Consider the following 72089-nt stretch of genomic DNA (forward strand, 5'->3'; position numbering starts at 1 on the left):
TGTATTTTCCTTTAATGACTAAGGGCTAAATACCTTACTACATCCCTGTAAAACCTTTTTGGGACTCCATGTACATTTTGTTAAATAATGCCTAAGTCTAAATTTTATTAATAATTTCAAAGTCCATGCCTGGTTGAGCTACATAAATAAATAATTGGCACAAAAATAAACAGCATTATTTTTGTGGTTTATTCATTTTTTGGTTGGTTTTTTATTGTTTGATTAGGAGCTATCTATACATTTATGTTGCGGTTTTTACCCCTTTCATTGTCTTAAATAAATAACTAGTTCATTTTGCTCTAAAGTAATTGCATTATTTCATAATAATAGTAAATACAATTATTCCGCACCATAAATTCTGTTTCTGTTTAGATGCATGTTTACATTTTAGTACAAACAGAACAAGTTAGTTGCTACAACAATGGTCGTTTACTGTAACTAGCGGTCTTGTAGAATAATTGAAATTACAACTGGGATATTCGTATGCCTCACTTTAAGAATTTAATTATATAAAACAAGTAAACCTTCCTCAGAATTGAGCTATAAGTTACATTTTCTGTTTATATTATAAAAAGGTCATAGACTTATTTATCACTTAAAACAACTTATGTAGAACAAAGGACATGTTAACTTGACCTGAAATATAGATTGTGCAATTTTGATAATAACTGTTTTGGAATTCCGATACCTGAAACATTAAAAAAATTAATCAATTAATTAATTATGATATTATCTAGAGACCTTACAGAAGTTAAACGTTATCTTCCCACTCTCTTCTATCCGTAACCTGTTTCTTCCAATTTGTGGCTTTTAAACACCATACTCAGTAAAACGTATAAGTATAATTTAAAAAAAAATATATATCAAATAACAAACAAAATTTACTTCTATACAATAGGTCAAATAAAAAAAGACTATTGGTAAATAAGACAAAACGGTTGCGGTTCTCGAGTTGATGCCGGTGAACGGAAAATAAATGCTGGCGGCGTTCAGATGGGTATGATAAAGAAAGATCTTTAGTCAATATCCAAAGATTGGGGAGCGGCCGATCAACTCGGCCAGCGCGCACCGATGGTAGTGGTCGGCTGTATGTAGTAGTGCGGGTACACAGGACTAGATATTGGCAAGTTATGACGACGTTTGGCTTTCTATAAAATATCTGTGTTTTGTCGGCGATGGAAAAGTCGATCTCGTTTTTAGTCGTACCATCGGGACACCTCCATGTCAATCTTCTTATCATCAGCATACTGCCAAAAGTGACCAAGTCAAAAAAATCTCATTTTGATGTTTATTGACCAAATAACTTAAAATTATAATATCTTTTCAGAAAAAAAAATGCCCAAGTCGCAATACAAATATGGTTTGCCTAATTTCAGGTACCTCTTAGAATGCTCAAGTCATAATATTGGTATTCGCTACTGCTAAAACTCACTAAGTCGACTTGGTCACTTTTTTCGGTAGAGTTGATATTGAATTTGTCTGATCAATGGGGAGCACGGAAGGAGCCTCCACGCAAGTGATATTATAAGAAAAAAATGTCACTGGCGCTCCCTGGAAACGCCCCTCGGGCGGCCAATTCTTCCACCACTGGATCCGAACAAACAAACGAGAATCAACGGCTTTTCTCAGAGAGTACATTGACAATGGTGACCATACACATTGAGCTTACTACTTGTAATAAACAGGAAATTTTGTCTTAACTGTGTCAAATCCACAGATGTGATATATTATGCATACAAGAGACTAACCGTGACATATCAGCACATAGACCTAGCGTTGAGGGAATGCAGCTTATCATTGAACATCCAAGTGCAAAGCACGGAAGCGCCATCTTCGTGAAAAGAGATATTCATATAACATCAGCTCAAAAAACATGCTACAACGACATTGAAATTCTGACCATCGAAATAGGAGCCTGCACAGTTACATCTGTGTATAAACCACCCTGGAGAGGCTTTGTTTTCTCCCCATCAAAAACTTTCGCTTCTCAAAAAACCAGATTCATTCTCGGGGATATTAATAGTCATAATGTTCATTGGGGCTACGCTTCAACTGATAAAAATGGAGATCTTGTGGAATCGTGGGCTGAACAAAACAACCTGGTACTGCTGCATGACCCAAAACTGCCATATTCATTCCAAAGCAAAATATGGAAGAAAGGTTACTCCTCAAGTATCTCACCTTCATCAGCATGTCTTTAGAGGACCGTTGCGTCAGAAAGATATATAAGCCTATACCAAAGACACAACATAGGCCCGCGGGAATATGCGTATACAGCGCTATAAACGCTACCAAAATCCCTTTCAAACAAAGGTTTAATTTCAAAAAAACGAACTGGGAAAAATATACTGATGAATTGGAAACACAAGTGAAAAATATAGTCCCGATCCCCAAACACTATGATGCGTTCATCAAACTTGTAAAACAAACCTCATGTAAACACATACGCAGTGGATGTCAACAACAATACATATCTGGTCTTAACGATGAAGCAAAAGACATTATGACAAAGTACACCGAAGAATATAGTAAAGACCCATTTAGCGAAGTTACGGCAGAGATGGGGGAGAGACTACAGCAAATACTAAGCGCCTCCAGACAAGAAGGGTGAAGCGAGACTTTAAGTAAAATGAATATGACGCACAGTAGTAAGCAGGCTTGGAATATGATCAAAAAACTTAATGGTGATCCCACAGAGGTGAAAGAGCCATGTGCAATAAAGCCAAATCAGATAGCCCACCAACTGCTTCTGAATGGCAAAACAAACAATCGTTGCAAAAGGCCAAAGATTATAAGAACTCAAGACCAGGAAACAACTCTCTTGCGAAACCCATTTACCATCGAAGAGCTTAAAAATGGTATTGACTGTATGAAAAATGGAAAATCCCCTGGGGTGGATGAAATCTTAACAGAGCAGATAAAACATTTCGGGCACAAAGCGAGGCGATGGGTTCTCGATCTATTTAACATCTGTCGCTCTACCTACCAGATTCCACAAATTTGGTGTAAATCAAAAGTAGTAGCCCTTCTGAAACCTGGTAAAGACCCTGAACTACCGAGTAGCTACCGTCTGATATCTCTTCTATGTCATTTATATAAATTGTATGAACGCCTCCTTTTGAACCGCATCCAGGAAACATTAGATGCAAAACTAATCCCACAACAAGCAGTCTTCAGACCAGGTAAATCATGTACAGGCCAAGTGCTGAACCTAACAGAGCACATAGAGGAGGGATTTGAGCAGAGGGAGATAGTGGGAGTAGCCTTGATAGACCTCACAGCAGCCTACGATACGATAAACCACAGAACCTTGCTAACTAAGATCTATAACACTGTGCTTGACTATGACCTGGTAAATATCATTAAATCACTGTTGTGTAATAGACGCTTCAACGTTGTGCTAAATGGAAAGAAGAGCAGATGGAGAACCCAAAAGATGGCCTACCTCATGGAAGCGTTCTGGTGCCGTCCCTATTTAACATCTACACCAATGACCAACCAATGCACCCTCGGACTGACAGTTTTGTGTACGCTGACGACCTTGGTATCGCCGTAAAGGGGAAACACTCACAAAAGTATAGTCGAAAATGGAAGAGGCTTTAAACATGATGTCAACTTACTACAAACAAAACTCATTAAAGCCAAACCCTACTAAAACCCAAGTATGTGCATTCCACCTCAACAACCATCTGGCGCATGTAAAACTGAATATTTCCTGGGAGGGACAACGCTTGGAACATACTGATAGGCCCAAATATCTTGCAGTGATACTAGACCGGTCACTAACGTATAAATTCCACTGTCAGAGCGCAAGACAAAAGGTTTATACGAGAAACAACCTTCTCCGGAAACTTGTAGGGATCAAGTGGGGTGCAAACCTCCAGGGCTTAAACTCAACAGCTGAGGACTTATGTTTCTCAACAGGGGAATATGCTTGTCCCGTCTGGAGTAGATCTAGACACGCCCAACAAGTCACCACGGCGTTAAATGAAACATGTAGAATAATTACCGGTTGTATGAAGCCTACCCCTCTACTATTACTGTACCAGGCAGCTGGATTCGCATCACCAGACGACCGTAGATGCGCCTTACAATATGTGGAGAAGTTCAGGCAAACTTTCTATGAAAGGCACCAATTATACGGGTTTGACCAACCGCCAGGAATCAGTCGACTTAAATCAAGGGAAAGGTTTATGAGAAATGTCAGCGTCGAACCACCCGAACTGTTCCCGCTACATCCAGAACGACTTAATAGAATGAACCTGGACTGGAGAACCTGGCGGACACTCAACCGAATACGCACAGGTGTTGCCCCTGTAAAACAGAACCTTATTAAATGGGGCATCAAGACAGATAACGACGCACTTTGTGAATGTGGGGAAATACAGAGCGGGGAGCATCTGAGTGTATGCAGACTTTGTCCATCACAGTGCACCCTCGATGATTTATGGCTCGCAAATACAAAGGGTGTAGACGTAGCCCGATATTGGGCAGAAAAACTGTAGTCGGATCCAAACACGAAAAAGTAAAGTAAGTGTCTGATCAATTTAACTTAAGTAGAGGTTACATACAAGAATGCTTAATTTTGTGTCAAAATCATTGTTCTAACGCAAAGAAATTTCAAAAACAAGGCTCTGATCTATCTAATTAGCCTTCTTCGGTCCATCTTTGGACACAGGCCTCCCCAATCCTTTTCCATTCTTCTCTGTGTGTCGCTACCCAAGAAGCAATTGGACGTAATAGTACGACGTCTTAACGTTGGATTAAATGCCCCAACGTTAATACGCGACGTTGCGACGACGGTCAGAAAACCGCTATTTGCACCTAAGTGGGGAATATAAATACGGGTTGCCTCGACGTCCCCCTCTCGACTTCTCAGCTCGAGATATTTTATCGTCAAACTACGTTAGTTTTTAGGACTTTGGTCTTGTAAAGTAATAGTATAAAATTCTCTACCACAGAAGTACGGCCGACACACTTCATTTTTACCAAATAGGTTAATAATCTTGGAGGATATTAAATCATCAGAAACTAAGATGCATGACGGCCTGTTGATACTTATTCAAGTAGGTTCCTACTCTATTCAGAATATAACTTAAATGACTTGTATAATTATTTTATTAATCATCTGCCTCATTGTATAATGCGGTCGAAAATTTACAAACGCAAGGAAGAGTACTGTTAAACTAGGTATAAATATTGCTAAAAACTGAAAGCGCCTCAGAAATTTACAGGTTAAATCGAACAAAACGGTAAAAATAGAAATAACCATCGTAATTAAAAAAACATATTATTATGTCTAGACCCATACAAAATTATCCTTGATTTATATATAAACAAAATTCTATAATTAAAATCAAATATTCATTAATATCTAGCAAAAAAATTGCCAAACATTATGTTTCAAAAATGGCTGAACCATGGCGATCTTTCATTAATGGCGGATTTGACTCGCGACCTAAATTGCACTACATTTTAACTGATTTAGACAAGGACACCCCCTGCCGACCTTTAGTATAACCTATTTTTACCTTGCACACCTCGAATTTACCTATTGGTATACCTAATATGTCCTAAAGTAAGCGCAAACAACCTGGTCTTGACGACAGACTCCCGACGACCTGTCGTCGTCGTGAACACGCCTTAATCTGGTAGACGATTTCTAGAAAAACTAGAAAAACCAAGTGTAAAAAGTAAGGTTATGTTATGCAATGTAATATCTCTGATATTTTAGTCATATAAGTCAAGATGAGTCAAGTCCGATAGGCCCTAATCAGCAAATTTTTACGTCGTTTTGTAGTTGGAAACTAAACAACCAATTGTCGAAAATTTAATTTACGACGTTGGATAGTCGTTGACGTTTTTTAGTAAATTACAGGTATCTTATAAAAAAACTTTGACGTCAGGTTAATGTATACAAATTTACTTAAGTACTACGTTTTTATTACCTACGTTGTATTGTCGTTCTCACCTTCCCGCAAGTACACGCAACAATCTACCATATACCTACTGAGAAAACACCCGACGTCTCCTGAACGTTGGGTTTGATACTAATAAATACTCTGTAATCCCCGACGTTGAGCAGTCGTTAAATGTCTTCCAGTAAATTACATTGTAGTATAGAGGTTATACCCGACGTCAGCTTAACGTTAAACCTTAATCTAATAATTAACGTTGGTATTCTCAACGTTGGATTGTCGTTGTCGTCTTTCCGAAAAATACGTCTACCATACTCGATAAAACACCAACGTCCTCTGAACGTTAGCATCTATCCTAAAAAATACGTTGTAATTCCCGACGTTGAGTAGTCGTTGATGTATGCCACTTAATTGCACTTATACTACAGATAGGTTAAGACCGACGTCAGCTTAACGTCAAACCTTATTCTAATAATTGACGTCGTTATTCCCGATGTCGGTTGGTCATCACATTATATTACTTATTAGCAGCAACGTTGGTCCATAGGAAAAACAGACGTTGTCCTTGGTTAAGGCTTATTGTGAACCAATTTTGTCCTTAAATTTAACCTCCCATTAGGACAAAATTGGTTGCAGGTCGTAAAATTGCTACTTGGGTACAGTTATCCACCTAGAGCCCACGTGCTTCTTCAAAACAAGGTTAGAGCAAATTAATACAGATACTAATTTTATAAGTGCAACTTTTGATCTACAATCTTTTGTATTAAATCAAAAAGTATTAAAACTACTATAAAAGAAATTAGTGTTCTTCTGATAGCTGAAGTGGACAAAACCGAAATCAATTTATTTTGGCTCTTTTTTTTTTGTATATTTTGCAGCACATCCTCTTTGCTGTTTTCTAACATAACTTTTTGGAGAAAGGGCGAGCATACATGGAGTATATTCCAGACTGGATGCATTCTGCAATCAAAAAAGCAAAAAAATATATGCATCTTTACCAGTGTTGCCAATTGCATTTCTCTAGATTATCCGGTGATCGCTCGAAAAATATCCGATTTGTCACGAAAAGGTACGCTAGGTCAAAAATTATTCTGTTATTAAAATCAATGTTGCCAATGTTATTCTTTTAGTCCCCTTAACAACCATCAAATAACAAAATCCGTTGTTCGTACGCCAATCAGTTGATTGTAATCAATTATCATTATGATAATTAACATAATTGATTGATTAATTAATTATTTATCAATTAACGTAACAATTATTAAAATAATTAATCAATTAATCTCATAATTATTGTAATTAATTATGTTTTCAGCAACCCAATCAAAGTTGACATTGACAGTAATTAAATATTTGATAATGATCAGTTGATTCCATTTCTGATTAGCGTTCGAACAACCGGCCCTTTAATCTCCTGGATTCTGTATTTCACAGTTTAAAAATTTTCGTTTATAGATGAAAATCTCGTATCCTAGCTGATTATTACCTAATTCATGTATGTAAATACTATTTACTTACTATTATTATATTATTCGTATTTTGTATTATCGTAAGTGTTAAATTCTAAATAAATAAATAAATCTAATATTTCATTATTTGGATCGTTATATTAATTTATTATAATTATTTAAGTAAAAAAAACAGTTTTAAATATTATTTTATTAAAACGTAATTACTACCTAAAACTAGGTACTGGAAAAATAAATAATTAATAAATCAATACAAAATAAACTAAGTTAAGTACAGCTACATTAATAGCATAGGCGCAAAATTTCTGGTGAATACTTTTAAAATGCATTATTTTTTTTTCGAGTCCTGAGAAAGTTAATAAGTATTATTTAAAAATTTAAACGCAGAATGAAAGATTACATTATTACCGAGGGCCGAAGGTCCCTGAAGACTTCTATAATTTTTATTCTAATATGTGACAGGGATAAAAGAAAAAAAGAATATTAATTCAGATTTTTATTTCAAATATCTCATTCAAAAGAAACATTTTGTTTATTCTAAGGGACTTTCAGCCCTCGGTAATAATGTAATCTTTCATTCTGCGTTCAAATTTTTCCAAAATATTTATTAGTTTTCTCAGGATTCGAAAAAATGGATACGTTTAAAGATTATTGGTCCGAAATTTTGAGCCTACGCTCTTTTAACAACTAAAGATTTATTACAACTAAAACAATAGAAATGTATTTGACAGTCTTGTAGTTATTAAGGTATCAAAGTTATTATCCATAATACCCGTGGTGCGTTTAACGTTAATGCCCGACTAAATAATTTTTATAGGCAAAAAATTTGACGGATTTTTGTTAATTAGTAGATATCTAGATATTACTAGTTTCAAATAAGTAGATTTTTCTACAACCACTATTCCAAATGCATTTTTCTGCACAATTTTATCTTAACAAACTTAATATTTTCTCACAGAATAACTGACAGTGGTGTGCAGAAAAGTGACGTTTATGTGCCGAAAAGTTCTTTTCTACATAGTACCATTACATTCCTCAAAAAAATCATAAATATACCTAATTAGGTAAGTATAACATGTTTAAGATATTAGATTTGATAGAACTTTACAAAAAGAACTAGATTTAACTACATCTCAAGTCCGAGAAATCTAGAAACGTTTACTTAAGCACTGCACTACATAAAATGAAAATAAAACTAAATCGCGCGTGAATTAGCTTTCATAAGTTTAAAGACTAAAAACTAAAAACTCATAAATAACATCGGACGGCAGACGGTTTTTGAAATTTGAATTGGATTAGTATGCCTTAAGTGGATGCACTTGTGCATTTAAATTCTAAACAAAAGAATCGGCACATGTCCCTTTTGTCAAAAGATGAAAAGTATCGGATGTCACTAACATTCATTCAGTATAGGCTATTTATAAAAATTTGGGTGCAAGCAAACAAAATTAATGTGTTGTTGGTGTTGGGAATATATGGATGAGAAAGTTTTAGTCGATGGTAAATACACTGAAAAATATCCGCAAATATCCGATTTATTTAAAGATACGAAGAAGATACGACAACTCTCAAAAAGGTACGCAAATCGGATAATTATCCGCCGATTGGAAACACTGATTTTTACACACAATGACCTTTGAAACGTTTTCCAACTTGCACGTTCCAAATGCAATAAAAATAAAAGATGTAGTCCCTATAACGTTCACGAATTAAGATTTTCTGATTTCTTCTCTTCTTTGTGTGCCCTGTCCGTTGCGAAACTTGGGTATTAACATGGATATTCTGATCTTGCTTATGGCCCTTCTGAATAGTGCGATCGATGTGGCCCGAAACACCTCCGCAGATTTTGGAGCCACTGGTGTCTTCTCCTGCCTGGCCCTCGCTTACTGTCTATTTTCGCAAAGTTCGAATGCTTCTACTTTTTCATGCGCGTCTCTGTCAGAGCCCAGACCTCCGCACCATAGATTCTTATTTCATTTACATACTTCAAATCTCTAGCAAGTAACTTGGTTAAAAATAAAAGCAAAGATAAAAGAGGCAATAATGTTGAATGGCTTAAACTGAAATGCAGGTAGTATGAAATGCCCAAGGATGTATTTTATTTAAATATAGATCTTCGGAGACCGAGTTTCATGTTTTTCGGGTATTTTTTCTTATCGGTAGTTCCGTTCGTTTTGCTAAAGTTTGTCATGTCCAAGCCATATTAATTAATTTTATCTTACATCGTAAGTGACCCAGTCATATTTATTGAATTTTTGTTAGTTTATGATAAGAGCTATTTTGTTATTAACTACATTATTTGCTCCTAGGTGACTAAGCCTAGGAACAAAAAATCTTTAAAACTGTGTAGTTATCATGTCCGACTTTATAGTTCCTTCTAAAACTTTACACTTCATTTTCTCGAAACTACCCAAACATAACTTGGTCACTTTTGGCAGTATTCCAACGTTATAAAAGAACCTATTCAATAAATTTCAACAGAGAAAGAAGTCGTCAAAGCAATACAAACATTAAAAGAAAACAACTCTCCTGGAGCATGTGGTATTCCTTTTGAGATTTTAAAACATGGAACAAAAAATCTGACTAGTTGTGTAAGTAGGCTAGTTTTAGAAGCAGGTAAAACTACCAGCAGACTGGAACGCAGTTCAATTGTACCTATTTATAGGAAATGAGATAAAACAATTTGTGATAACCACAGAGGAATTACCCTCTTAACACTAGAAGCACCAGAGCGGTCATTTTGACTGCTTTCTATTTTTGACCCTCTGTATTACTTATTCTTAGTTGTTTTAGAAAGTTGATAATTTAGGACTTTTCCTAGATCTACTTGAGGATTATAATTCCTCCTTTACAGGTACTTAGTTAATTACTTTTTGAGATGTGTTAATATATACCTAGAAGCACCAGGGCGGTCATTTTGACTGCTTTCTATTTTTGACCCTCTGCGTTACTACTTATTCATAGTTACTTTAAACAGCTTAAAAATTTGGGACTTTGCTACATCTATTTAAGGACTACAAGTTCTCTTTTGCAGGTAGGTACTTAGTGTAATTACTTGTTGAATATGTTGATGTGTACGTAGAAAAAATGCGGTCCTTATTACGGAGGAGAAGTACCAGATCTGAGCGATGATCAACAGATAAATTTGCACTTGCGTCGGCAATATGGAACTTATTTATAAAGAATTGTATATTTTGCTACACCTACAACTGGCTTAAATATATCTATCGACGAACAGCTTTTTCCCACTAAGGTAAGATGTCACTTCATCCAGTACATGGCGTATAAACCCGATAAGTTTGGAATCAAATTCTGGCTTAGAGCTAATATTTAGTCCAAATATTTATTGCACGGATTTCCTTACCTACGGAAAGATGAACAACGACCAGACAATCAACTTCTAGGGGAACCTGTAATTAGCCGTCTAATGGGCCCATTTATGAATAAGGAAAGAAATGTCAAAATTTTCATACACGAAGACTTGAGCTAACCAGGGAAACCAGGTGTACCAGAGAAAAATAATCAAAAATGTTCTAGCGCTGAATTCTCTATACTCAAACAATATTGAAATAGGCATAAACAAAAAGGAGAAACCTAAAACCATTACCTACTACAACCATACAAAATACGAAGTAGACGTTGTAGATCAGATGGCCATACAGTGCTCAACCAAATCAGCTTCAAGAAGATGGCGGTTGCAGGCTTTTTTTAATATCTTAGATATTATGGTAGGAATAAGTGCTTGGATTCCGTATAAGGAAGTTACTGGTTGTCAAATATCTGGGCAAAGTTTCCTACTTCAGTTAGCAGAAGAATTGCGACAAGATCATCTGACTAAGGGCAGAACAATATCAACGGAAACAAATCAGAGATACAGCACCTCAATCAAATAATAAACGTAGGCAGTGACAAAAGCTGCAATATCTCGGACATGTGATGCGGAGGGAGAAGTATGGCATCCTATGACTCATAATGCAAGGAGGGGTAGATAGCAGAAGGAGCTTTGGAAGAAGACGAATTTCATGGCTGAGGTTTGGATGCAGCTAAAAACAACAATTCGGAGCTACTGACTAAAAAATTAAAATAGCTATGATGATTGCCAACCTCCGTAGCAGAGATAGCACCTGAAGAAGAAGAAGTGGAAAACTGGGAACTAAAACTAAAATAAAACATGTGAAAGTCATATACCTATGTAAAAAATTTGTGTGTGGGTCTTTTACAAGCAAAATTAAAAAATTTTGTTACTATATAAATTGTGCTTAAATAAATAAATAATTTATTTGAATTAACTAAATGTCTTTTGTTAGCAGGTATTAATTCAATATAGGTTTTTCTTTCAATTAAAAAACGATACAAAAACGACTGGCGATAGAAAATTCTAATACCCGTCATCTTGACCGCTCCGGTGCTTCTAGGTATGCAAAACTGTTGGTGCTTCTAGTGTTAAACGTCCTAGAAAAAAAATTTTCCTACATTCTTTACCGACTATCGGGATATTGTGAAAATAAAATAGGCAAATACCAATGTGGGTTTCACAAAGAAAAATCACCTATCCATCAAACATTCCTGATAAGACAAACTTTGGAGGAAACATATGAGTATGGAATTGATACTCACCATTTGTTTGTGGCTTTTACTTGGCTATGACAGTGTAGACAGAAACGCACTATAGAAAGCTACGGTAGAGTTCAATATCTCAATACAGTTGTGAAATTCGTTAAACTAACCCTCTCAACAGTAGAGTGTAAGTTTAAAATGCAAAACTCACAGATGGGACTTCGACAGGAAGAAAGCCTATCGTACCTCCTATTCAAAATTGCCCTAGTTAAAGTTATTGGAGAATCTGGAATAACAATAAGAGTAACCATTATTAATAGAAGTGTACAAATACTCGCGTACGCGGATGACATTCATATCATCATAGAAAACATCACCGTTACCATAATAGGAAGAAGAAAGACGAACCTGGTCCGCCTAGTGAGGAAACTTTTAACATCATAGTAATAAAAAGAACGAAAAAAAATATTGATATACAGCACTCTTATCAAGCCCGTCCTCACTTATGCGTCAGAACAAACATGATGAAGAACGGTTAGGCTGTTTTGAACGTAAAATACTCAGACATATACCTCGCTTTACGGCCTAGATACGTTCCACAAAACATGGCCGCAAAGCGAAATGCCGTATAACGAATCAATTAATATAATACAAATTCATAGAAAGGCTATAGCGGGATAAGATGGTCAAAAATGCCCCCGCACCGATCAGCCCTGCTATTTATGTTTTCGATAAAGGATATAAGATTATGCTCTCATGCAAATTTTTAGCTTCCCAGAGGTCCTAAAACTTTTTAAATCGAGAAAAGAAAAAATTTTAGGTTTTATTTTTTTGTGAGCGCAGTTTTACTTTAAAAAATCTGAAATTCAAGAGGTTGTATCTTTTGAATATAAAACAACCTGATTTTTTTCAGATTTTTGTAATAAAAAATGAGCCCATGAAAAATTTTTGAAATTTAAAAAAAAAATTTTAGGTTATGATAATAAATGATTTGGCCAACTTTCAAATAGTATTTTTTTGTGTACTTTTTGCCGTTCTTTTGAATGGCAGAGGCAGAATTTTTAATATCTGAGCGGAAAGAACGAACAAATTGAAAAAACCGTTTTTGGCTGTCACGAGATGCATCTCGGGACAGCTAATTTTAGGATTTAGGATCCTTACTACAACAACTGAAATAATACTAAAAGTGTGAATTTTGTCATAAAATGTGGTATGTGTGGTTATAATAATATTTGGAACAACTTTTCCAAATAACTTTTCGATATCTCTAACGCGAAGCAAATCGAATCGCATATCGAAAATTCACCCTGTTTGTGGATTCGCAGTAGGCCGCGTTTAAAATTTAAAGGTCAGTTGACTATTTTAAAAATTGTGAACCATCAACCTCTATGACTGCAAAATTTCAAATCTGTATATATTTTGATAGCCGAAACATAGGGGTGTCTTCATCTTAAATGCGACACACTGTATCTTATCCATTCGATAATTTATTGAAACTAATATAGTCGTATTTTTTACCGATTCAAAATATACAATGAAAATACTGACTAATTCACTTATTTTATCATGAAAAGTTCAAATTGATTGCATTGAAATATTGAACCAATTAATGCGTATTAATATAATAATATTATTATAATTATTATAATATAATAGAGTGAGTTTTATGTATAGAAACCCTGAAGTATCTCGGAAACGACTTGCACGTTTTTCACAGGTTTTTGGTGGGTAGGGGTTTTCTAATGCAGCCGATATTACAGTAATAATTACATTGTTGTCAGACTTTCCGTTTTTCTGGAAATTTAATGAACTTTCTTATTTCAAATGGAACACCCTGTATATTTTTTGCTTTTCGAAGTGCTTAAGATATACTGATTATTTTGTATGTTATATTCCCTATACCTAAATGCCATAGTTTCGGAGTTATTGCTACATTGATTTAAAAAAAATTTAAAGAAATTATAAAAATCAATTTTTTAGGCCAGTTTGGGCCATTATTTTACGTTCTTTGGATCATTGGGAACAAAAAAGGTCTTTTGTAATTTTTCTGTAAAGTTAATCGTTTTCGAGTTATAAACAATCTAAAACTGAAAAAAATCGAATGACGATTTTCAAGGTTCAAAAACAAAAATAAAAAATATTATTTTTGAAACTGCCGTGTACCCAAATTCAAGTTAAACCGTTCTTCCAGGAGCTCGCTATAAAATTTTTTGGCACGTTTTATTCTAAAACATTGCTTTTTAATAAATGTTAATGAAGCGCATGAGAGGACCGGCGATTAACAACTAAAAAACAATATTTTAGAATGAAACAAGCTCAAATTACTTATTGTTAACTGATAAAATAAGGCTTTAGCTTGAATTTCTGTACTTCGCAGTTTTAAAAATAATATTTTTGATTTTTGTTTTTTAACCTTGAAAAACGTCATTGTTCGATTTCTTTTCAGTTTTAAATTATTTATAACTCGAAAACGATTAACTTTAGAGAAAAATTAGAAAAGAACTTTTTTGTTCCCAATGGTCCAAAGAACCTAAAATAATGTCTACCCAGGCCGAAAAAATTGATTTTTATATGTGTGTGTGTGTGAGAGAAAAAATGGCTTGGATGCGGATCCGTTAGCCACAGATTTTTATTTTATTTTTACCTCAATTTATTAGTTTTGTTATATTTATACCTATTTCACTTAAATGACTATATTTGTGTCTCTCAAGTAGTTAATGAGTAATTTAAATATTTCCATTTTATGACAATATATTAGATATTCTATACTAATTGGAAAATGAACTTGTGTTAATTCTCTCGTTAATTTTGCATTTAAAGAAAATATGGTTCAAATCTCTAATCGAAACATTATCAAATTATAATATAAAAAAACAAAAATTATAATATATGATTTTTATAATTTGTTTAAAAAGTTTTTTTAAATAAATGTAGCAATAACTCCGAAATTATAGCCTTTACATATAAGGAATATAACATGAAAAATAATCAGTATTTCTTAAGGACTTCAATACGCAAAAAATATACAAGGTGTTCCATTTGAAATAAGAAAGTTAATTAGATATTCAGAAAAACGGAAGATCTGACAGAAATGAAATTATCACTGTAATATCGGCTGCATTAGAAAACCCCTACCCACCACAATTTATAAAAATCGTGCAAGCCATTTCCGAGATAATTGAGGGTTTCCATATATAAAACTCACTCTGTATATTATATTATTACATATTAATTGGTTCAATACTTCAATGCCAATCAATTTGATTTTTTTATGATAAAATTAGTGAATTTGTCAGTAATTTGGTTTTATATTTTTAATCTATAAAAAATACGAATATATGTATTAGTTGCAATAAATTATCAAATTGATAAGATACAGTGTGTCGCATTTAAGATGAAGACACCCCTATGTTTCGGCTATCAAAATACATACAGATTTTGAAATTTTGCACAGTCATACAGGGTGATGGTTCACAATTTTTAAAATAGTCAACTAAACTTTAAGTTTTAAAAGCGGCCTATTACAAACAGGATGAATTTTCTATATGCGATTCGATTTGCTTCGCGTTAGAGATATCGAAAAAAGTTATTTGGAAAAGTTGTTCCAAATATTATTAGATCCCCACATACCAAATTTTATGACAAAATTCACACTTTTACTATTTTTTCAGATGTTATAGTCAGGATCCTAAATCCTAAAATTGGCTGTCCCGAGATGCATCTCGTGACAGCCAAAAACGGGTTTTTCGATATTTTCGTTCTTTCCGCTCAGATACTAAAAATTCTGCCTCTTCCATTCAGAATAACGGCAAAATGTACACAAAAAAATACTATTTAAAAGTTGGCCAAATCATATTATCATAACCTAAAATTTATTTGAAAATTTCAAAAAAATTTCCTGGGCTCATTTCTTATTACAAAAATCTGAAAAAATCAGGTTGTTTTGTATTCAAAAGATACAACCTTTTGAATTTTTTCAGATTTTTGAACCACAAAAAAATTAAACCTAAAAATTCATCTTTTCTCGATTTAAAAGTTTTAGGACCTCTGGGAAGCTAAAAATTTGCATGAGGGCACAATTTTTTATCCTTTATCGAAAACATAAGTAGCGGGGCTGATCGGTGCAGGGGCATTTTTGACCATCTTATCCCGCTATAGCCTTTAATGGGATCGGTTTCAAGTTTGTTAAATGTAACATGGTGTATCATTCAAAATGTATTTTATCTTTCTATTTTATTAAAATTAAAAATACATACAAAACAAGCACATACATTGGTATATAAAATAATAAGAGATTCCAAAAACCAACAATAATCTACAAACAAAAATGAAACAACTTCACGATACGTAAAATATGTGTAAACCTACATAATATATACATACATATTTTTTTAAATGGCTTTAATCTGAAGACGGCGAAGAAATGTTAACCTGCAAATCACTGTCATCATTTTTCGCTGGTAAGGATGGGCCTGGCTTAATTTGCACTGATGATATCAGCAACATCCTTAATGTTGTAATTTTTCCAAAATACTTGAATGGAAGATTTGCCATAGGTTTCCTTACGTCTTGAAATTACGCCTTAAAAGTGGCTATTACACCTTGATCCATTGGTTGGATCAGAGCGGTTGTCATCTTCAGATAGTTCGGATGAATTAGTCGGATGCCCTGGTGCATTATCCAAAATTAGCAAAGCCTTGTTGCTTAACTTATTTTCTCGCAAATATTTTTTCACTTCTGTACAAAAGTGATTTTTGAACCAATCCACAAAAGTAGCTTTAGTCATCCAAGCTTTCTTGTTGATTCTCCATATAACGGGTAATTTATTTTTATTTAGTCCTTCAAGAGACCTTCGATTTTCGGACAAATATATTAGAAGTGGTTTTAGCTTAAAATCACCAGTGGCATTTGCATCAAGTAGCAAAGTTAATCGTTCTTTAGACCATTTATAACCAGGCGCAGATTTTTCGGTTTTTGAAATGTATGTGCGATCAGGCATTCGCTTCCTATAAAGTCCTGTTTTGTCTACGTTAAACACTTGTTTAGGAAACTAGCCACCTCTTTCAATAATACCCTTTAAAATGTTGGGATATTCCTTAGATGCTGCCTCCTCGGCGTTAGCTTCTTCGCCTTTTATTTTCAAATTATGCATAAACAAAGAGAAATAGAAATGAGTGCATCGAGATTGCGTTTGCACGAGAAAGACAACATGGGGCCGTTATAGCGAATCATTTTAGGCCGTAAGTCGAAATCGTGCCGTAATTGAACAGGACCGTTATAGCGAAATGCCGTATAAAGAGCGGCCGTATAGCGAGGTATGTATAATGGGTGTATTATTTATAAAGACGTAAAGGAAAATGAATTATGGCGGAGGCGCTATAATTTTGATCTTTACCGCCTATATAAAATATAATAGTCTAAGAAACGATATAAAGTCGATTTGCACCGATCTGTTTAATGGATAAAAATGATTGGATATGTAATTTAGCATGTTAACGATTACAAAAAACAAGGGTTGCCCGATCTAATCTTGTTCTAACTATAATTAATTAATAATTAAATAATTACATTTTTTTTTATAAATAAAAAAAATTTCGACCGGGGCAGATAATATTTCAGATTTTGTAGTTCATTCTAAAAAAGTTTTTTTGTAATTTTTCTCTAAAGTTGATCTTTTTCTAGTTATAAACAATTTAAAACTGAAAAAATAATGGAAGATGACGATTTTCTAGGTTCAAAAACATAAGCATAAAATATCTTTTTTGAAATTACGAAGTACTTAAATTCAAGTCCAAACCTTATTCTATCAGTTCTTGATAAGTTTTTTGGACTTATTTCATTCTGAAACATTGGTTTTTAGTTGTTAATGCCCGTCTCCCTATAAGACACCTTCCTCATTAATAATTAAAAAAATATGTTTTAGAATAAAACATGGCTAAAATTTTATCAAGATCTTTTGACTTGTCTTTTTGAGCCTTGAAAATTATCATCTTTCGTTCCTTTTTCAGTTTTAAATTGTTTATAACTCGAAAAAGATCAACTTTAGAGAACAATTACAATAGACTTTTTTGTTTAGAATGATCCAAAAAATCTGATATTACCCCGGTTCGAAAATCTTGCCTCGGCCTCGGGCAATCCTTGTTTTTTTTAATTGTTAACATGCTAAATTACATGTCCAATAATTTTTATCCATTAAACAGATCGGTGCAAATCGACTTTATATCGGATCCTCTACTATAATAAACCCAGTGTTGGTAGGCCCATCAAAATTATCAGGCTGCGGTGGCTAGGCCACTTAGAGAGAATTAACGAGAGGAGCCAACGAAATACATTTATAACCAAAGACGTATAATAGAAGCGTATGGAAGAAATGGATAAGGGGCGGAACCCGATATCCGACTCCCTGAAGGGCACTAAGGATTATGAGAAAAAGATCGAAGAATATTTAACTGTGATTATTCTAAAATTCTAACCTCATATTTATGTATTATATAGCATATTTATTTTTTACTTTGTACTTTGTATTGAAGAAAGTGTATTGACTCTGTCTATTTTTCTGGCGATAAACACCCAAAATTCGTTTCTTGGAGCGAGAACGTTGCCGTTTTCATTTTATACTCTCATAAATCTGCAAATATTTGCATAGGATCAGCGATCTACAAACAGCTGGAGATATTGACCGAGAATATCTGAGAAATTTTAAAAACACACATTGTTTGCACTTGTTGGAACGGCGGTATGAAAAATCGCAAGCATAGATACACGTATTTCGATTATCTCAATGTGGTAAGGTATCGAATCATCGAGAGCAAAAACGGGTGTATAATTTATTCATTTATACAAAACATACTTAATTTATTATAAGGTATAAATCAGTTTAAATCTGAAAGGGTATTACAAAAGAAAACAAAAAATAATTGGTTCCTGATTTTGCTATTACCCACTTTGGCTTTCTGATAGTCGCTTCCATCAGTATAATATTTTAATATCAATTATTTAAATTTTAATTTAATTGGCTCTTGTATACAAATCTGTAACTTGAGCTTTTAACTGTGCCAGTTCCTTTTTAAGCATTCTTACCACACAGATTAACGTTTTCACTCTCAGCAGTTTTCTATGCATTAAGTATGGTGCACCCTTTAAGGCTCATTTCGCACTAAGCGAGTCCAGTGTAGTCCAGTCCTGTTCAGTCAAGTCCAATTAAATCAAGTCAGTCATCAACTTTCACACTGAATGCGTCTTGTGGAGTCATCAATTAATAGAACATGTCGATAGTTAAGAACGCAGATATAATATGTCCACTTTTTGCTGATTTTAAGATAACATCATAAGAATATTCAGTAGGGTCATATGAATGTTCTGCATAATTATTGTAAGTCCAGAATAATTGTAAATGGGTTAAACCGCCTTGCCAAAATATAGTATTTCCCATTTGTACTAAAAACCGACTTGCACAGATATTTTATGTCCGTTAACACAGTGCACAAACATAGTACGTTTTGGGACATACAATATTAGTGCTCATGCGATCAAACCTATCATGGCTGTAAATATTGTTTGTCCGGACATGCAGTAACATGTGGTAACAACCCTTATGTTGTATGTCTATACACATTTTAAAAAAAAAATATTTTTTAACCCAATAATACATGATATTTTAAAAAATATCTACATTAAGCTAATAATGATACCCGAACTTATTACCCAAACATATATCGGTATATCAGCAGTATCAAACAAAAAGTAACGCGAAAACTTAAAAACGTTCTCCTCAACAAATAAGATATTTGGACATACTATATCTGCGCTCTTATCCATCGATGTGGTTAAAAATGGATGTAGATGTTCAAACAGTAACATTACATCGCCTTAGAAAAAGGAGAATGAGGTAGCGAGGAAAGCTACACACACCCAAAATTATATGGAATCACCATTTATTTCAAAGTAATATTTATTTCTTTTCAAAAAACTTGTTATTGTTGCGAAGAATAAAGGTTTTTATTGAACATAAACAAATATATAAGACAATCGGATAGTACAGCTCGGTACGGTATAGGTTATTTACTTGCGTTGCAAATTGAACGAAAATAAATAAACTAACTTTTGCGTCCAAAAACGAAAATATGCTTCATGTGGGGTTACAGAACTTAAAACGAGAAAATATTATTGGTCTTGTGGAGAAAGTAATGTTCTCAGATGGACATAGCTGTAGAGCTAGGCGTAATACAGGGCGTTCTCTCCAAAACCTATGCTAGGTAACAGGTACTAGGAAAACTCAAAAATAAAGAAGAGAAAGTCACCAAAAGTAATAACAGCTCTCCACGATCGTTAAATTGTCCAATCAGCTGGAAGACACCCAACAATTTCTCACATGCAGCCCCAAAGGCAGCTTTTGGAAGCTACAGGTGTAACTGTTCCAGTTGACACGATAAGAAGAAGAGTTAGTATCAAGAATTATACAGAAGGAGACAGTTATGGGTTTCCGAGTTATCCAGGCAGCACAAGATTGTTCGCCTAAATTTGTGTCTTCACCACCAAAACTGGAACATTGGGAATTGACAAAATGTGCTATTTTCAAAAAAAGTCAGGATTTGTGTAAAATCAGATGACCCACGAAATCGTGTACTTAGAGGTCAAGGAAGACAAGCAAGAACGAAAACTGTCAGATCTGTTCACAAATATAAGTGTAATGTTTTGGAGAGGAATTGGGATCCGTAAAAAACTCCTTTAATTTTCATCCAATCAACTTTAACTGCTCACAGGTATGTTGATAACCTGTAGTCAGGCTCTGGAGAGGTGCAACTGGAGAAAATAATTTTATTGCATGATAATGAACCTCTACATAACATTAGAGTGATTACAGACATCATTAAAGCAGAAGGTATCCCTTGTTTGGAGTATAATGCTTGCTCACCCGAGCTTAATCCTTTAGAGTATTTGTGGGATATGATTAAAAGGAAAATTAGAGCTCGCCGGGATAATCCACAAAATACCGCACAGCTAGTACAAGCTGCTCTTAAAGGGTGGAGCAACCTACCACAAAAAATGTTGATAATGTGATTAGAATCGTGCGCACTCAAACTGAAGCTTGCATAAAAACTAGAGGTGACAACACTGACTACCACAAAATACAAAAAAAAACATAAATAAAAACAATTTAAACATTATCCGTTTTATATTGAAATTTTGTATGCTATTGATTTTAAAACAATCACTTTCAATTTGTTTGTTAAATAATTTATTTATTTTACGTTTTATTTAATTGTTATGTATTTGTTATTCAATTGCTTGAAAATAAATATTGTTTGACTTCGTGTGTTCGTTTTTTAAATTCGCACGAAATAGTAAGAAATATCAGATGATTCCATATAAGTTTGGGTGTGTGTATTTTGGGTTCATTCCATTAACACTGGAAGATCTGTTTTTGGTTCATTCAGTCATATGTTTCCAGATTTACTAGATGATCCTAAAAAGTGTTAAAACTATATTCGAATGAGAATAGATTTATTTTTTCATTTAAGAAATGCTTTTTTTATTTTTTTTTTTAAATTTTCGATGTTTCGGGTTTTTGGGATTCAATTTTCATCATTCTCTCGAATTAATAATATCAGTTTTTCAATATCCAGTTTTAAATGTGAACATGCGACTGAACAGGACTGATGTAAAAATTCGACCTGTCGAATCAATCAAATCATTAAGAGTCTTGACTCTTAAATCGACTCGACTGGATGCGATTGGGTCAGTGTGAGACTAAACAGACGCATTTGCTTTATTATCGTATTAACACAGCTGGACGAATCTTGAACCGTCTGACTGGATTGGACGTGACTGGACTGCACTCGCTTGGTGCGAAATGAGCCTATATGGAATTTGATGTGCTTGACCTAATTACCTACAGTCGGAAAAATGAAAGAATACCCATGAACCATCACATCAACCACTTATTTTATATTTGCTGTCTTTTTCTTTAAATAACAAATGTTTGTTATAGAAAAAGATAGCAAATACAAAATAAGTGATTGATGTGATTGTTCACGGGTGTTCTTTCATTTTTCTGACTGTAAGTAAATTGGACTTCTACCAAAGTATTTTATTCTCTTCTACCTTTACGCTATCGACCTGAGTAGAACAGAATCCATCCTCTACAATCTACGCCATTCAGCTGTATATTGTCCTTTCAGCCTATTTTGAGTCACTGCTTCAACTTTGACTACTTTTCCAACTGTTTGGTCTCGATCGTTTAGAGCCATTTATATTATTTGTGTACAATAGGGAACTTGCATAAAATTTTAAATTCGAAAAAATGCTATAAATCACAACAGAACATAATTTAAAATGTAGGTACAAATATCAAAGAAAATAAATTGTTTTTGTCTTCCGTTTGGGCCCTAAAGATGATTAAGAACCAGAGAAAATTATATATCAGCCAGCCCAAAATGAGCCTTCGTTAGTCGTGATCTCATATCATCATAATATCTTAAGTCCGCACCATTAATTCGTTATGTTTGATATTCGTTTACTTGTTGCAAACAGTTTATGTTGAATATTTGAGTGTTTTTGTTAAGACAGTTTTTTTTTAAATGACCGAAGAGTGTTTTTTGTAAAGAGCAGTATGATAACTTATCCATTATGAACACAAATCTTCATTATTATGATTAGTTTATTTTCATTTTATTGTAAAAACAGTTCTCAAGCTCAATCTCCCATATTCTCGCAGAAACCACTATGAAATAAAGCTACTTAACTGGCAGAAATTTCCACCCTTATATCAATAAAAAGACATATCTTCATCTCCACTTTAGACTGTAAAGATTCCAACAGTTAATTGCTGTCTATTACAATTCCAAAAAAATAGCACTAACCCTAATCTCATCATACAACACTTCAGAGATCTAATTAACTCGCATCCCGATTACACAGTATACTATGTATATAGACGCGACTAAAACTAAAAATGGAGTCGTAGGGGCAATTATTATTATCAAAACAGAGATTCTTAAATATAAAATTCCAGATACTGCAACTGTATTGACTGTAGAACTTTATGCAATCTACCAAGCAATATTAATCGTGACTGTTTCTATGTCATCACTACACTACACGTAATCAGGAAAATATACACGCAGCATCCAATAGCTTTACGAATAAAAGAAGAACTATAATAAATTTAAAATTAAGATGCAGTGGAAATAAACAAACCAAGACACGTTAAATGCTACTAGGAGCACTCCCGAATCATAATTTACAATGTATAAACTTTAGAAATGGTGATTTGGGACTTAAAATGGATATCTATACATTGTAAATCATTATTTGGAAGTGTTCCTAGTAGCATTTAACGTATCTTGGTTTGTTTATTACTACTGCATCTTGATTGTAAATTTAGTATACATAAATTGCATACTAAAAATTTAAGTATCAAGTTTCTCTGGGTCCCATCATATGTTGGAGTAGCAGGTAATGAAGCAGCAGATCGAAATGCCAAAGTAGCCATAAATGATAACAGTATTCCCATGTCACCCCAATCTGTAAGTATGGATCTAAAAAGCTTCTTCGAAAATATCTTTTTGAAAACTGGATGAAAATGGAAATTTTGGAGGTTTCGAGGCGTGAAATTTTGAAAATATTATTTTTGATACAAAACCAAGCTTTATATCTGTGCTCTCTGCGTAAAGCAAGTTAAGTCCATAAATGGTCGAAATTAGCTAATGCACTATCTCTATCTTAGAATTTGATATCTACACGTGTGTATAATTTGTCAAGTCCAATTCCACTCCGACACTGAGATATTCATTTTTCACAAATGAAAAACAATCAATACTGACTGCGTAAAGCGTGTTAAGTCCTGAACTTAGAAATATCACTCTTTACACTAAACATTATTTAAGAAACAGGAAGACTAAGTGTGTTAAGTCCCACAATTTTGCGACTTAACACACTGTACCCTAATAAGTTATTACGTTTACTCTCTGTACGCCGCGCGACGTTAAAGCTGATTTGTCTATTTTACTAAAAGTATTTGGAGAAAGTCGGACCTAGAAACTATTATTCAAAAGAAAAGATCATCTTCTTCGGGTATAATCCAACCGGATAAAAAGGAAATTTTAGAAAAACCTTTATAACTGAAGAAGAAAGGAATAAAGCAAATCAATTTTTAATTGGAATCCCAGTTGTTTATGAAATAAACTACTCAAGACCAGATTGTGGGAAAAACTTTGTTTCTCCACATTTGACGATAGTGACACCATATGAAGAATACAAGCGTACTCTATCTGAAACCAGGTCAAAACCGGTAAGTTATACTGAGTTTTGTGAGTAGTCTCACAACTTAAATTTAAAAATTAAAAAGAATAAAGTAGATACTTGTTGAAAGATAGGCTAGACATGCAACTTAAAATATGTTCTGAGAATGAAAACCAGGAGTTTTAAAACAAAAAAATGACTACCATGATAACGCGGACTATGCGTATGAGTCTAAAAAGGTAGACAAAGAAAACTCGAAAAGTTAACGATTCAACCAAAACTGTGAAATTTGAAATGCAGCAATGCCTTCCCACTCCACTCGTGAATAGTTCTGTAGCCTTCTACAAATACCAACTTTGGACTTTTAATCTAACACTCTACGACGGCAGTGATGGCACAACCTACTGTTACCTTTGGCATAAAGGTGTACCTGGCAGAGGTGCTGATAAAGTTGGCTCATGTGTATACAAATTTATTTCTGAAGCATTAAAGCCTGTTGTGAAAAGTTTGACCATATACTCAGATACATGTGGTGGTCAAAACAAGAATACTCATATAGCTGCTGCCTGCTATGCGTATGGTGCAAAATTCTCCTAACTTTGAAGAGATTATTCATAAATTTTTAGTACCTGGCCACACGCACATGGAGTGTGATACATCAAAAGCCCTTATTAAAAAAAATAACACAGCTTTTGCTGGAAACATTCACCATCCTCATGTGGTTGGGCCCAACGTATACAAAGCACTGGTAAGAAACTCCCTTTCGTGGTGAAGAAGATGAATCAAGATTGTTTCTTTGACTTTGCTAAGCTGCCAAAAACCGACCTTCAGCAGCGAAAATATCATGTTGAAAACAAGTTTAGCTGGAGAGATATAAAGTAGGTGAAGTTTGTCTAAAACGACCCTGGAATAATTTACTCTAAGAATTCCTTAGACCTTAATCAACCGTTTCAATGCATTAGTTTTAAAAGAAGAGGCAAAGAAACCATTAGCAAAATGGACTTTAGTTTACGTTACCTATACCTAAGAAGAATAAAAAATTACCTCCTCGACCTGCTTCCATACATTTCACCAGTATTTCACCAATTGTATAAAGACTTAATAACCTCAAATGAAGCGCAGATGATACCTACCCTGATGAAGAAAATGACGAGATAGTGCAACTAGGAAGAAGGAAAAAAATGTAAATACTAAATAATAAAACTTAAAAAAATATATTGATTTGTTTTCCACATTATTTGTTTTCTTTATTTTTTGTATTATTTTACTTACTTAGTATTATTACTTACTTGATTTATAATGAATAAACAGAAGTTTTTGTCTTCCTAAATGTTCTTGTATTATTATTTATTAAAACCTGCTACTTTCGTCTTAAGAATCCCCACTATTATTATTAAATATTACTTTTATGCTTTTTGTAATAGTTTGTTTTATGCGTTAAGCGTGTTAAGTTCATGATATTTGTACAAATTGTGTCCATGTAAGAAAAAGTTTTTATTTTTTTTATAATACTTGTATGGTTTGTTTATATTATTTATGGATTATGTTATTGAAAGAACTAAATATTTAATTCGTCAGAAGTATTTAAAAGAATTTTGAGGAATACATTTTTGTAAAAACTACAAAAGAATAACTCGAACACATTATTGCAAACTTTAAACGCGTTTATCTCAAAACAGTGTTTTAGGACTTAACTCTCTTTACGCACCGAGCACATATATAATCTTTTGTAATTATTTCTGAAACATATAATAATTTCTATTCTGAAATTAAATGATGAAACAACTAACACTCGACAATAATCCGTGGGAGATATATGAGATAATATGGTGAGGTTGAAGTCATGCGGGTATTATTTAAGCAGTAATAAATGGCACAGCTCTGCAATAATTTAAATGCAACTGCATCGTCCAAAGAGCTTAATAATACACGTTACTTCCAAGAAATTAACAAATATCTCAAATGCTTGATGAATAATGTAACCGTTATTGTATATTGTGGATCATTTCTGGAGTTATATTACGGATTTCCAATATAATTGGAATTTTTAAGTCTTGTAAATTTTATGGTCGATCGGCGTTGCAGATTATGCTCATTGATTTCTTAATTAGTATTGAATTAAATGGGAAGACAATAATTAGTCCCCAATTTTGTTTATTAAAACACATGAGGAAGTTTGTTAATGAATGTTTAGTGCCTATGTTCTTTCTACTAGCATGAAAAGACAAAATATATTCCTCTATTAGCCACCTGATGATGAGAACCTTTCTTAATGATGAGAACTAAAAAGAACTATAGCTAAAAGTCTAGTTTTTAAAAATAGAGTTGGCTAAAAGTTATTTGAATTTTTTTATGAGAACTGGTTTTCAGCATGAAATATGGAAATTAAGGCCCCATTAACGGAAACACAAAGAATTGAAGCATTATAGTTGGATAAGGGGTTTAAACCAGAACACAAAAAGAAGTATGTAATTTATTTAATATAAAATATTCTGATACGCTTGTGACACAGTCCACTGTTAGTAAAATTGAGAAAAAATTTAGAGAAACTGTACACGTGAAACATGTTGCAAATGCTATTCGTGTACCAAAAAATCAAAAGTAAAACAGAGAATCCTCAAATTAATTCAAGGCAAATTTCAGCTGATACAAACATTTCTAAAAAGTCTGTTTTACGTTTACCAAAAAAAGAGAAATGCCGTCCACATAAAATTTACAATGTATAATTTTTGATTGACAAAACTTTGACCCTACAAGTCTTGCAATATTTCGCAAAATTGCATGAGGAGATCTAGATCATCCTCATTCATCATATGTCATGAATGAATGATGACAGATGATGATCGAGAACGTCAAATGCAGTTTTGCGAAATAGTGTAAGAGTTATGTAATCAAAACATTAACCCTTCATTTGCCAAATACTTTTTCTAATGAAGAAACATCTGTTTACATGTAACAGTAAATCGGCAAAATTGCAGATGCAGTCATTGGATCCTACTCTCAAGATTTCCAGATTTTACACCACTTGATTTTTTCCTATGGGGTTACTTAAAATCAAAATTGTACATCGATCGAACATAAAATTTAAAAGATTTATAAAATATAATTAGTTGCTACCTAAGATCTGTATAGAGACTAGGTCTCAGAGCCAGCAACCCTAGTTGGGCGTTTTACGTTGCCATGAAGTGAATCTACTTAAAATTTTAAAATCCTAAAAAATTATCAGTAACCATGTTATAATACAAATTTATATTGTTCTGAAGCTATATCTTTGTGATATTTATGTAATTTATTATTATTTTATTATATAGAGTAATAAAATACGAATTTAATGACATTAAACGATTTTCATTCGTGTATTAAGTGGCTTTAAATATATACCTAGTACCAGCATAAAATATAGCATATTTATTTCGAAATCATTCTGTGATTTAGGCCAAAAGGTTTTTTTAATAAATATAGATTGTATAAAGAATTTTTTAATAACAATTTTTGTTCTTAAATTTATCTACTATTATAAACCATACAAATCTCGTAATGAGCGGAAATATAACTATTGACAATGATACCATGCAACAGATACTTACAAATATCTTGGATATGAGATCAAAATAAGCAGACAATCAAACACATGAAATACAGTGGCTAATAGGCCTTATATGGGCAGCATTTGGCTAAGTAAGCCATATTCGAAAATGTACAATTCCCATGTCATTCTCTTTACCTTAATCCATATGCGGGGTCGGCTTTACTCGTTGTATTTCTGTATGCAATACTAGCTTGTGTCATATCAACATTAATCCCCTTTACCAATATGTCCAGCCTAAGCGTCTCCCACAGGTCTTCTTTGGTCTTCCTCTCCTACTCCTTCCAGGAATCTGCACTTCATCAATTCTTCGTATTTGGTGAAATGTCTCGAGCGTTGAACATGACCAAACCATCTTAACCTATGCTCTCTCATTTTAGCATCAATTGCTGCCGCACCTAGTCTTCCCATAATTAGTCTAGTCGCAACATAGGGGTCCCGACAGCACTTTTAGGTCGCCGCGATTTGATGGTGGTAATATAGGTTTTTTGGCTCGCTGAATCCAATGGAAGTGGTCTGGAAGCCCAAATGTGGTGCGTTTAATTGTTATTAACAAATTATGGTAAAATTAGGTGTTTTTCAGGAATTATTAAAAGTCCTGTAAATAAATTGATAGTGTTAAGGTCTTCTCTGGTGTATTTTTGGTCGCTAAATCGAATGCGGCTAGTCGCGATTACTCAAAATATTTTCTTATTTTGTTAATAACAAAGTAATTGTTTATTCGCTGAAAAGCTCGAAATGCGCTATCTACAGCAAGTTTGTAGTCTTTTTCATAGTATTTTTATAGGCTAAATCGATTGCCACTAGTCGTGATAGCTTAAACCACGTTCCGACTTCCGACAAAATTATTGCAAAAATAACGGTTTATAGTACGTTCACTCACGATTCTTGCTCTAGATTTTAAAAAACCACTTGAACTGCCATGAAATTTGGCATACACGTAGCTAACATGTCAAACAAAACAAGTGATATCGTGCCGATGTCTGCTTTTCCCCTGGGGATGAGTTTCACCCCTTTTCGGGGGTGAAAAAATAAACCTTTAAAATAAGTCCGGAAGTGGATAAACTGATTAATTCTAAGCAACTTTTGTTCTATACAGTTGTTTCACTAAGTCAATACTTTTCGAGTTATTTTTGTTTTTTTTTGTTGATAAATCAACATATTCACTCGCAAATCACTCGAAAAGTATTGACTTGGTGAAAAAACTGTATATAGCAAAAGTTGCTTAGAGTTATTCAGTTTATCCAATTCCGGACTTATTTTAAAGGTTTCTTTTTTCACCCATGAAATGGGGTGAAAGGCACCCCCAGCAAAAAAGCACACATCGGCACAATATCACTTGTTTTGTTTGACATGCTAGCTAAGTGCATGCCAAATTTCATGTCATTCCAGGTGGTTTTTAAAATCTAGAACAAAACCGTGAGTAAACGTACTATAAACCATTATTTTTGCAATAATTTATTAACAACAAAGTCGGAACGTGGTTTAAGCTATCACGAATAGTAACAATCGATTTAGCATATAAAATACTATGAAAATCCTACAATATTGCTGTAGATAACGCATTTCGAGTTTTCCGGCGAATAAACAATTATTTTGTTATTAACAAAATAACAACACATTTTGAGTAATCGCGACTAATCGCATTCGATTCAGAGACCAAAAATACACCAGAGAAAACCTTAACACTATCAATTCATTTACAGGGCTTCTAATAATCCCTGAAAAACACCTAATTTTACCATAATTTGTTAATAACAATTAAACGCACCACATTTGGACTTCCAGACCACTTCCATTGGATTCAGCTATCCAAAAAACCTATAATACCACCATCAAATCGCGGCGACCTAAAAGTGCCCACGGGACCCCCTATGTTGCGATTAGACTAAATATACTTATTTTTAATTTTATCTTTTTTGCACTCCACTTATCCATCTAAGCATTCTCATTTCTCTATAATACCGATGCTAGATACTTAAGAATATTGCTTGTCACAGTCATTTCACAATCCAATAATTCCATTTTATTTGTAGTAAATTAAATCCTTTATGTGTAGTAAATCCTTTATGTGTAGTAAATCCTTAAAAGAACAACATTCGAAATACTATGTTTTTTTCCTACTAAGCTTTATACCTTCTTCCTTCAGAGCTTGTTTCCACTGTTCTAGTTTTGTGCTAAGTCTCTTTCACTATTTCCTCCTAACACTAGATCATCAGCATATATTTAAGCACCATGAAATGTTACCCTGTAGTTTCGCTGTTATGTGGTCCGAGAATAAATAAGGACTAAACACCGAGCCTAAGTGCAATCCTACTTTCACATGAAATGTATCAGTCTCTCCCACATCTGTCCTAACACTAGTCGTAACTGCCTCATACATATCTCTCACAATCTTTACATATTCAACAGGGACTCCATTATTATTGAGTGTCCACCAAAGAATCTCTCGAGAAACTTTATCATATGCTTTCTCAAGATCAATGAATAGCATATGAGCCTTTATTTCTTTATTCCTGTAGTATTCCATCAATTGCCTTATAATGAAATGTGCAATTCCCATATATCTCAAGCGAAAGGTATACCCCATTCCACGAATATACGACCATCTTGGATTATCGCGACAACGAATATTTTACTGTGCAAAATATGAAGAACGAAAGTAAATTGCAAATTATATTGTTGTTTATTAGAGTAATTATTAGATCAAAATACTTTCGTACTTCTTATGTTGCACACTAAAATAGCCGTTGTCGCGATAATCCAAAACAGTCGTATATTCGTGGAATACACCATATGTGTTTTGCCAGTACAAACTTGTGAAGTAGAAATCCTAAAATTGACGAAACAATCAGAAAACAAACTGAGAGTTACACAACGAGCCCTGAAACGTGCAATGCTGGATGTGAGCCTTCGAGACCACATAACAAACTAGCAAATCAGGCAAAGATCTGGAGTTCAAGACGTCATCAAAAGAATCACAATGCTTAAGTGGAACTGGACAGAGAATTTAGTAGAACACAAGATGGACAATTGAGAAGACGAATCTTGGAATGAAGGATGAATCAATCTTGGAACCGACGACGTAAAAAGAGTAGCGGAAAATTGGCTACAAGCGGCCCAATTTAGAGAACACTGGAAAGAACTGAGGGAGGCCTATGTTCCGCAGTGGACGCGATTGCCTCGTGATACGCCATACAACGGCGAACTCTTTGGTTTCTTCTAGTCTATTGTGTAATGATCTAAATTTGTAGGCCCCTGAATTTTCTTTTTTGATTCTGTTATGACAGCTACGGTTTTTGTATTTCGTCGTTTATATTTTATTTTTTTGACCCCAATCTTCTATAACTGCAAGTAGCCTTCTTTAATCTATTTATTATCCGATCTCGTTTACGCCTGGCTAAAAAATCGTAATAAATATGACAATGAGGTATGTATTTTGTGTAACGTGTTACACAAACTGTTGATTTCGTGCAGCAAATTAATAACTGCTTTACATTTTCAGCGAGCTCGTGAACGGAATAGAAGCGATACAGACAGCAACAGGCTGCGCTGCCAGCTTTAACGCTTTCCATAACTACACCGAAATCTCGTATTTCAGCTTTACTCAAATCCCTCTCTCTTGATTTTTATACTTTTCAAAAGATTACGTTGTTAGGCGAGAATGTGATATTTCTTGGACATAAAATGTGAAACAGAATATTCATGCAATATGAATAAATATTTTTATTTAGAAAGGACACCGCACACATCTTATGGAAAATGTAATGTCATTCAAATACAATAAATTTTACATGAAAAAATTTGTCTCGAAATTACAATTATTTTATATCATTGCACCAACCCTGAATTTTGATTGATAACGCGTAAGTCGTAATTAAAGTTTATCTAAGTCATATTTTAAGTCCGACATATTAACACTGAGATGAAGTCAAGAATTTATAAAGCCAGTGTAAGATCAATAATGACATATGCATCAAAAACAAGACCCGATACAGCCACAACACAAAGACTACTGGAAACGACAGAGATGAGAGTACTGAGAAGAATTACAGGAAATACACTGAGAGATCGAAAGGGGAGTGAAGATATCAGAAGACAATGTAACGTACAGTGTATAAATGAATGGACACTCAATAGAAAAAAAGAATGACACGTGTGATCAAAATAGCAAGAGATAAATCACCAATGGGTAGAAGAAGTACCGGCCGACCGCGCAAAAGATGAAGTGACAACCTTCCATAGAGGTATCAATCCGCGAGTGAACAAGCAGAATTGCCTATAAAGAAGAAGAAGAAGATATTATAAGTCCGTAAAATTGTCCGATTTATAAATACTGTTCTAAAATTATTATCGCTATTGAAAACAGCTTAACCCAGCGTGAGGATGACCCATATTTTGCGGTGCGTCACTTGAAATGCATTGTCATTTATTATCTATAAAGCCGCGTTTACACGATGACAATTGGCGAGACAATTGTCATTAGGCAATTGCCATCACGAGGTTGCAGATTGTCGGAGGCCAGTCCAGTTGAACGAGAAGATGTTTATACGGGGCCAACTATTGCCATGGCAGTAGACAGCTAAAACATGGCCGACTGCTCGTCATCTGTTGTGTCCGGTGAGGACTTAAAACTAATATTAAATCAGATTTACCGGCCTACACCGTTCACACGGCGCCAATTGTGGCGACAATTCAGATTTCGAGTGGTGGGGGCTCACTGGGCGAAGCTCATTGCCCTCAGTTTTCTCCCGGAGACAACTGAATTTTGTTCCAATTGTGAGGGCAGTTGGCAAGGCAATTGTCCTGAAGTGTTTAGATGAAGACAATAATTTCATGAAAGTGAGTTGTCTTCTGATAAATGTCTCGCCAATTGTCATCGTGTAAACGCGGCTTAAGATAAGAGACCTAAACACCTGAAGAAAGATTTATAAGCTCAAATGAACTGACTTTTCACAAAATCTCCTTTCTCACATGCACATACCCATTTGATTTTAGATTTATTTATATCAACTTATGCCATTATTAACCAAAATTCAGAGTTGACGCAATGATCTGAAATGATTATAATTTCGAGACAAATATATATGCATGTACATTTTATTGCAATAGGACACCGCGCAAATTTTTCATAAAATTTGCGCGGTGTCCTTTTACATAAAAGAAATATTGTAATAAATATATAAACTAACTAAAACAAATTATTGTATAGACCTATACATATTGACTATGAACTATATAATGGATTTTTTCAGTAAAAAAGAATGGAACATTACGTGGTAACACATTTTGTGGATGTTGTCAGTTTTTTCAGCATGCTTTGTAACATTCTATTTCTTATTGTCAAGTTAAGATTTACATTCATGAATTAGGTTAGAAAATAATTACAAAAATCTACATTGAATGGCTACATCTCAAAGAACGTTTTCGAACTGAAGACTTCATCATCAGTGCTGTTGACACCTCTGAAAATAACTGGTGGCTTAAGCCACCAAAATATAGAGGTGAAAACCAAAATATAGGGGCTATTTACAGTCCGTAATGTGAGGTTCTGCCCTCTGGACAAGCGACCCACGTGTGTGTGACGAGCAACATCACACTTAGTATAATATATACCTACATGTAATTTTTCTATAATTGTAGTACATTTACTATATTTTGGTGGCTCAAGTATGTAAAATACCTGTTGACAGCACCGATTATGAACTCTTTAGTTCGAAAACGTTCTGTAATGTAGAGCTTCAAGGGATTTTTTTAATTAAATATACATTTTTTACAGAATTTGAACTAATTTTTGATTTTTTATTATTTTTTTTGCTTGAAAAATGGCTTTGGCCGAGCCAATTAGCCAGACTTGTTTGTGATTGATTGCAGATTCATAGTCATAAATTTCTTATTTCATACCGTAAGTACTACAATATTATTTTTTGATACAACATATTATTATATATATTTTTTTATTATATATTTTAATTTGTGGTAATCACTTTTTTTACTTCTATTTTTTTTACTTTACTTGATTTTTTATTTTTCTTTCCTTTTTTTTGTTTCTATTTTTTTATTTTTTTTATTTTTTTGTTATTATTATTTTATTATGTTCTTTTTTTATATCTTATTTTTTTTCTTTTTAATTTTTTCAAACCAAATTAACAAATTATTCCTAGTTTACAACTTGTATTTACATAATATAACATGTTTATAAATGTGATGAAGAATTTCATATCATTTGTAAATATTAAAGTGTTAATATATTTTATTATTATATTTTATTATTTAAAAGCTGTAATAAAACGTAGAGATACTTCCTTACAACCCTACTGTAAATTATTATACAATCCAAATTAAATTTTTCATCCAACCGTACTGTTCGGATAATATTTTTATCAGTTTTTATTAGAACATTTCTAAATTCTAACCTTCTGAACCGGAAGTGAGATCCGGCAACGCAGGAAGGATTGACTATCTGCGACAGAGCGTAGTGGGAGCGAGGTTATCCCCACTCCTTGTTTATATTTACGTCTCCTGCAATACAGTACATGAGTTAAGGCAACAAGGTTGGCGCGAAAAGTGCCGGCCGATAGGGGCTATCGGAATGTCTTAAGAAATAGGTTTATGTGGTATTTTAATTATTATTTTTGGCTAATTTTGAAGGTTAAGGGGCTGTCCGACGCATTACATGATATTGACGTCGGTAGAGGCGTCGTCTAGCGCCCAATACCACCGTCGAGGGAGTGGCACGAGGTGATTTTAATCTTTTTATGCCATTCAAATTCAAGGGGTGGTTCATATGAATCCTGCGCTAAGAGATGGTGTTATATCTTTCATGGTTTTCATATTTTCACAATTTTCGGTTAATTGGACAATTCAACCAGACAGTATAATTACAAATAAATTTCATTTTATACGCACCATCAAAAATTATACACCCAAAAGTTCAAGGGTCTTAGTTTTCAATAAAATAAAATAGACAAGGGGTATTTATTAAAAATTTTACATAACTTCTATAGGGAATTTATTAAAGTATTCCATAAGATGAGCAAAAAGCAGCGAAATCTTAAAATCTATAACGCTAAAGTAAAGGAAAATATATAATATAGACAAATAATATTATATAAAAAGTAAACAAAAGATTATAATAAGATTAGATGTGTCCAAGAAGAAAATAATGAAATAGTAATGCACAAAAATGATGTCATCAATCGTCAAACTTTCAAAAAATACTATCACAATTTGTTTAACGAAAAATGAACTAGATGAAGTGAAAATCCAATGGATGAACCAAATAATATCCCTATGGACGTATTGACTTATCCTTCAATGTATTGTCCTTTTTTGCATAGTGTGTTGTTTGTAGTGTGACGTTTGGATTTATGGATGCCAAGTTTGGGCATCTGTTTGTTGCCTCTTCAGAGTGTGTTCTTGGTTCTAGAGCTAGTCTTTTCTAAACTAAATTGCTTATAAGGCGATTTTTATTATGGATTATCTGGTCTACTTATAATGGTTTCTAAAAATTATACATCAAATGATATATAGACTGTGCGAAGAAAACATAAGTCTTACACAGTTTGGTTTTCAAAATGCAGTGGGTACGAGAGGGGCTCTCTTTAGTATACAACTGCTATTTAGGCGATCTAGTATCATGAAGCGCTCGATACAGTAAAGCACGACAAGCTGATGGAGATAGTAATGGAGTCAACACCTGTGATCAAAGAATTATCAGCAATATGTACTGGAATCAAAGATCGTCTATCCGCACGGAGAAAAGAGAATCTGATGATATTAAAATCAAACGTGGGATCCGTCAGGGATGTATAGGTATTGGGTCTATTGGGTAAAAAGAAGTATTTGATTTTATTTACACGTATTTAAGTATTTACTTAATAGTTATAGTTATTGAATAAAGTCGTTTCTTTAATCCTTTATTCAATGACTATTAAGTAAATACTTAAATACGAGGAAGTAAAAGCAAGTACTTATTTTTATTCAATAGACCCATTATCACCACTGCTGTTCAACATAATACTCTGAGAAAATCTTTCAATAAGCAGTGGGTGCTGTTGAAGCCGGAATTCGAATTAACGGAGAAGGTATTAATAACATAAGATACACAGACAACACGGTGATATTCGCTGAGAGTTCTGAAGTGCTCCAGGAGTTAATGAAGAGAATCACAGAAGTATATCTACAGTTTATTCTACATTAATATTGTCGAACCCATGGTTTTATCAGGGTTTTATCATTTTTGAGCGTTTAAAGTATTTCTAATTTCTTCTACGGTTGGTGGAGATATTTCGATTTCACCCCATTAATACTCATTTTCTTCGTTGTTTCCATCATTTTTATTGTCCATCTTTCTATTAATTTATTTTATACGTTTTTTCTACGTTTGTCCTTTTTTTTTATTTAGCATATGTACTTTCACAGTACGATAACTACACAAATATAATATATTATTCAAACACTAAAATATAATGAAGGAACCTAAATATTAATGTCCAATGTACATAGCCATTCAATTGCTTGTGGGGAGCATTCCACAAAGTTCTGGAGGTTTCCACGGTAGGCACGATTTAGGCAATCTGAAACACAATGACTTATGGCCTGTCTAGGTGATCCACATTCGCACTCTGGACTTTCCGCACGACCCCATTTGAACAGAGAATCAGCACATTTACCATGTCCGGTACGTATGCGATTAAGCCTCACCCAGGTGGACCGGGGCAGACCCGATCCGATGAAACCCTGGATTGGGGTGGATATCTGAATGTAGTCTGCTGTTATTGTTGGCATCCATCTTGTGGACCATTGCCTTTGCATATCATAGGAATCACCAATTTTTTGGGCAGATCTGATTGGAGGATTTCTAGACCTAAGTCGCTGGTGCTCTTTTGAGATGTCTGGTATATCTTGATGGATTGGTAATTGTATGTTGGCTACAATTTTCTAGTACTCTCTCTCTCACTAATGCTGCTGTACAGCGTAGATCTGGTGGAGCAATATTGCTCAAAGTAGGCAGCCATCTCACTGGGGTTGATTTTATTGTTCCAGTGATTATTCTCATGGTTTGATTAAGTTGGACATCGATTTTGTTTGTATGTGCACTATTTAGCCATACTGGTGCACAATATTCTGCCACTGAAAAAACCAAAGCTAGAGTTGAGGTCCGAAGAGTATCTGCAGAAGTACCCCAAGTTGTTCCAGCAAGTTTGTCCTCTGATAGGTTCGATAGATAATCCACTGCTCTTTCGTATGTTTCTTTTAGATAATCTTTAAACTATTTTTTTCCTTTTTGTTTTCTTCTTTTGTCAATGGGGTTCTCTGCTTTTTCTGTAATAGGTCTTTTTATGAAGTACCATTGCTGATCAATATCTCCCTTGTCATTTTCATTTATATTCCAAAATTTTCCACTTTTCGATCTTTGTCTTTTTATCTACTGTTTATCTTGAAATTGTTGTTTGTTTGGTCATCACGAGAAAATGACCCGTGTCGCTATCTGGCCCTTTCATAGTTCTTACCTATTATGCTGCTAGAATATCTTTCATCAATCAATTACATGATGTATTTGGTTGTTTATGTCTGTAATCTTCCATCGTTTCATCTTTATGTTGTTCTGTTGAGCTTTTTTCCAGCAAACTGAGTGAAATGGATCAACTGTGACCCATTGACATTGTGAAATTATGTAGACTATGTCTTGCTGCCACCGGTATTACGTACCTTCTCATTTATGCCTGCTTTTGCTTTTATATCCCCTAATGTTATTTTCAGGAGCTTCTGTGTATAATTTATTTAGATATATGTAGAATTCATGTTTATATTCGTTTGATGTTTCTTCTGTTGGTGAATACACTGAGAATATAGTAAAGTTGGACCATTTACACATTAATCTTATAATACCGATTTTTGTATTAACTAGTTTAAAGTCTTATAGCTCCTCTAATTGGAGTCATTTTATTACAAAGCCACATCCTGTTTGATGTTGAGTTTAATGCCCAGGTCATATCGCACACCTAGTTCAATTGTGCCACAACTGCAAAAAATTCAAATTTTGGGTTAAGGCTGTAAAATATTGCCTATATAATGGCCCATCTAATGCAATACAGCTTGAACTAAAATATTGTTTTGGATAAGTATAAAGTAAGTTACTTCGGTATTTCACTGTAGGGTTTTTGGAGGTTTTGAAAATGCAATATGGCTATAACTGGGAGATGTGGCGATAATATACACTGCCACAATACAACCGATGTAATTCAATACGTTCAATACGGCCACAACTGCAAAAATCAAGAGAGATGTGGCGATAATATACACTGCCACAATACAACCGATATAATTCGATACGGCCACAACTGCAAAAATCAATTGATTTTTTCATGATATTGCCGCCGTATCTCCTAGGTATCGTTTTATAAATGACTTTCTTCACAATGCAATATCGCCATAACTATCAAAATAATAATTATGTTTTATTTTTAATAAATTGTAATAAGATCCAGCCAATAAGTGTATAATTTGCTACCTAAATTGTAATTTTGAAGCCAGTCATTCTCAAAATAAATTATTTACAGGGCAAAACGCGTTTACTACAGAACGTTTTGCTCATTTCTCGAGAATATTGTGTTTTGCACTTTTGCACAATATATTGTTATTGAACTAGGTATGCGATATGACTAATAACTTCTCCATGCGTATTGTTCCAAACTCAGACCATCTCCAACATAGAGAAGGCTAATTAAATAACATTTTAGTGCTTATACTGTCAAATTCGATATATCACTTCCTACTCATCTATAATAGATACCTACCTATAAGACCAATAATTGCGTATGTATCATAAATAAGACCCAAAAAAACTACAACACAAAGACAATTGAAAAACGGTAGTAGTAAGAAGATCCAAAATAATTACAGAAAATACGCTAAGAGATCGTAAAAGAAATACAGAATAAGAAGAGAATGTAGCGTACAGGGTATAACTAGTGGATACTAGACCCAAAAGAGTGGAATTAGCACGTAGGTAATCAAATATCAAAGAGGACAAATTATCACAATAGAAAGAAATAAATCATCAAATGGTAGAAATGTCGGCCAACCACACAAAGCATTAAATGACAACCTCCCATAGAGACATCAATTAGCAAATTGACAAGCGGAATTACCTGCCTCTGATCCATACGTAACAACGGGGACTATTAATTAGTGTTCTATACAGTCTTATACGAGTTATTTTAGAGAGAGGTTTGTTACCTAAGTACTCTGATAGACCGTTATAACACCCCTGATTATTGTATGTAGTATTTATTATTGGGGTTAAGAGATCTCCCGAAATACAAACTCTTTCATATTATTAAACGCTTTTATTTAGTTCAATAGTTTGCGTCAAATTTTTAGACGTTAATTTGAGTGCCTTTTCTCCAATGCAAATGAATGAAAATTTGCAGACATATTCATTCGCGGGAACAATACACGAATAATCAATAATTTTTTTATGTTTATTAATTGTTTAATTAAAAAAAAAACGATTTTAATGGAAAATGCTTAAATTCTCTTGTTTTTTACAATGTAAAAACTTGAAACTTTTACGGATTGTAGCTAATGATATGAACTATACATAATTTCACTTTTTACGTTAATTGCTTACGTTATGCTTTATAAATAAATAATAAAATTTCAAATCTTTTGCCGATTCCGACTACTTTTCATGTTAGTAGATCATTATGTTTTATACATATTTTACGAAACATGACGATATATTTTAATGTTTAAAAAGCGTGAGACTAAAAAGTAAAAAATAAAAAAATATGAAAAAACAAATTTTGAGAAACGCTTTTCTTTAGTTACGAGTGACTAAAATTAAAAATATATAAAAAAAGCAAAAATAAAAAAAATTGAAAAAATCAAACACATTCGTTAAAGAAAAGCGTGAGACGATAACCGTTTATTCAATGAAGACGCGCCACGCTTTTCTTTGACGAATGTGTTAGATTTTTTTATTTTTTTTTAATTTTTTTATTAAGTTTATTATTATACATATATATTATTTATTAATGTTTTATATTACTAATTTTTATATTTTTACTATTTTTCTGCTTTGTATATTACTCAGTACAATTTTTCTAAATTTGCTAAATGTATTTGTGTAAAGAAAAGGTATACATAATCATAACAAAATTTGATAATTTTACCTTATAAGTTACGTATAAAATCGTTTCCTTTCTACATATTACAGCACTAAAGGTAGAGTTAATATGACTGAAGTTTTAAAATTTTTCATATTTTTGAGTCCAAATTACACATTTTTGTGTTCGGAACCGACAGGTTTTCGAGATATTCACACTCTAAGTGAATATGTATTAAATTGATTTAAAATATCGGTTTATGCATGAAACTCTGACTCATTTTTATTTTGCTGGAAATTGAAATCTCTTACCTACTAGCTTGAAAACAAGCATTTATTACTTTAACTCCAAGCGTATATTGATGAGAGGAGGAATGTACATCCTCTGCCTCATTCCTCATTTAGATCTCCACCTTTTTCGGTCGGTCAATTCCTCGTCACTTACAGATCTATCTCTCATTTTTCTTCTGATTCGTTCTATCCATTTTAATGCTGGTCTTCCTCTGCTTTTCCTATTTCATGGAACATAGTTTAATTCCTGCTTTGGCCATCGTCCGTGTTTCATGCGCAACAAAGCTGTTTGGATTCTGTTGTATCTACGGTATTGTATATCCTTTCTGTTCTTCTTCTTATTTCTTCATTTGGCATTCAATTCTATTCGTTAAATTCTGTCACGTGACACCTCATACATCCCTGTAGGTTAAGAAGATTAGGCGCTACATACCTAAGACCTCTTTGTTTATCCACTTTCGAACCCCAACCATGCAATATTTACTTCTTGAGTTACCCTCTTTGCAAAGATGTCTCATACGTCACGATCGACCGAGCCGTTCCATCCCCACCAGAAAAACGCTCAAAAAATTAGCAGAATTTACCTTATATTTTGGTGGAGGTGTCCGATGTTACTTCTTCAGTGAGCAACCGCCAAATCTCAGTTTTTGAGGTCCAACCCTGCTGTGTTGTACTGTTGCCCAATTATTACTAACTGTGATTAGTGGAGATCCGACCAGAGACATGTTAAGAATAGACCGGGCTAGTCATATGCAACTCAATGCATCGAGGGGTAACTCCGACATATGTAGGAGTGAATGGTCTAGCCATCTTTGTCTGTCACATGCGCGGGGTCGCTTGGTTAAAAGAGATAGATAGACCACCGATCGACTGTTTCCATGCTGTTTCCGCGTTACACTTTTTTGGTGAGTATGCCTTGTCTACGCTTAATATGTCAATGGATCCGACACGCTCTTCTTAAATAGTCCACTTTAAGTACTTCCAGTGTTTTCTCCTCTTTCTTTGTCATTTGCCAACATTGAGAACCATACGTCATAGTCTTCCTTGCGTTTAGAGTAGAGCCTAATCCCTGAATGTCCACATACCCGTTTCTTTTTCTTTTAAATTCTGATAGTCGCATTATGTCCCAATTCATGATCCCCAAATAAGAACCTGTTTTTGGAGTTATTTGTTTACTAATTTTTGATTCTTTTTACGATTCTTTTTACGATATTTCATTTATTTTTCTTACACAGAGTAGACAAAATGTCCTATTTAATTGCGAGCGTCAATTTCTTAGTCTTAATTTAATATTTCGCATTTTGATATGTGTGCTTTTTTATTAAAATATCACCCATAAACTATAAAAAGTAAACAAACAGACTGATGAATACAGCTATGCGAATAAGAAATATCTAAAATATATTGTACGGTTTTTATTACATTTATATGGGTATAGAAAAAATTATACAAAAAGAAATCTGACACCAACCAAATACAAAAAGAAACAGAGCTAATCAGGGATAAGAAAATGAAGATAATCAGACGTACAAAAAAGTGGATAAGCAAATAAAATACAAAATAAAAAGATATAAAAAAATTTGAGAAACTCTTTTCTTTAGTTAAGAGTGACTAAAATTAAAAATATTATAAAAAAATCAACTAAAAAGCAAAAAATAAAAAAATTCAAACTCGAAGGATTATTCAAAAAAAAAACTGTTAGACAGATTAAAGATACAAAAATCTCACACATTTGTTAAAAAATTGAAAAAAATCTAACACATTCGTTAAAGAAAAGCGTGGGGAGCGTCTACATCGTATAAATTTTATGTGTGTGGCACTGGTCTGTAAACATCATCGATTTCATTGTTAGTAGTAAATTAGTGATTTAAAGTGAATTATTTGGAAATAATTGTGCTTTTGACTACAGAGGTATTTATAAATACTTAGTTCATCTCTATAAATGTTCGTATGCAGATAGGAATTCTATTAATTGAAATTTGCTCTGCCCAAATTTGCTAACCTCAAATACAAATATGGTCTAGCAATCCTCTTTTTATCGCCTCATTACTTTTAACTGATAAGTTGCCATTGGTGTTCCGACTTTATTGTTTCTAATATCATCATGCCTACATGGATCGCTTGCAATTGTTGCAAACAATTATTTGAGGAACATTTAATGGTTACGTGTTGCATATGCAAGGATAAATTCAAACATTCGTGTGTGGATATTACCTCTAATGAGGTACGCACTTTAAATAGCGGAAAAGGGTATGATTGGACTTGTGTTGGATGTAGAGCGGTAGGAAAAGATTTAAAGGAACTAAAAGCTCTAATTCTGAAACTGCAGAACGAAATTAAAGAGTTAAAAGAAGTAAAAAATACAAATTTAAATTCGCCAGACTTTGATTTCGAAGAAATGATTTCTGAAATATCTGAGCGGCAAAAACGAAACAAAAATATTGTAATTTTTAATGTTCCTGAACCTGATCAACAAAAATCGATAGCGGAGCAGAACGAATGGGATGGAAATATTGTCAGAGATGTTATTGGTGTAGTGGCTCCTGACTTGTTAAATATTAACTTTAAATCGTATAGATTGGGCTATTTCACCAACAATAAGATTCGTCCTATAAAAGTAGCATTTGAGAATGAATACACCGTAACAAAAATTCTAAAAAACTCCAAACAGTTGAAAACATCAAGACAATTTAACAAGTTCATCATAGCAGCAGACCGTACCAAAAGGCAGATGGAATATTTTAAAAAAATTAAGCAAGAGTTAGCGGACCGAACAAATGCCGGAGAAAACTGCCGTATTAAATACTTCAACAATATAGGGTAACGGGTACAGTGATTGGCCACTTAAGGGATTTCAAATTGAATTAAAATTGTAAATTGGTATATTTTAATGTAAAATATTTTGTAAGGGTTTTTTAATAACAATGACACATCGAATTTTATAAAAACTCAGGTTATTTTAGTAAAAATAATAATGTACATAAAAAATTAACACAAATTTAAAACCATTCAAAATTACACAGTTATTGGCCATGCAATCATAGTTATTGGCATATAGAATTACAGTTATTGGCCACTCATAAAATTCCTAATTTTCTTTTTTTGTTTGTGCAGTTAGGGCACACAAAACTATTTAGATTTTCAATTTCTTGTTTTTTAACACAACTACCAATATGGGAGCCTCTGACACAAAATAAACATTTTATTCCAACTTTTGATTTAGAAATATTTTAGGAACAAGAATAGCACAATCCTGTATACAAAACATTATTATTTACAGATATGTTGGTGTTGTCTGATTGTTTCACCAATATATCTGAGAGTATTTGAATTTTTTCATGTTCTGGATATCCCTCTGTTTCGAAAAACAACTTTCTTTTAGCCGACTCACCAGTACGTTTTTCTTTGCTGGTTTCCAAATTTGTACATTTGCTTTGGGAAGTATTCCTCAAATTTGATGAATTCTTATTGTTGGAGACATCAAATGATACGTTATCAATTGAGGGCAGAATAGCGTTTTCCTCTACAGAATCAGGAAATTGGTTCCGTGGCAGTTCGTGGTTTTCTTTGGCGTTAATCACTTCTGGTATATGTACTCTAACTCCACTTCTCAAAGTAGTGCTTTTAATTGTATGATCAAGAAGTGTGTCTGATTTAAAAGTATTTGGATCTACAATATCACCTGTATTTAGTGTAACATTTTCTTTATTCTTCACAACATTTTGACATTTTTTGCTCTCGGAATTGGCTCTTGTGGCAATTTTTTTTATTACTTTCTTCTTGGTTTCTTTATTTTGTTTACCTTTATTGTTTGCTTTTGCGTCAATTCGCTTTTGTTTTCGTTCTAATTTTATTTTTTCTTGTTCGTTTTTCTCTTCAATTTTACGCCTCTGTGGTTTTTGGCCAAAAAAGAATTTGTCAATTGAGGTGTCAATTTCTTTATATAATGAGTTGTCTTGATTTACTAAAGGCAGATTATCGGATGTCGATTGAATATCTAAAGTCATTGTATCTTCTGTGACAATAGTATCTTTTTGTTTGGATTTTCTCGTCTAAACTTTAATACTGCCCGGTTCCAATTTGCCTTTAATGGTTGAAATGCAGCAACATCTGCAGGCTGTATAATTCTGGTCGCATTGGGATATAATGCCACTAAAATAATTTGTAACTTTGAGCATAATTCACTGGTTTGAATGGTTAAGTGAGTTTTATGTCCATCAACGAACAAAATGACTGGAAATTTAGTGTTTTTTACAACTAGTTACTTATATAAGACGTTTCCTATGTATTCATAGAAGTTTTCATTCTTCATCCATCCCGTATAGCTACAGCCTATGCCCCATTCTCGAGGAACTGAATTTATAACATTGCTAGGAAGTCGTTTGTATGGGTAAATAATCATCGGTGCTGTTATTTCTTCAGATGCTGCAAACCTAAACATAACCGTCAAATTAACTTTGGAGTGATGTTCTATTTGATATACATTTTTGCTTCCCTTTACAGCCAACACTCGTTTATTTTTGGGACACAAGAGGAAGCAGGTTTCATCCCCATTAAAAACACATGAAGGGTCTTGAAGAATATCAATGTAAAGTTTACGGTGTAAATATTCTTGAACACCGGTGAACCATTTTCTGATATCTTTTTCAGACACAACTGAACTTGCTGCTGTTACCGCTTCTGGAGTTCGCTCGCTTAAATCTGGATGTCTCTTTAAAAAGGATCTATACCAACCTCTTCCAGGCCGATTGTCAGTAAAAGGATTAGCACGTGGATTTGCATCAAGAAAACCTTTAACCGAGTCTTGTATATTTTCCACTCTTACTGAAAAACCTTTGTCTTGGCATGTTACGATCCAATTCTTTAAACGATTCTCTTCCTCCAAAGAAAGAATAAGATTGGGACCAAGGTTAGTTTTTTCATTAAATTTTTCGCTTGCTCTAAACTGCAGTGTTGCTCTTGGCACATTAAATTGTTCAGCGGCTTTCCGTTGGCTCATGCCATTTTCTATGGCCTGAAAAGCAGACAAGATCTTGTTCTGTATATTTTTTGTGATACGTTTTATCTTTCCGGATATTTGGCATTTTTTATTCTAAAAATAAAAATCATTTAATAGTATCTAATAATGTTATCTACAATACGGACGTTTCAAATTTGATTCAGATTGCCCGCATTGGCATTAATTTTATAACAACTAAAATAATTGTAATTTTATAAAAACGAATCCGGACAAAAAAATATAGGTATTCTTATTACACATTACAGTTATTGGTCACCCTGTGGTTTAGTGATTGGCAGTCGGCCAACTACTAGTTATTGCCATAAAAAATAAGAAAACATGCTTGAAATATGTTGTGTTGGGCCAAACTAAGCTAAAAGAGCCTAAATTATAATAAATATTTTAATTTAAAGTAGGTACAGTAATTGACCGGTAGGCCAATCATTATAATGCGGACATATTTAAGATACAGTGCTTGGCCACTAAAATTTACCGCCAAAAAATTATAACCTTACTATTAAAACCACCGATAACGTAAGATGTACCCCACTAAATCATCACAAAACATTAATATAAGCAGATACACAATATTGTTAGCCAAGATAACTCACCTCATGAATGGCCTTCCTTAACAAATTCTTTAAAAAACTCTTAAAACTGGATGCACCTGTTAAGCTTCGAACAACACACGCTGTCACAACTAGACAATATAAACTGAGAGAGATAATGGCTAGACCAAATATATAGCAATGTTGCCGAATTGCAATGCAAATACATTTATTTCCTTATACTTTCTAAAAATCTTAATATTTCGGATTTTTGTGAAAGTGGCCAATTACTAGTGACCGGCCAACAACTGTACCCGTTACCCTACCTAAGGTGGTACCTTTAAACTAAGTCCCCCCAGCACCCTCAGTACTTGTGATATATCTATTTATTACCAGAACGTAAGAGGTCTCAACACCAAAATTGACTCTTTTATTTCAAATATAAGTGACTGTGAATACAACATCGTTGCACTCAGTGAAACGTGGCTAAAAGCAGATGTTAATTCGAGTGAACTGTTTACTAGTAGTCAGGGCGGATCTGTTTTGAGATGGACGTTGAGAGGTGACTCAAATTTTTTTGCAGAAATTGCTTGAAAATAACTCAAATAATAATATTTGGGTTATCTTCCCACTCAAAATGGTCCGGAACATTGTTTAAATAATTAAAATGTCAAAATATGAAAGAAAAATTCGATTTTTTTATTGGTTTTTTGATTATAGCTTTAAAACTGTTCATTTCTGAGAAAAGTTGTATCGACATAAAAGTCTCGAAATTAAATTTGCAATAATATAGAATAGGTTAAAAATTTAAAAAATAGTCACCCTTGTTGCAAAATAGCAATAATTGCGAAAAAAACATAAAAAAACAAGTATTCGCATTTTACGTTTTTTAACCATTTATGCTAGACTTAGGACCTTTATATTTTACCCAGAAAATCTTTATGATATAGTAAAACCACCCTGTAAATTTCGTTAAGATCGGTTTATCATATTTTGCAAAATAAATTTTGCAATCCAGCTCTCGCAAAAAAATTCATTTTTTTTAAATGTTGCAGGACTGAAAATAAAGCAGATAGCAAGTTGATTTTTTTTGCTTATATAAGTGTACTGTACCTTTCATTTGCAATTTGCAAAATTAAAATCGATTAATTACCACGACGTCAGGAAATTTTTTAAATTAACATTAAGTTTTGGTGCCACGCGCAGGACAGCGGTGTTCGATTCACACAAGTTGATTTCCACCAAAATTTCTTCCAATCTCTATCTAATATATTATTTTCTTACTCTATATTTTGTTGTATTTTATTATTTTAATTCCACAAAAATCAAACTAATTTTATTATTGTTTGTGAAATATTCTTTAAACAATTGCATATGTTTAAAAATAATAAACTTTTATTCTCTAAGTTAAAATACATGAACAAAGAAAGTTTTTGCTAAAAAAAGTGTTATTTCAAAGGATAGAGTATGTGTTTTTATTTTGCAATAAACAAATTTATTTATTTATATTCAAATGTAATAAAAATTAAAATGTATCAATCATTATCAAAGGTCATTGGGATGCCCAATTAGGGCAAACTATCCGCTGTCCTGCGCGTAGCACCAAATTAATGTTTATTTAAAAAAATTCCTGACGCCGTGGTAGTTAATCGATTTTAACTTTGCAAATTGAAAATGAAAGGTACAGTACACTTCTATATGCAAAAAAAATTTCAACTTGCTATCTTCTTTATTTTCAGTCCTGTAACATTATGAAAAAATAAATTTTTTTTTACGAAAGCTGGATTGCAAAATTTATTTCGCAAAATCTATTAAACCGACCTTAGTAAAATTTACAGCATTGTTTTAACGTATCATAAAATTTTTCTGGGTGAAATATGAAGGTCCTAAGTGTAGCGTAAATGGTAAAAAAAATGTAAAATGCGAATACTTGTTTTTGTATTGTTTTTTCGCAATTATTGCTATTTTGCAACAAGGATGACTATTTTTGAATTTTTAGCGAATTTTATATTATAGAAAATTTAATTACGCAACTTTTATGTCAGTACAACTTTTCTCGGAAATGAATACTTTTAAAGTTATAATTAAAAAACCAAGAAAAAAATCGAATTTTTCCTTCATTTTTTGACATTTTGATTATTTAAACAATGTTCCGGACCTTCTTGAGAGGGAGGATAACTCAAATATTATTATTTGAGTTATTTTCAAGCAACTTCTGCAAAAAAATTTGAGTCACCTCGCAACGTCCAAATGTACTAATATTTTTACAGATGCGCCCTGGTCTATAGTGAATATGAAGTATATCGCAGTGATCGTAAATTTAATCAACTAGATCTCTCTACTGGTGGAGGGGTGTTATGCTGTAGACGGAACTATTAAATCTGAACTGGTTAACTCTTCTGATTTTGATACTAATTTTCCAAAGGTTGATTTTGTAGTATGTAAATGTCATCTAGCATTTAAATCTTTTTTTGTAGCAGTTTTGTACATTCCACCATCTACCACAGTTGATGAGTTTGAACTCTTTTTAGAAGCACTAGAGAACTGGGATGTACTAAACTCTGATAAAGTTATTATACTAGGTGATTTTAATTGCCCAAATTTTGTAGTCAATAACCTAAATGACAGGAAAGCTGCTTCAGTAAAAAATTTATTAGCTTTTTTAAATATGAGGCAATGTAACATCTTAAATAACTACAATAGGATGCTTGACTTAGTAATTAGTAATACAAATTGTACTGTTTCTAGAGATTACGTGCCATTAGTATACGAAGATCTCTACCATCCATCTTTATCCATTATAATGAGTGGGCTTCGTAAAAAATGTGATAATATTAACACAAATGTCAACAGTAAAACATATAATTATAAAAAAGCTAATTTCATATCTTTGTACAACAATTTCATAACAACTGATTGGCACTTTTTAATTAATTGTACGGACGGAAATACTGCAGTTCAACATTTCTATGATAAATTTTATAAAATTCTAGATGCCAATGTACCGCTTTTTAAAAACTTTAAGCATAAATATCCGGTTTGGTATACTAGTGAAATAATTAAAAACATCAAAGTAAAAGCAAAACTTCATAAAAAGTCCAAATCTACAAATAATATTATTTATTATCACCAATTTAGTCGATTTAGGTCAAATATTAAGCAAGAAATTAAAAATGCATACCAATCTTATGTACAAAAGATACAGTACTCACTACGAGATGAACCTAAATCTTTTTGGTCATTTATACATAACAAAAACAAGTCTTCAAGAATACCTGGTAGAATGTCTTATAACAATGAACAAATTGATAACCCCCAATCGATTGTTCACGCGTTTGGAAATTTTTTTCAAGGTGTATTTTCGCCTCCTGAAAATCAAGATCAGCACTTTGCTATTAATTTCGATCACAACATACCTTTAGACATTAGTTGTGAACCAATATTAGAAGAACAAATTATACAAGCGGGTAAAAAACTGAAAAACAAGTTCACAAGTGGTCCGGATAAAATACCGTCCTTTTTATTAAAAGACTCTCTACCATCTTTGCTTTTGCCTTTGAAAGTAATTTTTAATCTAATATTGAAAACCTCAATTTTTCCAGATACATAAATGGAAAGTAGCAAAAGTATGTCCAATTCATAAACAATTGGATCGGGCGAACATTAGTAATTATAGACCCATATCTATATTATGCAATGTCCCAAAGCTCTTGGAGACAATATTATATAGTCGCATTTATCTGTGCACGAAAAATATTATATCTGTCCATCAACATGACTTCATTAGTTCTAGATCAACAATTAGCAACTTATCAATTTTCATCCAGTATTTGTGCGAAACATTAGACAGAAGAAGACAGGTTGATGTGGTCTATACCGATTTTTCCAAGGCCTTTGATAAAATTAGCCATGTCATACTTCTTAGAAAGATTTTCTTGATGGGTTTTGCTGAGACATTCTATCAACTTCTTAAGTCTTACTTAAATAATCGTAATCAGTATGTTTGTTACAATGGATATAGTTCAGACACTGACTTGCAACTAGTGGCGTTCCATAAGGTTCCAATTTAGGTCCGTTATTGTTCCTAATATTCATTAACGATTTATGTGAGTCTATAAGCTGTAATAATTTAATGTTTGCTGACGATCTAAAACTTTATGATTCGGTATCCAATATAAATGATTGCATTATGTTACACCAACAAATTTTTTTTTTTTTATTTACAATTTGCTTCAACCACAAGGGTTATTAGCAATGAACTGTATTTACATCAAATTACAAAATTTAGGTATATTAAATTTGGTTAATGAGTCCTATAGTACGTAAAAAATTAAGAGTCTTACATGAATTACTTTCACTTAAACAATCTTTAATTGTAGTTGGTAACTGTTGATGTTGCCGTTCTATAACGTAGAGGGGACAGTCTATTATTATATGTTGCACTGTTAGTTTAGTTCACTATCACACACATAACACATCGGAGGGGCTTCCTTATTTAATAAAAAGTCGTGGGTGATCTTCGTATGACCAAGTCGCAATCTGGACATGAGCACTTGGTCTCTTCTCTTTGTAGGATGTTTCGACGGTGATATACTTTGTTTGATTGTTCTTAATGTAGAGTTTGATTCGTTCCAATTTGTTTGCCATTTTGTCATGATCTTGTTTTTAAAATATTGCTTTAGATCAGTATGAACGCAAGTAGTTTTGATGTCTGTTAAGGGATTCTCACTCGCATTTTTTGCTAATGTGTCAGCTTTATCATTTCCACTTATCTCGCAATGTGATGGTACCCAGAGGAACTGAACTAATCTTTGATTTTGTTGGCATATCAAGAGTTCCGCCTTAATTAAGAGGAGGATAGGATGTTTGGGGTATACCCGCCTCAAGGCCGTTAATGCACTTAGGGAATCGCTAATGATTATTGAGAATTTGATGTCATGTGTGTTAACAAACTTTAATGACTGGAGGATAGCAAAGAGTTCAGCTGAGAATATGGAGGTTTGGGGAGGGAGCTGGTAGGAACTGTTATAGTTATCTGTTGTGAAAGCCGCTCCTACTCCATTTGCAGATCTGGATGCATCGGTATAAATATGGATGTGATCATTAAAACCATTTAATATCTCTAATAATCTCTGATTGAAGATTTTTGCTGGTGTGTCACCTTTCTTGAATGCAGATAGGTTTGTATTACAAGCAGGGAGAGCAATTGTCCATGGTAATATGTGTTGGCTGACTTTAAAAGTATTGTAAGTGTGTGGAATTATTGTGTCTAAGCTCTGTAACGTTGCTCTCACTCGATGATAAAACGGAGGATCCAATCTTTTCCCACAATTAAATGTCGATGGAAATCTATCTGTAAATGTGTTTTTATAAACAGGTACATGTGGGTTAGTTGATACTCTTAAGGCATACATGAGGCTAAGGTATTCTCTCCTGAGTTGAAGGGATGGTTCGCCTGATTCAACATACATACACTCAACTGAGCTTGTGTAGTGTGCTCCCAGTGCAATTCTAATTGCTGAATTATGAATTGTGTCTAGCACTTTCAATAGTGAACCTTTGGCTGAGTTGTAGGCAACAGCAGCATAATCTAGTTTTGAACGAATTAGGGTTTTGTATACAGTCATAAGAGTTTGGAAATCGGCACCCCATTGTTTATGAGAGATACTTTTCATTAAGTTAAGGCCGTTTTGAACTGACAGACGGAGAGAGTGGATGTGGTCTTGCCAAGATAGTCGGCTATCCAGTTTTACTCCCAAGAAGTTGATCGATTCTGAATACTTTATTGGTAAATTTTTTAGGAAGAGTTTCGGTGGATTTACTTGTTTCTTTGGAGTTTTACTGAAGATCATTGCTTTCGTTTTAGTGGGTGAAAATTCTAGGCCAGTAGTATTCGACCAATTCTCTAGTTTGTAAATGGCTTGCTGTATATGGGTCGTCATTGTTGATATATTTTTACCACGACAGAATATAACAAGATCATCAGCAAATAGACGGGCTTTGACTAATGGGCTAAGTGACTTAGCGATGTCATTGATGGCAATAAGGAAAAGTGCAACACTAAGAGTAGACCCTTGAGGAATACCGTTTAATTGGATTTTAGAGTCTGAAAGAAAGTTGTCTATTCGAACTTTGAAGTTTCGCCTATATAAAAAATTATTAATAAACTTGATAATATTTCCTTTAATCGACCAACTTGACAGGATTCTTATGATATCTGATCTCCAGATTGTATCATATGCACGCGTTATATCAAAAAATACAGCCAGACATTCTTGACCACATCCAAATGACTCATGAATTACAGATTCAATATCCACTATGTTGTCTAATGTAGATCTGGACTTTCTAAATCCACTTTGTATAGGGCTAAGTAGCTGTCGATCTTCTAGGTACCACATTAGTCGGTTGCTTGCCATTTTTTCAAGTACTTTGCACATATTAGATGTTAGGGAGATTGGTCGGTAAGACTCTGGGTCCGATTTATTCTTGCCCTGTTTAAGAACTGGTACAATAATGGAATCGTACCAATCAATGGGGAAAACATTATTTGTCCAAATGAAATTATAAAGATCCAAAAGATATTGTTTTCCTTCCGTTGGCATAGCTTTTAAAAATGTCGTAGGGATGTTGTCAGGCCCTGGGCTAGTGTCTTTAACTTTGTTTAAAGTTTCTAACAGTTCATCCATCGTAAATATGGCATTTAGAGGTAAATTATTGTGGTCATCAAGATTTATACATGCATTATTAAATTTATTTTTATGGGCTAGGAAACTTGTAGATAGATTTTCGTCACTGCTATGTTGTTGGTATACGTTTGCTAGTACGGAGGCTATTTCTTGCTTAGTTGAATAAATATGGTTATGATGTTCTAGGTAATGAATGGTGTTAAATGATTTTTTCCCGTACATTCTGCTTATCATTTGCCAAACCTCAGAAGTCGGGGTAGATGAATTTAAAGATGATACATAATTTTTCCAGGCTTCTCTCTTACTCTTCTTTAAGGTGTATCTACAATACGCCCTTAATCTTTTGAATTCTAGCTGGTTATTTAAAGTTGGGTGCCTTCTTAATTTATAAAACGCCTTTTTTGACTCTTTAATTGCTGCTTCGCAGTGGGAATTCCACCACGGGACTGGAGCACGTTTTTTTGGAAATTTTGAATAACCTATGGACTCGTGAGCTATTGACGTTAAAAACTGTACGAGATGGAGTACTTTGGAGTTAATATCAATGTCTGTATCAAAGGGCTGAACCAACTGAGAAATTTTTTGTGAAATTAAAGAGGAATATAGAGACCAATCTGCATTTTTCAGACACCATTTATTGGATGGAATTGATGAGGAGATATGGTTATTGTTCGTAATTAGGATAGGAAAATGATCGCTTCCATGCAAATGGGATGTCACATCCCACGACAGAGTTGGTTGTAAGACAGGGTCACAGAGGGATAAATCTATTGGGGATCCATTGCCGGTGGAAATATTGAACCTTGTGATTCTTCCATCGTTAAGGATATTCATATTAGAATCTGTAACAATTTGTTCGATTTTACGTCCCAAGGAATCTGTTTTTTTACCTCCCCAAAGTATATTGTGGGCATTAAAATCGCCTAATATAATACGCGGTTCTGGAATTTGATTGAAGAGTTCAGTTATTTCTTTTATGGACGGGTCTAAGTTCGGAGGAAAATAAATATTACATATATTGACTTTGTGGGGGCCTTTTATAGATACTGCTGTTGCCTCCAACTCAGTTCTTAAACGTATTACTTCGGTATTAAATGAGTTATGGACATATATTACTACTCCCCCACTAGCATGGCTAGCAGTTATTCTGTTCTTATAATACGGAGTATAGTTTCTTAAATTATGACAGTTATCTTCTTTGAAGTGGGTTTCTTGTAGGCATATTACAGATGGTTTAAACTTAGCTGTAATTAATTTAAGTTCTTCTAAATGGGTGTAATACCCATTTAGGTTCCATTGCAGTATACAGTTGAATGTTGTATTAAATTTCAGCAGAGGCGTCGCTGCTGTATTCACTGTGATCAGTAGAGAAAGCGGATAATAATAGCTGTTTATTAATCTTAGTTTTTAATCTTGTACAGCGACTTTTCAGATACTTGGGAGTTAATGCTGGATGGATTTTAGTTAAAAAATTGAGTAGTCCTTCGATATCTTCTGTATACGTTTTTGCAATGCTGAGAGGATCTGCAGAGCCGTATGCATTTTCAAAGAAATCAATTAGTTCTTCCTGGGTTAAATATCCGTTGTCAGAATTATCTTGGAAAAAAGAACTAGTGCATTTAATAAGATCTTCTGCTAAAGTCTTATTATCTTCAGGAATAGTTTTTGCTTTCTTAGATTTACGCAGAGGTTCTTTAAATGGGTTCTAGTCTACTGATGTTGAAGGAGACGTTATTTCTGACACCGCTCGTTTAGACGATTGAGTGTCAGAGGGTGTAGGAGGTTGATTTTGGCTGTGATTATTCATTTCAACATTATCTGGCTGGATAGGTGTTTGAATGGGATTTGAATCAAATAGAGAAGTATTGGTTGTTTCTTTTGATTGTGGACTGGTGGATTGTTGCGAAGATTGTGAAGGATGGATAGTTGGCTGAGCATCTGTTATGATAGGGTGGCAATTTTGGATATAATTTGGTTGAGCAGTAGGTGATGAATTTTCGATAGATGTTTGAGTGTTTGTATTTTTTTTGCACTGAGAGGCTAGATGACCTTGTTCTTTACAAATGTAACAAGACTGTTTTTCAAGTGAAAAATAAATTCGATAATTGATTTGTTCATAGTTAATTAATATAGACTCAGGAATATTTTCCAGATTTTTAGGAGAAATGTAAGTATAACGTCGGAAACTCAAGATATGCTTAAATAAAGAGTTAGTTGTACCTATTCTTAGAAAATCCAATGGATTTATTTGATGAATTGCAAAATTTTGTAGTTGAGTCTCTATAATACTGTGAGGTATTGATGGGGGGACATTAGAAATTATCAGTTTTTCGCTTGGTGTGACTAACTTCCTGGCTTGGATACGTTCCTGATTGATTACTATTGTTCCATTATCTGTTCTTAAAAATTCGGTGACTGTTTCTTCAGTAGTAAAATATACGCAAATACGATCATTTACAATCCTGGAAATGGCGAGAATTTTATTGGGATCGACTTTAGTTGCTATGGCATTTAAATAATCTTCAATTTTTGTATTTGGAAGTGAATTGAATAAAATGGCTTGGTTTTTGCTTGCGAATTTTTTGTTAGGTTGAGTCAGAGCGGTTGAATATAATTTTGATTGATTGGATGGATTAATGACATCTTGAGAATTTTGAAGTTCAGAAGATCTCTCCTCTGAAATTTCCTGCATATTGGGCCTATGTTGCCTGATTACGGCCCTTGTGCTTGGACAGGTTCATTAGTAATTAAGCTACTTAATTACCTCGTTACTGGTATTTATAACCGTTGTTTACTGTTTGTTGATTAAAAAATAGTAATAAAGATGATCTAACTTACAGTTTGATCCCAAAATCGGATTAAGCACTATATAATACACTATTATACCAACTTTGATAATTTTCTAACAAGTAAAACCACCTTAATTTTGATAAAAACTAAGAGCTAATCGGAAACACTGTTTACTAGTTAAGAAACCAGTTTCGAATCACACCAACAAATTGATTTGTTGCAAAGGTGGTATTTGAGCAATAGACCTTATTTAAACATAGCTAAATGCAAAGTCTTAACATTTAGTCGTAAAACAAATACAATACTTTTTTTCGTATGTCATTGATAATACAATTTTGGAGAGAACTGAAACAATTAGAGATTTAGGGGTTCATTTTGATATTCATTTAACATTTAACGTTCATATTGACCTCATTGTCAGTCAATCTTACCGCACATATGGATTTATATTTAGAAATTGTGGGAATTTTACTGATGTAACTGCGCTGTCGTGTCTATTTTTTTTTTTTTTTTTTTTTTTTTTTTTTTAGTTTAGTGAGAACAAAATTGGAATATGGATTTCTAATATGGAATCCTATTTATGGTCAATATACAACAGCTGTTGAGAGGATGCAAAAGAAATTCTTAAAATTTCTTAGTTTTAAAGTTGACGGCGTTTACCCTGCTAGGGGTTGCAATTATTATAAATTATTAGAAAAGTTTAACTTTGTCTCTCTAGAAAAACGTAGAAATCAGGCATCAGTATTGTTTCTACATAAGTTATTAAACGGTGGGATAGACTGTGCAGTGTTACTAAATCAATTAGATTTTTTTGTTCCGAGGCCTGCATCAAGACAAAATGAGACGTTTCTGTGCAAAAGAGCTCAAACAAATCTAATGTTAAAAGCGCCGATTAATATGATGTGTGCTAATGCAAACAAATTTTCATCTGTTTGTGACATTTTTTGTTGTAGTGTCTCGGAATTGAAAAACAAATGCAATACTTATTTGTAATTTCTAATCAGTTACCACATATAAGCATATAAATTTTCTGTTTTATTATCTCTGTAACATTTACCTATATTTTATTCTTTTTCTTTTTGTTTTATTATTCTAGTTTAAGTTGCGCAACCTTAGATTTTAAGTTCTATTATTTGTATTAAGCATGCAGTGCTGTTATAACTTCTTCTTCTTTGCATTCCTCTGTAAATGGGAAACTGTTGGGGAATAAAGGCTTTTATTATAAAGGGTATTATTATTATAAGCGGTTTGAGGATAGATACTTTTTTACTTTTCGAGCCCCACGCTTTCCTTTAACGAATGTGTTTTGATTGTGTGATTGTGTGATTTTTTCAATTTTTTAACGAATGTGTGAGATTTTTGTATATTAGTTTTTGTCATAGTTTTTTTTTTCGAATAATCCATAGAGTTCGAATTTTTTTTTATTATTTGCTTTTTAGTTGATTTTTTTAAAATACTTTTAATTTTAGTCACTCGTAACTAAAGAAAAGCGTGTCTTAAAATTTTTTGAAGTGAAAACTTCTTTAGGGACGTTGTGCACTTTTTGGATGGGGTAAAGCATTGAATTCGCGACCGTCATCGCTTCGGCGAAATAAATATTGTACGTATACATATATTATAATATATGTGTATATAGATTGTGTAGAAGTATTTAAATTTAAAATAAATGTAAATCCTATTTTAGATGGGGAAAAAGGATTGATTTCGCGACCATGATTGCGACCGTCATCACTTCGGCCAAATAAATTTTGTACATATAAATATAGGTATATTATGTGTATGTATTCATATTTTATAAATTGTATAGAAGTATTTAAATTTTAAAGAAATGTAAAACCTATTTTAGGATGGGGAACAAGGATTTATTTCGCGACCGTCATCGCGACCGTCATCTCTTTGGCAAAATAAATACTGTACGTATACATATATTTTAATATATGTGTATAAAAATTGTGTAGAAGTATTTAAATTTAAAATAAATGTAAATCCTATTTTGGGATGGAGAAAAAGGATTGATTTGGCGACCGTCATAGCGACCGTCATCACTTTGGCGAAATAAAATTTGTACGTATATATATTTTTGAAGTGAAAACTTCTTTGGGGACTTTGTGCGATTTTTGGAAAGGGGAAAAAGCATTGAACTCGCGACCGTCATCGCGACCGTCATTGCGACCGTCGTCGCTTATGTTATATATTATGTGCATGTATATATAAATTGTGTAGAGGTATTTAAATTTAAAATAAATGTAAAACCTATTTTAAGATGGGAAAAAAGGATTGATTTCGCGACCATCATCGCGACCGTCATCGCTTCGGCGAAATAAATTTTGTACATAATATAATATAGGTATATTATGTGTAGGTTTATATAAATTGTATAGAAGTATTTAAATTTAAAATGAATGTAAAACCTATTTTGGGATGGGAAAAAAGGATTGATTTCGCGACCGTCATCGCTTCGACGAAATAAATTTTGTATGTAGGTATATTATTATAATCTACGTATTATAGTTATACTATTATTGAATTGAAAACTTTAGGGAGGTTGTGCACTTTTTTGATGGGAAAAAGTATTGAATTAGCGACCGTCATCGCGACCGTCATTGCTTCGACGAAATACATTTTTGAAGTGAACACTTCTTTAGGGACGTTGTGAACTTTTTAGATGGGGAAGAAGTATTGAATTAGTGAACGTCATCGCGACCGTCATTACTTCGATGAAATAATGTTTTGAAGTGAAAACTTTCTTAGGGACGTTTTGCCCTTTTTAAATGGGGAAAAAGTGTTGAATTAGCGACCGTCATCGCTTCGGCGAAATAAATTTTTGAAGTGAAAACTTCTGTAGAAACGTTGTGCACTTTTTTAGGAGGGGAAAAAGTATTGAATTAGCGACCGTCATCCCGACCGTCATTGCTTCGACGAAATACATTTTTGAAGTGAAAACTTCTTTAGGGAGGTTGTACACTTTTTAGATGGGAAAAAAGTATTGAGTCGGCGACCGTCATTGCTTCGACAAAATAATGTTTTGAAGTGAAAAATTTCTTAGGGACATTTTGCCTTTTTAAATAGGGAAAATTATTGAATTAGCGACCGTCATTGCTTCGACGAAAATAAATTTTTAAAATGAAAACTTCTTTAGGGACGTTGTACCCTTTTTAGATGGGGAAAAAGTATTGAATTAGCGACCGTCATCGCGACCGTCATTGCTTAGACGAACTAATTTTTGAAGTGAAAACTGCTTTAGGGACGTTTTGCACCTTTTCGATGGGGAAAAAGTAGTAAATTGGAGACCGGCATTGCTTCAACGAAATAAATTTTTGAAGTGAAAACTTCTTTAGAGACGTCGTGCTCTTTTTAGATGGAGAAAAAGTGTTGAATTAGCAACCGTCCTCGCGACCGTCATTGCTTCGATGAAGTAAATTTTTGAAATGAAAACTTCTTTAGGGACGTTGTGCACTTTTTAATGGGGAAAAGTATTAAACTAGCGACCGTCATTGCTTCGTCGAAATAAATTTGTGAAGTGAAAACTTTTTTAGGGACGTTTTGCGCTTTTTAGATAGGAAAAAATATGGTGTTTGCGACCGTCATCATTTTGCCGAACTAAATTTCGTACGTATATGTATATAATATGTATACATAAGTAGCATAGAACGTACGCAACGCGTATGTAATATAGGTATAGCACTTCTTTTTGGATGGGGAAAAAGCATTGAGCTCGTAATTTAGATACTATAAGAAGTTTTCACTTCTGTCGGCACTCCCATGAGTGCTTTAATTTTTTTTAATATTTTTAATTTTTTAATTTTTAGTCTTACACTTTTTAAATATTAAAATATATCATAATGTTTAAGAAAATAATGTATATGATAGGCAAATTTTTTGAATTCATTTCAATATTTGATACATACATTGTACATTTTCTGTAATTTCTTCATACATTTCTTAAATCAAAATCCTTATTTACACCTATTACGGTTTTAGCAGTCGTTTCATTTCTTCTAATGCTTTACTATTGCACGGTGTAGACCCTGTTAATTTCTCGCGAATTACGAATTCTAATGTTAGTTGTAGCACGAAACGTCTCTACCGGTGGTTTTTCTAAGACTACATTAAAAACAAGAATTTTTTGAATTAGAGTTTTGGTTGAATTTTTTTTTCGTATTGTTTTTAAATTTGAAGCCGAATAAACGCCGATGTTTATATAAACAAAGATATGAGCGTTCAAAATCGTTGCCGCTTAGAATGTTTAAAAACATGATGTACAAACATGAAAAGTAGTCGGAATCGGCAAAAAATTTGAAACCTTATTGTTTATTTATGAAGCATAACGTAAACAATTAACGTAAAAAGTAAAATTATGCATAGTTCATATAATTAGCTACAATATGTAAAAGTTTCACGTTTCTACATTGTAAAAAATAAAAAATGCATCAATCATTTTCCATTATAATCGTTTTTTTTTATTTAAACAATTAACAAACACAAACAAAATTTGAAGTTATACTTCTTTAGACGCGATTAGGAGTAAATGTTTATTATCCCACTCGCATGCGCACACAGACAGTATGGAGTTCGTTGCTAAATCCAACTAAATCTTTCAAGTTATATACGTATCAGTACAAAAATGTGTGGAAAGAACATATGAGTGTTTTTAGTAAATATATGTGTTATACTTTTGTGTCTTTGGATTTGTCTCCCTCGGGAGTGAGATAAAAATTATTAAAACATTTTTATATTTATACTTCACTTCGTCTGATTGTTACCATTTTGTTTGTCATTATGTTCGAGAAACCACACAAAGAGTGCGGTCGTGGATCATTGGTAGAGCATTCGACTACTGATCGAGAGGTTCCGGGTTCAAATGCGGACAATTGCTATTCTTTTTTTTATTTTTTGGAGGTGGTAAGTATTAAAATTAGTTGAATAATTAAATAAAATAAGAATAAACTGTTTAAAATATTTTATTTCGTTGAAATCCTATAATAGAAGTATAACTTCTTACGTGCGTACAAAGTACACACATTCTTTTTTTTTATTGACTATTCGTGTAGAGGAGCTACGCTACTGGTGATTGTTTACACACGTGTGAATTTGTGCTCCGTACTAAAAACTCGAAATACCGGGATAATACGGACTGATAAAATACGTACTAGTGATCATTGGCGAATTAAATACCCAAAAAGTGGATTGCAGGTGAGAATAGCCTAGAGAATAACTTATTAATATAATAATTACCAAATAATTACTAAAAAGACTTGAAACACAAATTAGGTTGATAGGCAACCAGTTTTACCAAAAGTGTCTGGATAGGTAACGAACCTCTGAAGAGCGAACCTCTGTGGACGTTATCTTACGCTAGACATATAGACAGCACACATTACAGCAGTGGCGTGCTGAGATAAGGGCAAATAAATTAGGATGAACATGACTAATGAAGAAATTATGCAATTTAAGGAAATTATCAAGGAATTAATAAACGAGACTACAGCTGAAATTATGAAAGATACGAAGGAACTGATTAACGAGGTAAAAGAAATGAATAAAATATACAGAGAAGAAATAAAACAGCTAAAAGAGGAAAATTTGAAGATAAAACAGGAAATGAAAGAATTGCGAGTTAAAATGATTAAAATTGAAGAAATAGAAGAAAGGCTAGAAGTAGCTGATAAGAAAGACAGAAAGAACAATATTATTATAAGCGGTCTGGAAATTCCAAATGCTACAGAAAAGGAAATGGAAGATAATGTAAAACATTTTTTCGAAAACCAGTTAAAGATAAAAATTTCTGTCCCAAAAATAAAGGAAATAAAGGAGAAGACATACCTGATTAAAGTAGAGAATTTTGCACAAAAATTGGAGATAATGAAAAACAAAGCTAAATTAACTAGGGGGAAATATAATCAAGTATATATAAATAACGACTTGACCAAAAACGAAAGGAAAATTCAACAAAAACTGAAGGAAATTGCAAAACAAAAAATAGAAGAAAGGAAAACCGTAAAAATTGGATACCAAAAACTTATAATCAATGGGCAGAAATGGACTTGGAATACAAAAAGCAGCGAATGGGAAAGGGATAATGCCAATACAAAAAACTGGATAAATTAACTGCAAGGAAAAGTAAGTGCAAGGACCATAAGGAAACGACAAGGCAAGAAATAGGTAATGACAATGGCAAACAGGATAAGAAAAATATTTGGAGACTAGCAACGTGGAATATCAGAGGACTAAATGGTAAAGAAACAGAATTGAGCTACGAGTTCGATAAAAACAAAATAGAAATATTAGGTATTACAGAAACAAAAAAGAAAGGAATTGGTGAAATATACCTAGAAGGCGGTCATTTGCTTATATATAGTGGGGTTCCACCGGAAAAGAGAGCAGCTGCAGGAGTAGGTACTATAATTAAAAAAGAAAAAGTAATAAATATACAGGACTGGAAAGGCTGGTCAGAAAGAATAGTCGCTCTTGAGATGAAAGATGAACAGGGAGAGCCACAGACAATAATTACGGCATATGGACCCGATGAAAATGAGAAAAAAAAATCAAAGGAAAATTCTGGACAGACCTAAATATAGCAATAGAAAACAGTAAAGGGCGGATTTACGTCATTGGAGACTTCAACGGAAGAGTAGGAATCAAAGATGAGACAGTAACGGATGTAATTGGAAGGTACGGTGAAGAAGTGAGAAATGATAATGGAAAACGGTTAGTAGAATTCTGCGTACTAAATAATTTAATAGTAACAAACACACACTACCAACACAAAGACATACATAAATTTACTAGGCAAGGACCAAGAGAATCAGAAAAGTCAATAATTGATTACATACTAGTAGAACGCGACAATCGAAAGGTAATTCAAGACGTTAGAGTCAGAAGAGGACCAGAAATAAGTAGTGACCATTATTTGTTGGAAGCTAGAATAAAGATTAAAAACAAAAAACCCCAGGAACATACAAAAGAAAACAAAAGAAAAATTGAATACGAATCAATCAGAACTCACAAGCTCAGAAACAAAGAGATTGCCCTAAGATACAAAGAAATGGTTGATTTAGAAATAGCAGCTCTGGAAAATGCAAATGATAGTAACAACCTAGAACAAAAATGGCAATCATTTAAAAATATATTACTGGAAGCAGCGAAAAAAGTATGTGGCATTATTAAAAGGAATGACAAGGTGAAACAAACAAACTGGTGGAATGCCGAAATAAAACAACAAGTGAAAACTAAGAAAAAACTTTGGAATAATTATTTACGAAACAAAACAGTAAACAATTACAATAAATACAAAGAGGCAAGAACTGCAGTAAGAGATACGATAAAAACAGAAAAGGAAAAGAGTTGGCATCAATTTGGACAACAGCTGGAACACAATAGCAAAGAAAATCAAAAACTTTTTTATAGAACATTAAAATCTCTGAGAACAGACAAACCTAGTAAGGATATGAGAATTAAAAACAAAGAAGGAAAAATAATCACAGAAGAAAAAGAAATTATTGAAAGATGGCGACAACACTTCCAAGAATTATTAACTACCACAAAAGAGGATGGGAATAAAGAAAACAGTAAAGCGACAGGTAGTGAAGAACAGAGAACAAGCATCGAGATAACAATCGAAGATACAATAGAAGCAATAGGCAAACTTAAAAACGGAAAGGCACCTGGACACGACCATATACCACCGGAAATGCTGAAGTACATGGGAATGAAAGGCGTAAAACAATTAGCTGAAATATTCAAAGAAGCAAGCAAAAAAGAAACAATACCGAAGGACTGGGAGATAGGAGTAATAGTACCGATATATAAGAAAGGAGACCACAAAGATTGTAACAACTATCGAGGAATTACACTGTTATGTTCTTCTCTCAAAATCTATGAAACAGTACTAGAAAAAAAGCTGAGAAACATTACAGAAACTACTTTAAATGAAGCACAGAGTGGCTTTAGAAAGGGACGAGGAGTACAAGACCATATTTTCACGGTAAAACAAATAATTGAAAAAACGTTACTGTCTAAAAAGAAAGCATATATGGCCTTCATAGACCTGGAAAAGGCATTCGACAGGGTGAAACGACAAACTGTGTGGGACAGCTTGATAAGAAGAGGGATTGACGATAAACTAGTTGAAATCATCAAAAGTCTTTATAAGAGAAATAGGAACTACATAATACATAAAAACATGAAATCAACAGAATTCGAAACAACTGAAGGACTAAGGCAAGGAGGTGTCATGAGCCCAACCCTCTTCAACATATTTATGGACGAAATCATGATAGAGTGCACACCAAAACTAAAGAAATTGCATGTAGGGTACAGGAATCTCCATAGCGTAACCATTTCGGAATGTGCATTCGCAGATGATGTAGTAGTTATCTCAGAAAAAGAAGAAGACCTGCAAAATAACCTGCAAGCATGGAATCACGCATTACGTAAACAGGGTATGAAGATAAATACACATAAGACGAAGACCATGGTAATATCGCAAGAACCAGTCGTAATAAATATGCAAATTAATGAGGAGGCAATAGAACAAGTAAACCATTTCCAATACTTGGGCGTTACAATCGAAAATAATGGAAGGCAGGACAAAGATGTTAAAGAGAGGATAAGTAAAACATCAAAACTATTTCATGCAATAAAAAATAGCTTCTTAAACAAAAAGTAAATCACAAGAAAAACCAAACTAACTGTATTTAACACCATATATAGACCAGTGCTTACATACGGCTGTGAATCATGGATACTAACTAGAAAACTAAAAAGCAAGATACAAGCCCTAGAAATGAAGTATTTACGAAGAGTTAGAGGAGTGACAATGAGAGACAGAATAAGAAGCACAGATATACGCACAGATCTTAAGATGAAATCTCTACTTGAGTATATTGAAGAAAAACAACTAAGTTGGTGGGGACACATGAAAAGAATGAAAGACAACATACCGGTGAAGAAAATATGGGAAGCCAAGATACAAAAGAAAAGAAGTAGAGGAAGACCTAGAGAAGATTGGGATACAGTAGTCGCTAAAATCATCCAAAGAAAGGGGAAGACAATAGCAGAAGCAAGCCGATTAGCATACAATAAGAAACAATGGTCAACATTTGTACACACGTGAAAGGATGTGCCAGTCCCGACACTGAAAAGTAAAAGGGACTCAAAAGACTATATATATATATATATATATATATATATATATATATATATATATATATATATATATATATATACTATTCGTGTATTGTTCCCGCGAATGCGTATTATGTCTGCAAATGTTCATTTATTTACATTAAAAGAAAGGCAGTCAAATTAACGTCTAAAGATTTAACTCAAACGATTGAACTAAAAAAAGCGTATCATTAAGCTGCCAAGAGAACAATGGTTAAAAGGACAATGCCCAGAAATTGAAGAACACCAGAAAAAACATGATAGTTTTTGCACATAAAAAATTAAAGAATTAACTAACAATAGAAAAAGAAAACGGAAATACTGAAAAATACAAATGGGAAACTTGTGTTGAATACCAACGAAAAATTAAAGAGATGGACAGAATACATTAATGCATTGTTCAAAGATAATAAAACAAAGCTGATCGAAGTATAAGTAGAACATGATATGGTTTTAAAGCTATTAAAAGAGGAAATTAAAATGCCATTAAAACAAAAACAAAAATGGTAAAGCAGTAGGTCCAGTACAAATCGCAGTAGAAAGCTTGAAACGCATAAATGGTAAAATCTTAAGGCGGATCCACATTAATAAAATTTTGTGTGTGTGTTGTATTTTAAAATACAGAGAAAATATTTGCGGCACAAATTTAAATCTGGTCAAGTATTTTTACGACGTAAATATTTATTTTGTTTGCCGAATTCACTTAGCGACAGGTGGATAATCAACACACAATAACATTAACACTGCTGTGCGGCGAAAATTTATTTGAAATCGACTGAAAAACCGACAGCACGACGAATAGCGTGCGTTGTTCGTCACGAAAATATTTTTGCGTTAATCCATGCGGCGCAGTCCACATCAACAAAAATTCAACGAACATGAGTAAATTTGTGTCAAATACAACGTACAACATAAATTTTTATTGATATGGATCCGCGTTTAGGTATTATTAACGCAGTGTATAAAACAAGACACATACCGAAACAGTGGGTACTCTTCACTTTTTGCGCTATCCCTAATAATACAAACGCTAAATGTAGTGAATACTGAACAATATCATTAATAAATCATGGTCTCAAATTATTCTTGAAAATAATACATGGTCGTATAAATAAAAAACTGGAAGAAGGAATAGATGATAGTCAGTAAATATTTGCTTTTAATGCGATACCTCAAATATGCATGGATATGAATATGTATGTGCATGTTTGTTGCGTTGATTTTAAAAAAGCATTTGACAAAGTACGACATGAAAAATTAGTCCAAGTTCTAAAGACAAAAAACATAGAAAAAAGGGACTTACGAATAATAACACACCAGTAATGGAATCAAAGAGCACAAGCGTTTTCTTCTTCTTCTTCCTCCTTACAAGCAATTCTGCTTGTTTATTGGCAGATTTATACCTCTATGGAATGTTGTCAGTCCAACTTTTGCGCGGTCGGCCGATACTTCTTCTACCGATTGGTGGTTTATCTCTTCCTATTTTGACCACAGAGGTGTCTCCCCAATTCTGGTCATGTGGTTATTCCATTCTTTTTTTCTATTTAGTGTCCATTCTTCTCAGTAGGGGAGCAGGGGACTAGTTGTAACAATTTTTATAAAATCAAATATATCTTGACAGCTATTTTCCCAGTTATCACTAATTAAACACTAAACGCTAGTTTAACTCTTTCTGAATAAAATTGAACTGAAGAAAAGTTAAGAAGACTGTTATTTTTTAATCAACTAGCATTTTACCAAGAAAAGTGCACTGTTACAACTTCCCCCGCGCTTGGGGCTAGTTGTAACATCTATTGGGGCAGGTTGTAACATTACGAAAATTCGAATTTTTTGAAATATTTCGAAGAAAATACCAACGTTGGTCATGTTAAAAGATGTTGCTCGACTTCTTAAGGTGGCTTCTGCTCTTCTTAAATATAAATGTAGATTTCTACGCATAAAATTTTGGACCCAATCTGGACCAAATGTATAATTTTGATACCAAGAAGAAGGAAGTTGCTTAGCACTGAGTTTCACAGCATATGGGTAAGGCAGTTTTTGCATCTTCATGGGATTTAGTCCAAAATATACTTCGGTGCACTTCAGAATATACGAAGCCATTCTACTTTTTTCTTCGGCTGTAAAAACTATCCCTGGTTTAGTACAGCCCACTTGTAGACTCTTAATGTTTTTCTTTTTTTCTATATCGTTATAAAGATACATGACACAATCCGTGCTGTTTTACTTGCTTGCATTATGCTACATTGTTATCTAAAATTTCCGCTTAACCTAACCCGTAGACTTCACTTCCTGACTTTGAGTTGCCCTTTCTGATTTTCTTTTATGTTGTCTCGTTCTGGACTACTAATTACTAAACTAAATAATACGTTTTTATATTGTAGATCATAAATTTAGTAAGATTCAGCGCAATTTGTAACATGTTACAACAAGCTCCAACGTTTTGTTACAACATACCCTGTAGCACACTTTTGTATATTTATTAAAATAACTGTAAAAATATCTTGCTAATCGTAAAATCGTTAAGCAATATCAAAGTATAACTAGATTTAGAAAAGAAATAAACACCGAAATATTCATTTCCGTTTAAAACAATAGCGGTAACCAAAATTTTATGAGAGTCAAATTTTAAATTACCTCATCCAAATGAAGCACGTGCACAAAAATACTATTTGCAACTATCGAAGGATGGATGGCTAGATGGTCTCATTTGCAGGGCGATAAGAGAATAAGATTGAGTCAGTCAAATTAGTTAAAAACGGTCAAATAACCTATGAAAAAGCCGCGTTACTACTTACCCCTGTTACAACAAGCCCCTTGTTCCCCTACTCTACTGCATTGGATCTTGTTTCTGATGCTTATGTCATTATTAGTCTTACACTGGCTTTATAAATTCTTGACTTCATCTCCGTGTTAATATGTCGGTTTCGCCAAATAGTGTTATTAAGATATCCTGGCAGTCTATTTGCTTTTTGTACTTGATTTCTCAGTTCTTTGTCCAGGTTTCCGCAACTTGACAATGTAATTCCAAGGTATTTTACTTCCATTGCCCACTTGTTCAATACTGATACCATCAACTTCTACTTAGCGTCTGATTGGTTCTTTACTGATTATTATTGTTTTAGTTTTCTGAGAGGAAATTGTCATATTGAATTCTTTTGCTCTTATGTTAAATCTGTGGACTAATCTTTGAAGACTGTGGACTAATCTTCATCTTGGGCTATCAATATTTTGTCGTCTGCGTAGCAGAGTATTTTTACTTCTTTTTTCCCTATTTTATATCCTCTTCATTAGTAAGAGCACAAACTGTAATATATTATAATGAACACAGCCCAGAAATTGAAATCAGGAGAGAAGTTAGGCAGGGATGTATTATATCTCCATTACTATTTAATGTACCTATATAGTAAAGCCCTTTTTAAAAAACCGTTACTACCTCAAAGTGAGGGAGTAATAATATAATTAACGAAAGATCTATTAACAATATCACATATGTAGTTGATACCGTGATTATGGTAAGCTCTGCTGAATAACTATAATTTTTACTAAACAAAACAAAGAGTGTATGTGAACAGTGTGGACTAAAAATAAATATAAAAAGGCCAAATACATAATAATAACTAAAAACACATATATTGTTTTGATTGTACTTATTTTCTATATGTAAGCATTTAAAAATTACACTTACGTTTATTTTTAATTATTATTATTATATAATAACTCTTTTATTGGGCTAGCTCAAATTAATAAAATTATCTCAGAGTTTTACGTCATCCAATCACAGAAATGCAAAACCAATACTCAGGGAAAACTCTTGGAAAAGTAAAATTCAAAAGTACAATATAACCGTATATTGACAAAAATTGATTATACCCAAGAATTAAACACAAATTTTAATAATAGGATAAACTGTAAAACAAACAGTCTATGAAATGATTATGCAAAAAATGGTAAATGAATATAGAAAATACCGCAAATTATTTAAAACAGAAAGTTATCCGGTATAGATACAAAAAGGAATTATAACTGGTAAACAAAGGTCAATTTAAAAAAATTACGAAATTGTTTATGTAAAAGTTTATGTCCAATTACACTGGAGTCTTTATGGAGACGTCGGTCGATGAAACCAAAGAAAACCGAAATCCTCGCAATAGAGAATATTGATACAGAGAAATATAAGTTTGAATACCTTGGTACAGCCGATACCACTTCTCACTGAATTTACTGGTAACTTAAAAAACTTTTATTTAGTACTTTGTGTTTACGGGTGCCTATAAAACCGACGCTTTTTTTACGTCTTCTTAAACACAAAACTGCCACTTTCAGCTATCGGAAAATAAACTGCCTCCTTTTTTCCTTGCCAAAAAACTCTTGGCTCAAATTCCCCTTCCATCAATCACATCCCTTCAGTTCCATTGGTCCAAACAAATATCCTTACTACGTCATATATCAACGCCTTCAAATTTCCCAGTCGTCAGTACTTTTACCACTTTCTCGGAAATCGCAAATCCCGACTTTTTCCAAATTTTTCTCATAACTCCGAAAATAAAAACGTCTTTCGTATAGTCGCTTTCGCCTGCTAATTTTTCTTAGAAGTAGGTACTTTCTATCCAATCTACCCGCACTGATAAAATTGTAAACATTTGTCCAAAGATCATGGAATTATTTTACCATTATTAAAAGAGAAACTTATATATAACTAACAATACAATACTGGGTAATTTCAATCGGTACCTATTTTACAGGGTGAATGAAAAAATTAAATATTTTAAAAATGAACTATTTTAACGTAATACAAATTGACAAAATTTATGCATACAAATTATAATACAATTAAATAATTAGATTTTCTTCTTCTTCCCCTCCGCCTTTCTTTATCTATGACAATATACAAACAATTATACATTTGGATAGAAAGGGTTGATAAACACAAATACTTACAAAACATGTATTTCAGAAAATAATGATCAAACAGAAATGAGGACCAGGATAGAAATAGCAAGAAATACGTTTGTAAAAATACAAGCAATTCTCTTCAACACAGACCTTAGCACTACCCAAGTAGCACCGAACGGGTTTATTAAGTCTTTTAAGGATGGTTTAAAACTGTAGAATAAAACTAAAATTAAAACCATTTGGTTTTTAAGTAAATCTTAAGGTTGCAATAAAACCGCTTTCAGCATAAAAGGGCCCACTCTGAAAGAGGTTAATAAAACCAAAAATAAAAACCTTTTTAAAACTTTGTTTTCTTAAGCAACTGGTATTAACGCTGCTGTGAAGGTGATTTTAAAACCATGTTAAAATACACTTTAAGTGCAGACAGTTTTATAGCAAACTTAAAAAGGTTTTTTAAATGGAGACTTTTAAAGTCAATTTACCGTATTAAATGATTCTTTAAACCCATATATTCCATATATATATATATATATATATATATATATATATATATATATATATATATATACATATATAGGCCAACAAATTTTTCATGTGTTACGATAGGTAGATACGTATTTGTAATCATAAAATAATAAAAAGTAATTGGTTATTTCTGACTTTCAAGGTAGAAAAACACTTGTGCACCCAACTTTATTGATAATGTTAACAAAAAATGGGTCTAAATAACTCAACGCCTCCTAAAATTTCTGACGTTTGGCGATTAAAAAATAATAAAAATTAAATCCGAAAAATATTAACTTGAAAGAAAAATAATTTTTTATACAATTCTAATGTTTAATGTTAAAATAAATCGAATTTATGTCTTTAAGACGGTTATTTATAATTTCTATGTAAGCCTTATATTGTAATCTATCATGGCTTTCAGCATCTCCAGAAAGCAATATGGCCGAAATCCAAATAAATCTATTTGGTCTATCGAGAGAGAATTGTTAAGATCAAATGGTTTTATTTTATACCTTTCCAAGAGTATATATTCTACATAATAAAAGAAAGGTTGCCTTGGAATTAAAACCGTTTAGTTTTAATGCTGCTGTCAATAATGCCACTCGGTTTTAAAGTGAATCTAACCTAAAATCGAGGAGCCGTAGTGCTGTGTGTGTTGTATTTTTCTTTTAAAATGACCAGTTCGTTTATATTTTAAGTACTTACGACTTATTTCTTCCATACTAACATATTCTGCTTCGCTCTAAAACAAATACCCGACCATTTTGAATATGAAAGAAGAGGGGATGACTTTAGTTTTATTGTTTTTAACAAGAAGCATAGTTTAGTCTTTACGGTAACCAAATTGATTCAGTTAAGAGCGTTTGGTTTTATTATAGCCTACTAATTGCTTTTATGAAAGCAACTTTAAAGAAAACTAAAAAATAGTTTTAAGGCATATGTTTTACTGACATAATAGTCTTGAGAACAAGTAGTTTTAATAATAGGTTTTATTAGTCATATTAGGAGAATCTTTAAAACTGCAATAAAACTAAAAGGTAACAAACTAATATCTAATAAAACCAAACAGTCCGGAAGTTTTTCATAAAACTAATTAGTTTTAAAGTGAACTGAGAATAAACCATTTTAAAACTACAATAAAACAAATTATCTATTAAGATTAATTAGTCTTATTTGATACCCTTATTAGATACTTTAAAACTAGTGACAAATGCTTAACAGTTTTAAAGTTCTGGCAGTATATCTACAAGGTAACTTTAAAACCATTATCTTCTTATTTACCACAATAAAACCTTTATAAACCTTAAATAAAACGAAAATGTTTTTGTTGTGCTACTTGGGTAAAAATAAGAGCTCTGAAATGCTACGTGTTTTCGATACTGCAACATGGATTTGAAAGCTGGGCATCTAAGCAAGAACACATAAAATAAGCTACAGTCGTTTGAAATGTGGTGTTACAAAGGAAAGCATAGAATAGCATCGACACAGAAGAAAACGAATACGGAAATATTGCCAGAAATGTGCAAAAAATACTAAATAATAAACACAATAAAAATAAGAAAGTTCCAATACCTGTGACACGTAATGAGAGGACAGCGATATGAAATGCTGAGACTCATAATATAGGAAAAGATAAGAGGAGGAAGGAGTATAGGAAGAATGAGAATGTCACCGTTGAAGAATTTTAGCGATTGGTTTAAATACGGCTCTATAGAACTCTTCAGAGCAGCGGTAGATAGGGTAAAGATAGTAATGATGATATTCAACCTCCGATTGGGAGACGACACTTAAAGAAGAATAAGAAAAAATATACCTATTAAGTGCCTTGTATATAGCTATTTAAAAATATCTATATTTTTTACCATTCTATCAAATAATAAGAGAGCAATGCAATTTTATATTATTTGTTAATTTCATCAATCAAATTGAAAACATGTCACGCGGCACTAAACACGCAGCAAGATCACAGACGCCGCAGGCGACTTAATGTTGCCGGTTTGGTTCAGAAATATAAATTCTAAACAATGCGGATTTCATCTGACCCTGTTTCAAGGCATGACACTGTAACCCAATGTACTGCACTTTTCGACCCTTTTCATACGCTACGTAGATAGTCAAGCGTCAAACATTAATAAGAAGATCTGCCGGCAGTTTTCTAATTTTGCACATTTCTGCGATCGATTGTTCTCTAAGGGCTGTGAAGTTTATCCGCCTATCCGCCAGATGTCTGTGTAATCGAGAGCTCATTGTCAGCATATTTAAACGCTGTAAGATTTAAAATTTCTGCAGAAGACAGATCCGTTCATAATATTTTTAATT

Source organism: Diabrotica virgifera, chromosome 10 (assembly GCF_917563875.1).
Source record: "Diabrotica virgifera virgifera chromosome 10, PGI_DIABVI_V3a".
NCBI classification, from domain to species: Eukaryota; Metazoa; Arthropoda; class Insecta; order Coleoptera; family Chrysomelidae; genus Diabrotica; species Diabrotica virgifera.